Consider the following 72089-nt stretch of genomic DNA (forward strand, 5'->3'; position numbering starts at 1 on the left):
GGTGCCAACCGGTGGCAATACCTTTAAGGGCTTGTGTAATGTTCTCCAGGAAGCTGTATATGCTCTGAATCAGCATCTGCTGTATGGCGCTGTTTCTCCCATAGCCAGGATCCATGGGTCCAGGAACCAAGGTGGGGAAATGGGAGCGGCACCATATGCTATTATCCCTAGTGATCCTCTAGGAAAATTTTTGCTTCCTTTCCCTGCGACCCTGAGCTCTGCTGATCTACAGGTTTTAGTTCCAAAAGAGGGAGTGTTTCCTCCAGGAGAAATAACAATGATTCCATTGAACTGGAAGTTAAGACTGCCACCTGGTCACTTTGTGCTACTTATACTACTGGATCAACAAGTCAAGAGGGGGATTACATATAGTCTGGGATGATTGACCCTATCAGGGGGAAATAGGACTGCCACTACACAATGGAGGTAAAGAAGAGTTTTCTTGGAATATAGGAGATCCCCTAAGATGTCTTTTAGTAGTACCATGCCCTGTGATTAAAATCAATGGAAAACTGCAACAACCCAATCCAGGCAGGACTACCAATGGCTCTGTAACTTCAAGACTGAAGGTTTGGTCTCTGGGAGCTAACATGGCTGAGCCCACCGGCCGGCGGCAGAGGCAGCAGTTAGCACTGGGGGCAGTTGGGGTAGCGGCGGGCGGCGGGGGCCGAGCGCAGGAGTCGTAAACCCCGAGCATCCACCCGTTCGCCAGCGCCCTGCGGAGGAGAGGGGAGAAGACAGACCCCAACGCCCGGAGACCCCGCCCCGGAACATGTGGAAGCTGAGCAAGAGCAAAGTGCTTCTGGACGACTCCCGCGAGGAGGAGGACGGCCTGCGGGAGGGGAGGCCGCCGCCGCCGCGCAGGTTCAGGGAGCAAGTTTCCGAGGTTGGAAGGAAGTGACTTCTCTGTTTAATAAGGATGATGAACAGCATCTACTTGAAGGATGTAAATCTCCCAAGTCGAAAGGAACTAACTTACGATTGAAGGAAGAGTTGAAGACAGAGAAGAAATCTGGATTTTGGGACAATTTGGTTTTAAAACAGAATATACAGTCTAAAAAACCAGATGAGATTGAAGGTTGGGAGCCTCCAAAAATTGCTCTTGAAGATGTAGCAGCTGAATCAAGTGACACCTTGAGTGACCCTATGTCCTGGCCAGCCTGGGAAGATGATACTAAAGGCTCTACTAAATATACTACCCTGGCCAGCTCAGGTAACAGCTCCAAGTGGAGTATCAAATCAGCTGGAAAGTTGGTCAGTATTAGACGACAAAGCAAAGGTAATCTTACAGATAACTGGGAAGAATTAGAATGATTGTATAAAAGGAAAGCCTTCAGAAAAGAAAAAATCCACACTTTCCATTATTTTCAAACCAATATTGGCCTAGTAACGCACCTTTGTATTTCATTTTATGAAGATTCTTTGAGTTTGCTGGTATCATAGTATTTTTTTATTAGTATATCATTGAGTTGTTTAGTCTGTTTTCCATATTAAAAAAGAATAGATAATCTTATTTTGTGCCTCTGTTTCACATTTGGAATTTTATTTTCATATGTTAATTCATATGCTTTGAATTTTGAAATTCTCAAATATACTGTGACTTTTCAGTGAATATATACAAGGGTTGTACGTTTGATTGCCTTATTGTTCTACTTACAATCTGTGTTTTGCTGAAACTGGGATGTGAATTTTTGATGCTGTCCCCTAGGATATCAGGTATGATTTGCAGTTTACCACAAAACTATTTTCATGTCATCTTTAGTTTGTAGTTCTGTTTCAGAATACATACTTTATTCTTGCATTCAACATATATGTACAGTCTGTGAAACACAAGAATGTAGCAGTTGTGTAGTTCTTTTCTGTTGCCAGAAAATTGCAATCCAGGTGGCAAAAGGAATCTTCCAAATGTCAAATCTGTATCAAATTAAAATGTCTTATTATTAAAGTAAATAATATGTGAAAAATTAAATAATGGAGTAGTAAAGATTATATTTGAGTATATAGTCAGTTTTAAAATGCACATTTCCTATTGCCTTAGAGAAGCATACCTTCTAGCGTGCACATTGTATAGGTATTGGTGGTTTTGAGATTTTACTTTTACTTCTCCTGAACTTTTAAATATTGATTGATCTTTATTTCTTCTAAAAATGTATTCTCTTTTTTGGTTACAGATTAAAGAATGCTATAAAATATAGATAAATGTTAGTAACTTAATGCTCTTAATTTTGTTTGAAAAGCATTAACTTTCTTACTATAGAATTCAAACTGTATGTAAAATACTGGAAGTGCCTCTTTTCTATTTTACCCAGGATGGTGGTTTTTCAAAGTGAAATATTACTGTGATTGATGTTATATGTGTAGGAAATTGTTTATTTCCCTCCATAGAATAATTCATGGTTAATTTGAGAATATCACTGTGGAACTGTTTCTCTCTCTCTTTCATACAGATTAAAACTGTCTGTAGATTTACTAATTGTCTTTGAAATTGGGATCCTATATATCAGGTATACAAGTAATGTGTCTCTAGCAATAAGGCTCTTATCAAGCAGGTGGTGCAAATATCTGCCTTAGGTAAAAGTGATTTGAAAGAAGAGGTGTGTGTGTGTTTGTGTATATATATATATATGTTTCTTGTTGTTAAAAACAAAACAAAATGCCTCCAGTTGCACTATGCTTTCCCCTCACATAAAAAAACAAAACCAAACAGAACACACAGTCCTTAGATTGTTGATTGTGCACCTTTGTGTTGTTTCATTTAAGTAACTATTCCATTTAGCATTCCTTTGGAATATCTGAACATGACTGGTGGCAAAACACGTTGTAGTACAACATAGTATATAAGTAAATGAATATATATATTTTTAATAGAACAAAAAGTTTACTTGACAAAGCCTTGAAAGAGGGGAATGTTTTAAAGTGGTTTTAAAATACCAGTTCCAGTTTTTGTTAGAACCTGGAAATTGTGGAGAGTTTCTTTGTTTCATAATGTAGAGAAAAGCTTATTCTTTTTAAGATAATAGCTGAGTTGAAAAATTTGAAGTTTCCTCAGGTAAATAGTTTGATATACAGATTAACCCTTAGTCTCCTAAAGAAATGCTTGTATGATTGTACAGACATGTAGCATTTCATGATTTATACAAATATTTTTAAGCAGGAACTGGGTTACAATTGTCTTTGGCTAATACTGTCTTGAGGCACAGGAAAGTAAATGATGTATTTGAGACTCTGGAAATTTATTACTATGTGAGGAGGCTGGGAATGACATTTCCTTCACTCTTTTGGAAGTTCTGTAGTACTGTGACCAGCAAGTTTGTTATGCCTCATGTTGTTAAGTGCCTGTAATTCACCCTGGTAATATATTTGTGATGGTCATTTGGCAAAACAGTCCTTTTTAATAATGTTTCCCAAAATTTGAAGGCAAAGGCAAATTAGGATTGGAATATGAGCTGTAAATCAAATTTTTATCTATAGAGATCTATTAATATAAAAATAAATTTTTTTCTTCTGTTGTATCTGATTAAATTAGAATGACTATGTTTGTGATTGTTAATATAAATATTTATGGTGTGCTTAGGGAACAAAGTATTTTTTTCTTGAGAGAAGAACTTACCAAAGCTTTATTTTCGCAGGTTAATAAGAAAATGAGGTTTTGATTTGGGAGTATTTGCTTGAATTCTGTAAACACACAAGGTCATTCAGTGTGTGAAGAGAGTTGTCTGTACTCTTTATACTGTTGTTTTATTATTTCTTTTTAATAGAAAAGTGTTTAGCTTCAAAGAAAATAGGATCATTCTTAATGCTGAGGTTTTTTTAAATAAAAATATTGTTAATATTGTTTTTATCCTCTTTCATTATTAGTTTGCATGATTATTGGCATCTACTTAAATATAAATCCTGATACGGCTTTAACTAATCACTTAGAGCTAATGATACTTTCCTTGAGATTTTAAACCTTATTTTAAAATGCGAACAATATATGTATACTTTTTCATGAAATAAATGAGCAAATTCAGCTTAAAAAAAAAAAAGAATGAAGGTTTGGGTCACCTCACTAGGTAAAGAACCACGGCCAGCTGAAGTGCTTGCTGAGGGTAAAAGGAGCATGGAATGGGTAGTGAAAGAAGGTAGTGATAAATATGAACATCGACCACATGATCAGTTACAGAAATGAGAACTGTAATGCTATTTTGTTCATGTTATCCTATCTAAGCTGTAAGATATCAAGTTTAAGAATGAATATTACCCAAGGACTTGCAGCCTATTCTGGAGAGATTTTATGTGTTTCAAGTTATATGCAGGAATGTTGAGTATTGTTAGGTGAAAGAAAAAATGTGTGTTTTATTTTTTACTATTTAGAAATTGCATATGGTTTAAGGTGGTATGTATAGCTGCCAGGTTGACAAGGGATGGACTGTCATGTTCAGGTTCATGTGTCAACTTGACCAGTTAGTAGTACCTGTTTGTCTGGCTGGGCAAGTGCTGGCCTGTCTCTTGGGATGAGGACATTTCATAGAATTAAATCATGATCATGTCAGCTGCATCCACAGCTGATTCCATTTGTAATCAGCCAAAGGGGAGTGTCTTCTGTAATGAGTGATGCTTAATCTAATTGCAGAAGAGAAAGGCTTTCTTCCTGCTTCAGCTGGTAAGCCTCTACTGTGGAGTTCGTCCAGACCTTCCATCAGAATCGTCAGCTTCACAGCCTACCCTCCGGAATTTGGACTCTGCATTCCCGTGGTCACATGAGACAATTTTATAGATTTTATATTTGTGAGTGTTCTGTTGATTCTGTTTCTCTAGAGAACCCTAACTAATACATGGCTTCTTAATCAATTTCCAAATTTGAGACAGTTTACAGACCCAGAACCCCTTGAATGAAAGGGCAAGCCAGATCCCTTTGGGAGAGAACCATGTTACACTGTCAGAAATTTATTCTGTTAATCTCCCTCAAAGCCTTCCCCAAGGACACCGACGGCCTTCTACCAGGGTAACTGTGCATTGGGGAAAAGGAAGTGATCAGATGTTTTGGGGATTATTAGACACTGGTTCAGAAATGACATTAATTCCAGGGGACCAAAAACGTCACTTTGGTCCACCAGTCAGAGTGGGGACCTGAAAAAGAGGAGGCTCTGCAACAGGTCCAGGCTGCTGTAGAAGCTTCTCTGCTGCTTGGGCTGTATGATTCAGCAGATCCAATGGTGCTGGAAGTGTCAGTGGCAAATAGAGATGCTGTTTGGAGCCTTTGGCAGGCCCCTACAGGAGAATCACAACGCAGACCCTGGGATTTTGGAGGAAAATCTTACCATCTGCTGTTTTGCTCATGCTGTACTATTCAAGTTTAAGATATTACGTTTAAGAATGAATATTACCCAAGGACTTGCAGCCTATTCTGGAGAGATTTAATGTGTTTCCAGTTACAGCAGGACAGTTGAGTACTGATAGATGAAAGGAAAAAATGTGTGTTTTATTGTTTTTATTTAGAAATTATGTATGGTTTAAAGTGAAATGTATAGCTGTCAAGTTGACAAGGGGTGGACTGTCATGGTCAGGTTCCTGTGTTAACTTGACCAAGTGGTGGTACCTGTTTGTCTGGTTAGGCAAGTGCTGGCCTGTCTGTTGCGATGAGGACATTTCATAGAATTAAATAATGATCTCATTAGCTACATCCACAGCTGATTCTATTTGCAATCAGCCAAGGGGAATGTCTTCTGCAATGAGTGATGCTTAATCTAATCACTGGAAGCATTTTAAGGAAGATTTGGAAGAGACAGACCCTCTTCCTGCCTCTCCTGTGAAGTTCACCCAGACCCTTCATCAGAATCATTGGCTTCACAGCCTTCCCTGTGGATTTTGGACTCTGCATTCCCACAGTCATGTGAGACACTTTTATAAATTTTATATTTGTGAGTGTTCCTTGTTGATTCTGTTTCTCTAGAGAACTCTAACTAATACACTAGGTTGCAATTAAATCCATTGCAACACTCTTAAAATCTTTCTGCCATCTCTTCACCATAAGCCCCTGAGCATGAGAACAGGAGGAGGAGGTTTGTAACCTGTACTATTGAGAAATGAGGCTACAGTTATAATAGTAACAAGATAGACAAATCATAAACATTATCAGTATGCTGATAAGAAAAGGTTAACTCTAATACAAGGGTATGTGAGTGAACTAAGAGAAAAAAGGAATTTATAAATTTTAACTTCTGGTTATGGTTTATAAAATCTGTAAACATGCTAAGGTATCAGTGACATCTCCATGTTTCTCAGTTACATAAAAGCAACAAACTCAGTGCTAATCATGACATAGGTTCTGCCTTGGGCAGCAGTAAGTGTATTTAAAGCCATGCAATTTTTCAAAATCACTTTTATTATACATATAGTTAGTGGGTAGAACTCTGTTTCCTTTTAGAATGTCTTTATTGAAGATGAAGTTCTGACCTGTACTGACTGCAAGCCCTTTTACAGAGTGGTAAAGTAAAACAATGTGACTGATAGGGAAAGTTCTGTGGCACATAACTTTTTAAAAATAATTAAAACCATGACTAAAAGCACTATATTGTTGTCTAATATTATGTAGATTAGTGACCACATTTCTTTTAATTTCTATAACAGTTTCTAAACATTTCTTATGCAACTTATAACATGCCAAACGAACTAAAGTTTCTAGCATATTTCTTTTACAAAGTGAAAGAATAAATCTTCTGTGATTATTTGGAATAAAAAGGTATCTTTTAGAGTCTGACCTTGACAAAGAAACATGCTAAATGTTTTCAGATTTGAAACAATGTTTGGTTCCTTATTTAACTAAAGTTAAGGAAAAGACCTAGCTTTTTTTAAAGCAAGAAGACTTGAAATTTTTAAACAGCCAACGACATGATAAAGTGAATATACAGTAAAGAAATTATTCTGATAAAACACAGACCTTCCGCTTTTTATACTGATTATTCTGAAAGAAAACTTTTATAATCTCTTATTAAAATCAGGCTAATAGTCCAAAGAAAGTCTGTTACTTTAAAACAGAGAAAACTAAATTTTAGTTTGTGCATTAGTTTGTTAGAGCTGCCAGCATGCCGTGTGCTAGAAATGGAATGGCTTTTAAAAAGAAAATTTATTAAGTTGCACACTTATAGTTCTAAGGCTATAAAAACATCCAAACTAAGGAATCCAAAGAAAGAGACCATGGCACAAGAAAGGCTGATGTGTCCAGAACACCTCTGCCAGCTGGGAAGGCATGTGGCTGGTGTCTGCTTGAAGTCTTTGCCTTCTGGTTTCAAACAGTTTCCCCAAGGCATTTTCTTTCTTCATCCCCAAATGTCTGGACCTCGTGTTGGTTCTGTTGATTCTGTAGGCTATGAAACTTTTTCCAAAATGGCTCCCTCTTAAAGGGCTCCAGTAAGTGCACCACCTTAAATTGGTGGAGACACATCTCCAGGGAAACCACCTTATCCAAGGGTCCACACACAATTGGGTGTGTCACATCTCCATGGAAACAACTTAATAAAAAAGATCCCACCCAACAATATTGAATTAAGATTAAAGAACAGGATTTTCTGGGGTACACAACAGTTTCAAACCAGCACAGTTTGCATCAATATATTACTTGATAGTAAGGCTTTAAGAAACTTTATAGACTCATTAAATATTACCCAACTTTGACCACAAAAAATAATTTTCTGTATCTTTCTATATCTATTTAGGTTTTGCCATATATTTTCTTCTATCTTATTCTATAATAACCAATAATTTAAGACAAAATTCTTTTCCTTTTCCTTTAATAAAAACACATCCTGTACACTTAAGTTACCAAAATAATTCTGGAAGGTATTTTCAAGAAAACATTGTACAACATAAAATTACTACTAAAATCAAACTTTTCAGAAAAATGCTAAATGCTGAAAAAACTTCAGTCAATGCATTTTAAAAATATTTTTATTGTAAACAGCAAACAAACATACAAACATTCTTGACATATAAGCATTCTATACATGGTGTACAATCAGTGACTTACAATATCATCACATAGTTGTGTATCCATCACCATGATATTTTTTCAAACATTTGCCTCTCTCCAAAAAAAGAAATTAAAAAGAAAGGACTCATACATGCCATACCCCTTACCCCTCCCTCTCATTGGCCACTAATATTTCAATCTACTCAATTTATTTTAACCATTGTTTCCCCTATTATTTGTTTATTTCTTATCAAAATTTTTTACTCATCTGTCCATGCCATACATAAAAGGAGCATCAGATACAAGGTTTTCATAATCACACAGTCACATTGTAAAAGCTATATCATTATACAATCATCTTCAAGAAACAAGGCTACTGGAACACAGCTCTACAGTTCAGGTACTTCCCTCCATCCGGTTTAATGCACCATAAACTAAAAAGGGGCTATCTATATAATGCATAAGACTAACGTCCAGGATAACCTCTTGACTCTGTTTGAAATTTCTCAGCCATTTACACTTTATTTTGTCTCATTTCTGTCTCCCCTTTTTCAGTGAAGAAGGTTTTCTCAATCCCTTGATGCTGAGTCCCAGCTCATTCTAGGATTTCTGTTCCATGTTGGCAGGGAGATTTACACCCCTGGGAGTTATGTTCCATGTAGAGGGGGAAGGGTAGTGAGTACACTTGCCATGTCAGCTTAAAGACAGACAGCCCACATCTGAGCAACAAAAGAGATTCTCTGGGGGTGAATGTTCAGCCTAACTTTAAGTAGGCTTAACCTGTCCTTTGCAGCATTAAGTTTCATAGGTGCAAACCCCAAGATTGAGGGCTCAGTCTATTGCTTTGGTTGTCCACACTGCTTGCAAGAATATCAGGAATTCTCCAAATGAGGAAGTTGAAATTTTCCCCCTTTCTTACCATTCCACCAAGGGGACTTTGCAAATGCTTTTTATTCACTGTTCAAATCACTCTGGGATTTATCAGTACATTACATTAACCTGGACAAACCAACAAAATCTCATGTCCTAAGTCAAGGTTCCATGTACTTATAGTGTTCAATTAAACTGACCATTCAGGTTAAATTAGGAAATGCTAGTCAAAATATAAATTTTGCACCAAATAAACATTTCTCTCTTTAGTCTCATGCAGAAGTTGAAGTTTTAAAATGTGAATGACCATCTGTTTTCAACACCCTACAACACTGACATTCCTTTGTTTTTCCTCATGCGAAAACAATTTTAAATTTGTACATTTAGTCACTATCTTGGTACACTCTTGGCATTCCTAAATTGTACCATCTCAGTCTTTATCGTCTATCTTTACTACTGATTCATACATACTCCCAGCGACTCTCCCTCTATCATACACACATTCAGCTTCATTCAGTTTACTTATGTTATCGTGCTATAATCACGTAGTATTCTGGTATCCATTTCTGACTTTTTACAAATCAGTCCTGTTGCACAATCTGTATTCTTTCAACACCAATTGCCCAATCTCTATCCTATTTCTATCTCCTGATAACCTGTGTTCTTATCTTCAGTTCTGAAGTTCATTCATTAGTGTTAGATCATTATCAGTGAGATCATACAGTATTTGTCCTTCCCTCAGCGTAATGTCTTCAAGTTCCATCCAGGTTGTTACATGCTTCATTACTTTATTCTGTTTTACAGCTGCATTATATTCCATTATATGTACATACCACAGCTTGTTTAGCCATTCATCTGTTAATGACATTTGGGCCATTTCCATCTCTTGGTGATTATAAATAATGCCTTCATAAACATAGGTGAGCAAATGTTCATTTGTGTCCTTGACCTCATGTCCTCTGAATAGATACCCAGAAATGGGATTGCTGGATCATATGGAAAGTCTGTACTTAGCTTCCTGAGGAACCACCAAAGCACTTTCCACAGTGGTTATACCATCCACCAACAGTGGATAAGTGTGCCTCTTTCTCCACTTCCTCAGTAGCACTTATCATTTTCTGTTTGTTTGAGAGTGGTCATTCTGGTGGGTTTTGAGATGATATCTCGTTGTGGTTTTGATTTGCATTTCCCTGATAGCCAGTGAAGTTGAGCATCTTTTCATGTACCTTTTAGCCATTTGTATTTCCTCTGCTAAGAAATGTCTGTTCATGTCTTTTGCCCATTTTTTAATTGGGTGGTGTTCTAGTTTGCTAGCTGGTGGAATGCAATATACCAGAAATGGAATGGCTGTTAAAATGGGGAATTTAATATGTTACAAGTTAACAGTTCTAAGGCCATGAAAATGTCCCAATTAAAGCAAGTCTATATAAATATAGATATCCAATCTAAGGCATCCAGGGACAGATACCTTGATTCAAGAAAGCCAATGAAGTTCAGGGTTTCTCTCTCAAGTGAAAAGCATGTGGCAAACATTGTCTGGGTTTCTCTTTATCTGGAAACGCACATGGTGAACATGTCCAGGGTTTCTCTCTCATCTGGGAAGATACATGGTGAACACACCAGCATCTGCTGGCTTTCTCTCCAGTTCCCTGGGGGGCATTTTCCATCTTCACCTGCAAAAGTCACTGGCTGGTGGACTCTCTGCTTTGTGATTCTGTGGCATTCTCTTTGTTCTCCCATTGTTCTCCTGTCATTCACCTCATTCTCCCATTATTCTCTCAGAATCTCCAAATGTCACTGACTGGTGGGCTCTGTGTTTCTCTCAGTTTTGTAGCTCTGCTTGGCTCTGCTGTGTCTTTCTCATCATTCTCAAAAGGCATTCTCTCCAAAAATGTCTCCTCTTTTATAGGATTCCAGTAAAGTAATCAAGACCCACCTGGAATGGGTGGAGACATATCTCCACGTAATCAACTTTAATACCTGCACTCAATTGAGTCACATCTCCATCAAGATAATCTAATTAAACTTTCTAACATACAGTACTGAATAGGGATTAGAAAAAATGGCTGTCTTTACAAAATGGGATTAGGATTAAAACATGGCTTTTCTAGGGTACATAAATCCTTTCAAACAAGTAAGATTGTTTGTCTTTTTGTTAATGAGTTGAAAATCTCCAGTTATTAAACACTTATCTGATATGTGGTTTCCAACTATTGTCTCCCATTATATAGGCTGCCTTTTTACTTTCTTGACAAAGTTCTTTGATGCACAAAGTGTTTAATTTTGATACATTCCCATTTATCTATTTATTTCTTCAATGCTCATGCTTTGGGTGTAAGATCTAAGAAACTGCCTCCAATTACAACTTTTATAAGATATTTCCCTACATTTTCTTCTAAAAGTTTTATGGTCTTAGCTCTAGTGTTTAGTTCTTTGATCCACTTTATGTTAATTTTTGTTAAAGATGTGTGATATGATCCTCATTCATTCTTTTGCATATGGATATCCAGTTCTCTAAGTACCATTTATTGAAAAGACTACTCTGTCCCAGGTGAGTTGACTTGACTGCCTTATCAAAGATGAATTGACCATAAAAGAGAGGGTCTATATCTAAACACTATTCAATTCTGTTGATCAGTATTTCTATCTTTATGACAGTACCATGCCCTATTGACCACTGTAGCTTCATAATATGCCTTAAAGTCAGATAGTGCAAGTCCTCTGACTTCATTTTTCTTTCTCAAGATACTTTTAGCTATTCAGGGTACCCTGTCCTTCCAAATAAATTTGATTATTGATTTTTCTATTTCTTAAAATTAAATTTTTGGGATGTTAATTGATTTTCCATTGAATCTATAAATCAACTTAGGTAAAATTGACAACTGAACTATATTTAGTCTTCCAATCCATGAACATGGTATACACTTCCATTTATTTAGGTCTTCTGAGAATTCTTTTAGCAATTTCTTGTAGTTTTCGGTGTACAAATCTTTTGAATCCTTGATTAAACTTACTCCTAAATATTTTATTCTTCTGGTTACAGTTGTAAATGGATATTTTTTCCTGATTTCCTCCTCAGATTGTTCATTATGAGTGTATAGAAACACTACTGATTTTTGAGTGTTGATCTTGTACCACCAATTTGCTGCACTGATTTCTTAGCTCTAGTAGTTCTGCTGTGGATTTTGAGGGAGGTTTTGACATATGGTATCATATCATCTGCAAACAGTGAGAATTTTACTTCTTCCTTTCCAATTTGGATGCCTTGTATTTCCTTTTCTTGTCTAATTGTTCTGGCTAGAACTTGCAACACAATGTTGAACAACAACAGTGACAGCGGACATCCTTGTCTTATTCCTGATCTCAGGGAGAAAACTTTCAGTCTTTCTGCATTTAGGATGATGTTAGCTGTGGGTTTTTCATATATTCCCTTTATCATGTTGAGGAAGTTCTCTTCTATTTCTATTCTTTGAAGCGTTTTAATCAAGAAATTATGCTGGATTTTGTCAAATGCCTTTTCTGCATCAATTGAGATCATGTATTTTCCTCTTTGATTTGTTGATATGATGTATTACACTAATTGATTTTCTTATGTTGAACCATCCTTACATACCTGAAATAAATCCCACTTCATCATGGTGTATAATTCTTTTAATATGCTGCTGAATTTGATTTGCAAGAATTTTGTTGAGGATTTTTGCATCTATATTCATTAGAGAAATTGGCCTGTAATTTTCTTTTCTTGTACTATCTTTGTCTGGCTTTGGTATGAGGGTGATATTGACTTCATAGAATGAGTTAGGGAGCCTTCCCTTCCCTTCAATTTTTTTGAAGAGTTTGAGCAAAATTGGCACTAATTCTTTCTTGAATGCTTTGTAGAATTCACATGTGAAACCATCTGGTCTCGGACTTTTCATTTTTGGGAGCTTCTTGATCACTGAGTCTTTACTTGTGACTGGTTTGTTAAGGTCGTCTACTTCTTCTCGAGTCAATGCTGGTTGTTCATGTCTTTCTAGGAAGTTGTCCATGTCATCTACATTGTCTAGTTTAGTAGTATAAAGTTGTTCATAATATCCTCTCATTACCTCCTTCATTTCTGTGGGATCAGTGGTTATGTCTCCTCTTCTATTTCTGATTGTATTTATTTGCATCCTCTCTCTTTTTCTTTTGGTCAACCTTGCAAGGGTACATCAATGGTATTGATTTTCTCAAAGAACCAACTTCTGGTTTCGTTCATTTTCTCAACTGTTTTCATATTCTCAATTTCATTTATTTCTGCTCTAGTCTTCCTTATTTCTTTCCTTTTGCTTGCCTTGGGGTTAGTTTGCTGTTCTTTCTCTAGTTCTTCCAAGTGAACAGTTAATTCTTGATTTTTGCTCTTTCTTCTTTTTTGATATAGGCATTTAAGGCAATGAATTTCCCTCTTGGCACTGTCTTTGCTGCATCCCATAATTTTTAAAAAGTTTTTTTTGGCATGGGCAGGTTCCAGAAATCAAACACAGGTCTCCAGAATGGCAGGTGAAAATTCTGCCACTGAGTCACCATTGTCCACCCTGCATTGCATAAATTTTGCTATGTTATGTTTCATTTTCATTTGCCTCAATATATTTACTGATTTCACTTGTAATTTCTTCCTTGACCCACTGGTTATTTAAGAGTGTGTTGTTGAGCTTCCACATGTTTGTGAATTTTCTGGCCCTCTGCCTATTATTGATTTCCAACTTCATTCCTTTATTAACTGAGAAAGGGTTTTGCATGATTTCGATCTTTTTAAATTTATTAAGACTTGTTTTGTGACCCAGCATATGGTTTATCTTTGAGAATGACCCATGAACACTTGAGAAAATGATGTATCCTACTGTTGTGGGGTGTATTGTTCTATATATGTCTGTTAAATCCAGTTTGTTTATTGTATTATTCAAATTCTGTTTCTTTATTAATCTTCTGTCGAGATGTTCTGTCCATTGATGAGAGTGGGGAACTGAAGTCTCCAAGTACTATGGTAGAGTTGTCTATTTGTCTTTTCAGCATTTGCCTCATGTATTATGGAGCACTCTGGCTTGGTGAATAAATATTTCTGATTGCTATATCTTCTTCTTGAATCATTCTTCTTATTAATACATAGTGTTCTTCTTTGTCTCTTTTAATTGGTTTACATTTGAAATCTAATTTGTTGGATATTAGTATAGCTACCCCTGCTCTTTTCTGACTGTTGTAAGCATGAAATATCATTTCCCAACCTTTCACTTTCAACCTATGTTTATCCTTGGGTCGAAAATGAGTCTCCTCTAGACAGCATATTGATGGCTCCAGCTTTTAATCCATTCTGCCAGTCTATGTCTTTTCACTGGGGAGCTTAATGCATTAAAAATTTAGTGTTATTACTGTTAAGGCAGTACTTCTACCATTTTGCCTTTTGGATTTTATATGTCATATCTAAATTTTTTTCTTTTTTTACCTTTGCTGATAGTCTTCATATCTACACTCTTTTCCACACCTCTCTCTCCTCTTTTCCTATCTGCCTCTAGTGTTCCCTTTAGTATTTCTTGCAAAGCCTGTCTCTTGGTCACAAATTCTCTCAGTTATTGTTTGCCTGAAATTGTTTTAATTTCCCCCTCATTTTTGAAGGACAATTTTGCTGGATATAGGATTCTTCATGGACAGTTTTTCTCTTTTAGAATATTAAATATATCATACCACTGCCTTCTCACCTCTATGGTTACTGCTGAGAAGCCCACACAAAGTCTTATTATGCTTCCCTTGTATGTGATGGATTGCTTTTCTTTTGATGCTTTAAAAATTCTCTTTCTCCTTGACATCTGACATTCTTATTAGTAAGTATCTTGGAATACATCTATTTGGATCTATTCTGTTTGGGGTACACTGCATTTCTTGGATCTGTAATTTTATGTCCTTCGTAAGAGATGGGAAGTTTTCAATGATAATTTCCTCCATTAGTTTTTCTCCTCCTTTTTCCTTCTCTTCTCCTTCTGGGACACCCACAACATATATATTTGTGTGCTTTGTTCCAATTTAAATCCCTGAGACCCTGCTCTTATTTTTCTGTTCTTTTCCCTATATTTTCTTTTGCTAGTTGGATTTCAGATTTCCAGTTCTCCAGTTCACTAATCTTTTCTTCTGCCTCTTCAAATCTATCATAGTAAGATTCCATTATCTTTTCTATCTCTTCTACTGTGCCTTTCATTCCCATAAGTTCTGTAATTTGTTTTATCAGACTTTCAATTTCTAGTTTTTATTTGTCCATTGCCTTCTTTATATCCTCTCTCAACTTGTTGATTTGACTTTTTATGAGATTTTGCATGTCTGTTTGAACATCCTTAATTAGTTGTTTCAACTCCTGTATCTCATTTGAATTGTTGCTTTGTTCCCTTGACTGGGCCATTTCTTCAATTTTCATAGTATGACTTGTTTTTTTTGCTGGTGTCTAGGCATTTTATTTCCTTAATCAGTTTATTCTGGAGATTGTTTTCACTCTTTTACCTAGGATTGTCTTGCTAGATGGCTTTGTTCACTATCTGTTCTTTGATATTCAGTTTAGCTTATTCTAGGTTTTGTTTAATGGACCAGAATTTTTCAGTTCTTGTTTTACTATTTCTTGCTCTGCCTATATGGAGCCATTTTTTAGGTAGGGCTACTTAGATATTATAGATCCCAGTCAGATTTTCCCAGACTGGACTGGCCTTCTCTCAGGTGGAAAGAGTCACCTGCATCAGTTTTCCCTGAGAGTGAGACCCAGTAGGTTGACAGACTTTCCTATGAAGACTCTAGACTCTGTTTTTCCTATCCTGCCCAGTATGTGATGCTTGTCTGCCTGTGGTTTCCCACTAGCATAAAGTGCTGCAGTGCCTTTAAGTTCAGCAGACTCTGGTGGCATAGATGAGACATAGAAGAGGCTGGCTTTAATTGCTTCTGTTTTCCAGTCCCTGGTGTCTGAATTCCTTGAGGGAGGGATTCCACCTGGCAGGGCCTCACCCCTCTCCTGGGAAAGGCACAGCCTCCAGGGAATTAACTCCTTTCACCTGACCAGCCACTTTGTCTCACAGACAAGCTTAATTCCACCCTTGCCTGGGGCAATTGGAGTTCTATCTAATGAGCTGTTAGGTAGTAAAAACAAAGCAAAAAAAATCTTTTTCAGAGCAGGACCCCCATTTCTCAGGTTTGTTAATCAAGAGCTTAAGTTGGTATGTTGCTCTATGTATCTCCAGGCTCTATGTGCTCCCCCCTTTTAGGGTCCAGCCCTTTTCAAGTATTTTGTGCTGTCTGATCCTAAAAGCCTCTGTTTTGCCCCGGTCAGCCCTGCCCCCTCTGTGCCAGCACAAAAACTCCCAGTACCTTTAGCTTTTATTTGAGGTTTATTTGAGCAGGGGTTCTATTTTCATTGTCAAAAATTGTTAATTAATTCTGCAACTGGAGCTTGGCTGAGGTTAGTGTTCACTGTCAGTGAAGTCTGTTTCTTTTCCCTTTGGGGAACCAGAAGGCCATGCCCATGGGGGAGTAGCACCAGTCTCCATGGCTTGGGAGACTTACAGTTCTGTATGAGATCACAGCTGGTCCAACTTGCCAGACTGGCATATGCTCTGTGTCTGGTCACTGATGTGGCCTCTGCAGTTGTTTTGTACTGTTCCTGGCTATTTACTAGCTGCTCTGGAGGACAAACTAAATACCACACCTCACTAAGTCATCATCTTGGAATTCCTCCCCCTCTGCTCTGTCCAGTCAATGCATTCTTGAATCAGTAATATACAGTCTTCAATAAGAATTAATGGCATATGTAGGTATTACATTATCCCATAAAAAAACACAATGATTTAATTTCATGTGAATTTTTAAATCTATGAAAGTATTTTGCATTTACAGTTTTTTGTTTGTTTGTTGTTTTTGCATGGGCAGGCACTGGGAATCGAACCTGGGTCTCCAGCATGACAGGCGAGAATTCTGCCTGCTGAGCCACCATGGCCCACCCACTTTTACAGTTTTTTATAAAACAAAATTCACATTTTATTTATATTGAAATAAACTGTGCAAAATTGATTTTCTTCACCAAAAATAACAGCAATATTTTCTGTATTATTCCTATATAAACCACAAAACACTTATTTTTGTAGGCTTTCCAGATTTTGCTTATAAATCAAGGTGAGGCTATAGATAAAGTCATGGAAATAGAAAGAAAACAGACAAATCAATTATCAATATTCATGACCTCTGATTCTGTCTTGACCATGAAATAAAAGTGTTCAACACATACCTGCAAAAAAGCTTATGAGGATGTAGGCTCAACAAAGGAATGTAAACAGTAACAACCAGATGTGGAAAAAGGCATTCAGACTTTAACTATAACTAGTTCCTTTAGGGTAATTTGATCAAGACAAAATCTACACTGAAATCCTTGCTTGACAAGCTTAGTTTCTCTCACTCTCTGGTAATTCCCTTAACTGTCCAATACAAATTCTTAACAACATACTTAAAAGTCCTACTAATTAACAGTCTGTTATGAGCTTCTTTTTAACATTTTACAAAATGCATTATTTCCTTCCACACCTCCTCAAAATTTACTTCTTCAAAGTACTGATAATGGACTGACAATTGGATCCACAGTGATGATTAATGTTATGTCCAAAACGATTTAAAGTAACTCCAGAGTGCCACTAACAAAGATCACAAAAAATGAAATGTCACATTTTCAATGTTATCTTCTGGAATATGGGCCTTCAAAGTCTGATAGTTCAAACAGGGGCCCTTTAAATAGGTAGATTATTAATGACTAATGTAGTCAATGTGAGACCTATAGGCAAAGATAGTCAGTGATTAAGCAGCTTACACACACCTCACAGCTTCTTCTCCAAATGTAAGATGAAAATGTATTTTAAAAGTCTTTTAAGTATTCTCAATGATTTCTGAATTACTTGTAGGAATCTCTGACTTAGTTGTACAGAGTTTGATATATGTGTCCACCATCAAATCCAAATCATGTTTTATATCAAATTTTATGTTAAGCAAAGCCAAGTTACTTGACCTTTCATCTGTCAAAGTGTTCCTCAGGTATGCTTTGAGACACTTTCATCCATTTTCATAGCATTCATTCCCAACCTTCATCACAGTAAGAACACATAAGACCTTCAACAAAGCATAAACATTAGGAAAAAACTTGATGCCAGGTAGATGGAGGGCTTCATAAATGGTGGGTGGAAGCTCTATATCTTTCCCTCTGTGTTTCCACTTGATTCCCCAACAATGAAGCTCATCTGAGAGTGTGTCAGGATTGGGTAAGTCACTTCTGTACATATCAGCATGGTATTCCTCTGATGTATTGAACTTGAGCTGTCCCATGACAGAGGATACCAGAGATAAGCATTTAAGAGTTTCGAGGTACTGTTCTGAAAATATATCTTTAAGTTCCTGAATATTGTGCTCCACTATTGGAACACTTAGGGTTTCTTTATAGTAACTCTCCAAGGTTAACTGAGATTCTGAGTTACCTTGCTGAGCTCTGTGGAATTTGCCAAGGAGTTTCATATGAATATCGAGTTTAGTTACCAAATTTGTGTCTTACTCAAACCAAAATTCATAAAAAACGTCAATATTTTCCATCACTTCATTTAGTGAATGCAGCACTGCAGCCAAGCTGATAGCTTCAAAGAAGACATTAGAGGTTTACCCCTGGAGATTTTCCTCAAAGGCTCTTGTAAAAGATAGGACATTCTTAAGAACAACAATGAAATCAAAATCTGTTACTGCACTACAGAGTACCAATGCTTAGCCAGCCATACAGTTATTCCATCTAATATTTGTGTCACTATTTATACCATCTAAACACAAGACAAGTGCTTGCAGGAGTTCCACTAAAATTTCAAAAGCATTATGCCTGTCTGTCCATTGAGAATAGCAAATTTCCTTCAGTTCATTACCCTTTTCTTCATTGTTCCAAAAAAAGGACCGAAATTACATTGTCAAGTTCTAAAAGAAGTCACGGTGATCAATGGAAAAAAGAAGAAACTTCCTCAATCATTCCCAATGCAACAGATACTCCTATAACAGGCACTGATTTTGCTAACCACATATTTAAAGCACAGGAAGAGCAGAGTGTGTAGAGAGCTTGGAGATATTTCTCTAGAAGTCTGGAAGCAACCGCTCTCATTTTGGAAGAAAATCCACCAAACACATGTAAGCCTGTCCATGACAATATTCCATGTTTATCCCTCATTTCTTAGTTATGGTAGTGTGAAATTTCACAGCCAAAGTTTCTGCATCTGCTTCATCAGGGAGGAAGCCTACAAATTCCTCTCTCAAGTTATGAGATTCATCCACAAACCTTTCCGACACAGGCCGGTGCTCTTCCTCTGCTAGGTTCAGAACATCATCCATGATAATTGAAAAGAAGTGTGAGTCTTTCACTTCCCTGAGAGTTTCTTCCCGATTGCAGCTCTTGGGTATCTCTAGCATCAGTTTCTTCTGTGTTTTTGAACAGAACAATGTGTTAATTGCTGTTGTCTCAATTCCTCAGAACCTCTTCACTAGAATTTATTTGGCACTCCAGCAGTGCGTGAAAGTTATCAGGAGTAAAGAGACCTTCAGGGAGTTCATCAGCCTCATGTCCATCCAGAGGTATGTTTTGTTTTCCCACAAGAATCAAAATTTCAAATAAAGATTTTAGGTATTCTTTGTTTTCCTTCTCTTCAAGGGTTAAAGGTCAAATATTTTCATCCTGTTCTTCACCCTCTTCTACATTTGGGTTCTGAGCATTGTTGTTGTTTGTTTCTTTATGTGTTTGTTCTTGTTCAGAAGTTTCATCAATTTTTTTCTGTTTCGGTGTCCTGATTTCATCTTCACTCAATTTTTTTATTCACTTTCTGTGTCTACTATGTGAATTGTTCAAATGACTGGTAATATCAAATATTGTTGGTACAGCATTTTCTTAAAGAACTGTCTTATAAGGACTAGTTCTACAGATCGTAGAGGTCTTAAAGTGTTTGGCACATAACTGATAATGTTCATTTAGCTGATCAGGAATTTTATCTTCCAAGTCTGCTCTCCTACAACTCTCCACCCACTTCTGGCATCTGACCGAGTCCCGCAGGGACCTGAAGAAAGCCAGGTCGGACTGCATGCTCTTCCACGTGCAGCTTGGGGCAGTGCAGAGATTCAGCACTGTAGTCAGCCCAGGGACCAGCCCAGTCCTCCCTTCCCTAGGGGCTGGAGAGGGGAGCCAGGCCAGGGCCTGTTTTCATAGTTTTGTAAAATTCGTTAGGAGCATGTAGCTTTATGTATATCCCCACTAATACAGGGCAGTGAAGGAGGATGAAGTTGAGAACTAGCTTAATAATCCTGTATAACAGTTATTAAATCAGATCATTTGAGAGGGACTCCTAATTCTTTTGCCCTCCTCTATGCCCATTCTTTTTATGTAATTATAAGACAGCTTCTGCAGCAGGTATGGGATATATTAGGCAGATAGAGGCAAATGCATCTACTTCTTGGCTACTAGGAGGAAATGTTTGTTTCCAATTCAATTAGTTCCCTGCAGAGTACATTTTCAGAATTATAGTTTCAATTATTGGTTAAACAGGGCTGTTAAAGGGGTTTTGTGCCATGTTCTAGTTTGCAAGCTGCTGGAATGTTATACCAGAAACAGAATGGTTTTTAAAAAGGAGAATGTAGTAAGTTGCAAGTTTACATATTCTAAGGCTGTGAACCAGTTTAGCGGGGACTGAACAGGAGGTTGGGCTTGGTGGAGGTGGAGGGGAGGAGAAAAGGGAGAAAGGGTTTCTACCAGCACTGCACCATGCACACTCACAGAGAGAAAGAGAGCTAGCATAGTAGAAGGGGAGAAAACTAAAGCAGGTAGTGGAAGTACAGATTTTATTTTCAATTTGCAGAACTAGGAACCATTTGTCAAAAGCATCTCATTCAGTAGGTGCAAGCGTAGTTCAGTGGTAGAATTCTTGCCTGCCATGCAGGAGACTGGGGTGTGATTCCAGGCCCAGGCACTTTCCTTCACCAAAAAAAAAAATTCAACAAATGGTGCTGCAATAATGTGATAGTCACATGGAAATAGAATGAACTGTGACACTTACAATACAGAATATTTTTAAAAAAGCATCTCATTCAACCAACTTAATTTCAAATTTGAGGCTAAGTTTCTCTTTGAGATATTTAAATTTAGCTTGATCAAGAATCCCCACTGTGGCCAAGTTAACTTGGGGTTATTAGAGGTCCTTTTTTAAAAAAAGAAAGCATCAAGAATTAGGTCCCAAATCAGAAAATGTAAAATGAGCAGCCATCCTTTGCAAGGGCACTTTCTCAGAGTCGACTGGTGACTCTTTCTCATAATAACACCAGAAGAGCCGGAGGGAAACAGTAGAGAATTTTCTTACCAATGCCTGAAAACAGAGACCATAACAGAGGGCCCAATCAGATTTTAGCTCAACTAATGGATTTGACCTCAACCTCAACATGGTGGGAATTCAAAGATCTCAGAGGGGCTAGCCAACGTAGCCAGATGATGAACCTGGAGAAGATGGAACACAAAGGATTCCTGTTGTTACCAAGCTCTTCCCAGAGCTGCTGTCCCAGTGTCATCCCAGCATCCACCTTTGAATTCCACTCTTCTGACACCAGACTGTTTTGCTAGAGACAAACTTGTAAAACCAAAGTGTAGAAGAAGTTTAATGAACTAAAACAGCATTAATGTGGAACAGCAACCATGGTTTACTGTTCAATAGGCAAGTTTTGGGCAGGCTGTATGTATGGCTGTTAGGGACAAAGTGAGGCTATGGGAATGGAGAAGGAGAGCAAGGGAGAGTGAGCTATATGAGTTGCTTGGGGTGGGATGTCCTTGGGCCATGTTTCATTAATTTTGCAACTTGGACAAGCAGAATGTCTCTGCAGGAGTGGGGCTATCTACTGAAGATAAGCAAACTTTCTTTTCTGCAGGGGCAGAGGTCTTAGTTACCACCCTGAAGGTTTATTGGAATGTCAGCATGACTCAGTTGTTGTTTCTTCTTTGTAGTTCCCTGGATAAAAAGAAGTTCAAGCCTGTCAAATTGATTAGTGAAGCTATTAACCATTCCATTTTCACACTACCATTGCTATTACAAATACAGCTGCAGCAAATAGTCTTCAGATATAACGTTTAGCATTTTTATCATTGTGTCTTTGGACTGACCCCTAGAAGTTCAATATCTGGTCAAAGGGTAAAAACACATGAAATTTTGCTCATTGCCGTCAAATTGCCCAGCAGAAAGTTCATGCCATTTGCATTTTCTCCATCAATGCATGAGAATGCAAGTTTTCCCACAGCCTCACCAATAGAGTATATTGTCAAACTGTTGAATTTTGTCAATCTCATATGGGAGAAATGGTTTATTAGCGTATTTTTAAACTTCCATTTCCCTTAATATCAGCAAGGTTGCACATCTTTTTCATGTGGTTAAGAGCCATTCCTGGTTTCACTTTCCCTATGTACTGTTTGTTTACATTTTGGCCAATTTTCCAGAGGATTTTTGCTCATCTTTATGCTTTGAAAAAACTCTTTTTATCTTAGGTTCATATTTGAGATATTAACCTTTTTTTCTCTGATAGAAGTTGCACAAATATTTCCCAGTTTCTTATGTGTCATTTTACTTTATTTCTTGTGCTTTGTCTAATTTTTAGTTTGCCATAAAATCATTTTTTGTTTATACAGTGAAATTTATCAATATTTTACCTTATTTCTTCTAGATTTTGAGTGCTAAGAAAGTTTTTCCCATCTTAGGGTAGAGTGGAATTTAACTTCTTGCACTTATATACTTAATATCTTACATTTTTAACTCTGATCCATTCAGAATCTGTCCCTGAATATGGTGTGAGGAAGAGATACCATTATTACAACACCACTAGTTTACAGGGTGCTTCATTTCTTCACTGGTACAGATGTTACCTTTGTTGTATATTAAATTTGCACCTGCACTTGGTTTTTCCTTTTTCCTGGATCTTCTTTTTTTACATTGGTCTCTCTATCCATTCACCAATACCAGACTTTAGACTTGGTGGCCTCATATTTTGGGGAAGCACTTTGCCCAGCGACCTCAATCCTCTGATGGGTTCAAGAGAAGTTGATCTTTTGTTTTTTTCTGGCATTTACTTGTTGTAAAGAAGGGAGTAACAACTTTCAAGCTCGTTACATGTCAGAGTTCTACTTTCAGATTTGAAATCACATTTGTTTAGAAAAAAATTCATTTAATTCAGAATCTGCTATTATTTTTAAATAAACTTTTAATTATAGAATAGCTTTTAGGTTTACAGAAAAGTTGCAAGAAGAGTACAGAGACTTTCTGTATACCCTGTACTCTATGGTTAACATATTATTTTACCATCGTATATGTGCTATTTTTACTGAACTAATATTGATACATTAATACTTTTTTAAAAAAATTGTTAGATAAGTTGTGGGTTTAAAGAATAATCATGCAAAAAATACAGGTTTCCCATATACCACCCTGCCATCGCCACTTTGCATTTGTGTGGAACATTTGTTACAATTGATGGTAGCACTTTTTTGTAACTGTACAATTTTTTAATAGTAGTTACATTTATTACAATTGATGAAAGATTATTAAAATAGTAAGATTAACTATAATCTATACTTAAGTGTATTTTCCCATTTGCCTCCCTATTATTAGCAACTTGTATTCATGTTGCATATGTGTTATATTCATTAAAGAACATTCTTATTCTTGTACTATTAAGTATAGTCCATTGCCTACAATAGGGTTCACTGTGTTTTACAGTACTATATTTTATCTTTTACTTTTTTCTAGTAACATATATGACTTAAGATTTCCCCTTTTAACCACATACACCTATATAATTCAGTGCTGTTAATTACACTCACAATAATGTACTACCATCACCACCACCCATTTCCAAAACTTTACAATCAATGGAAATAGAAATTCTGTACAAATTACACATCCTTTTCCCATTCTCTACCCCCAATATATCTACTGGTAACCTATATTCTAGATTCTAACTCACTGAGTTTACTTACTTATTTTAATTATTTTATATCAGTGAGATCATACATTATGTGCCCTTTTATGTCTGGCTTATTTCATTCAGCCTAATGTCTTCAAGATTCAACAATGTTTTTGCATGCATCAGGACTTCATTCCTTTTTATGGTTGAATAATATTCCATTGTATGTATACACCACATTTTTCTTATCCATTCATTAGTTGATGGACACTTAAGGTGCTTCCATTTTTTGGCAGTTGTGGATAATGCTGCTATGAACAGCAGTGTGCAAATAATTGAGTTCCTGCATTCCATTCTTCTGAGTATATACTTAGTAGTGGGTCTCTTGGGTCATAAAATAATCTGATGAATGATGGCTTCCTGATGCATTGCCAAACTGTCTTCCACAGAGGCTGCACCAGTTTACACTCCCATCAGCAATTAATCACTTCCTATTTCCTCATGTCTTCTACACTTGTAGTTTTCTTTTTTTTTTCTTTTTTTTTTTTTTACATGGGCAGGCACTAGGAATTGAACCTGGGTCTCCAGCATGGCAAGCGAGAACGTTGCCACTGAGCCACCATGGCCCACCCTTTTTTTTTAATAGAAGCCATTTTATTGAGGGTGAATTCATATCTCATTGTGGTTTTGAGCTGCATTTCCCTAATAGCTAGTGATACTGAGCATCTTTTCATGCACTTTTTAGATATTTTATATCCTTTTTGGAGAAATGTTTATTCAAGATCTTTCCCAATTTTAATGGAAGCATTTAGGGCTATACATTTCCTCTTAACACTGCCTTCACTGCACCCCATGAGTTTTGGTGTGCTCTCATTTTCATTCATCCCAACATATTTAGTGATTTCTGTTGCAATTTTATCTTTGACCCACTGATTATTTATGTGTGTGCTATTCAACTTCCATATATTTGTGGATTTTCCAGTTCTCTTTATGTTATTGATTTCCAGCTTCATTCCATTATGGTTACAAAAAATGCTTTGTGTAATTTTGATATTTTTAAATTTATTGAGACTTGTTTTGAGACACAACAGGTAGTCTATCCTGGGGGAATTATGCCTGTGCCCTTGAGAAGAATGAATATCCTGCTGTTTGCCAGATTCAATGTTCTGCATATGTCTGTTAAGTTTAATTCTTTTATCATATTCCTCAAATTCACTGTTTCCTTACTAATTTTCTGTCTAGATCTTCTAGAGTGTGGAATATTGAAGTCTCCACCTTTTATCATAGAGGTGTCTGTTCTAGTTTGCTAGCTGCCGGAATGCAACACAACAGAGACGGATTGGCTTTTAATAAAAGGGGATTTATTTTGTTGGTTCTTCAGAGGAAAGGCAGCTAACTTTCCACTGAGGTTCTTTCTTACGTGGAAGGCATAGGATGGTCTCTGCTGGTCTTCTCTCCAGGCCCCTGGGTTCCAACAACTTTCCCCGGGGTGATTTCTTTCTCCATCTCCAAGGGCCCGGGCTGAGCTGCAAGTGCTGAGATGAGGAATGCCAAGCTGCTAGACTGTGCTACATTGCGTTCTCTCATTTAAGCACAAGCCAATTAAGTTAAACGTCACTCATTGCAGCAGACACACCTCCTAGCCGACTGCGGATGTAATTAGCAACAGATGAGATTCACCTACCATTGGCTCATGTCCACAGCAACAGAACTAGGTGCTTTCACCTGGCCAAGTTGACAACTGAATCTAACTACCACAGTGTCTATTTCTCCCTTCATTATTGCCACTGTTTTCCTCATGTATTTCAGGGCATTGTGGTTAGATGCATAAATATCTATGATTGTTATTTCTTCTCCATGAACTGACCCTTCTATTAATCTATCGTGTCCTTCTTTGCCTCTTATAACAGCTTTTGACTTAAAGACTATTTAGCCTGAAATTAGTATAAGGACCTCAGCTATTTATTGGTTACTATTTCCATGGAATTTCTTTTTTTAAAAGAATATTTTAAATAAGATATCTTCATGCACCACACAGTCCAACCAAAATATACAATCAGTGGCTCAGAAAATCATCATATAGTTGTGTATTCATCACCATGATCATTTTTAGAACATTTGCATCACTGCAGAAAAAGAAATAGAGAAGAAAGGAAAAACCCATACATCTTATGCCACTTACCCTTCCCTCTCATTGACCACAACTATTACAATCTACTCAATTTTTGTTTACCTCTTATCCTGCCTTCATTGCTTATTTATTTATTTGTTCTCATCTGTCTATAGCCTGGATAAAAGGAGCACCAGCCACAAGGTTTTCACAATCACATGTTCACATTTTTAAAAATTTTTTTATTGTATAATGTAACATATATACAAAGCAAAGAAAGAAAAAAGCAATAGTTTTCAAAGCACTCTTCAACAAGTAGTTAAAGGACAGATCCCAGAGTTTGTCATGAGCTATGATACCATCATCTCAGATTTTTCCTTCTAGCTGCTCCAGAATATAGGAGGCTAAAAGGAATAAATATTTTTTATCATCACAATTGACTTTTTTTCTTTTCTGTGAAAATTGAAATATATACAAAAAAGCAGTAAATGTCAAAGCATAGCACAAGAATTAGTTGTAGAACAGGTTTCAGAGTTTGTTATGGGTTACAGTTCCACAATTTTAGGTTTTTGCTTCTAGCTGCTCTGAGATACTGGAGACTAAAAGAAATATCAATTTAATAATTCAGCAATCATATTCATTTGTTAAACTTTACCTTCACTGTATAACTCCATCATCATCACACAGTCATGTTTTAAAAGGTATATATGGTTATACAATCATCTTTGAGAATCATGGCTACTAGAATACAGTTCAATAGTTTCAGGTACTTCCCTCTAGCCACTCCAGTTCATCATAAATTAAAAAGGGCTATCTATATAATGCATAAGAATAACTTCCAGGATAACATCTCAACTCTGCTTGAAATTGCTCAGCCACTGAAACTTTATTTTGTCTCATTTCTCTCTTCCCCCTTTTGGTCAAAAAGACTTTCTCAATCCCATGATGCTGGATCCAGGCTCAACTGTGGGAGTCATGTCTCACATAGGGGAAAGGACAGGGTGTTCTCCTGCTGAGTTGGTTTAGAGAGAGAGACCACATCCGAGCAACAAAAGTGGTTCTCCAGGGATGGCACTTAGGCATAGTTTTAAGTTAGCTTAGCTTCTCCTTTGCAGGAATTACTTTCATAGGGGTGAGCACCAAGATCAAAGGCTCAGCCTCTTAAATTGATTGTCTCCAATGCTTGTGAGAATATCAGGAATTCCCCAGGTGGGGAAGTTTAATATTTATTCCTTTCTCCCCAGTTCCTCCAGGGAACTTTGCAAATATTTTTTATTCTTTGCCCAAATTATTCTCAGATGAATTGGAGCATCATACTGACCTGTGCAACCAACAATATCTCATACCCTATTCAAGATTCCATGTAATGATGGTGTTTGAATAAACTGACCATACAAGTTAAATTAGATAGTGTGCTAAAGAAAATATAAATTTGAACTAAATAAATATCTCTCCCTTTGGTCTCACACGGAAGTTGAAATTTAAAATCATAGGCCATATCATTCTTTACTCTGTAATCTGGTTTGCCTTAGTTCTATCCAGATCAGCTTCATTTTATCTCTAGTTGATTTCTGATCACCGCTGTATGAGGTAATGTTGACTTTCATAGCTTCAGAAGTCTAACTCTAAGTCTCAATTTTCACAAAAATACCCAAAGTACCAGGGAGTGACTAGGCTTTACATAAATAGTTCAGCATCTCAAAATACAGAAAAAGCAGTAACAACTCTGGAATAGATGTGACTTCAGTAAGAGCTTACCATCTAGGAACCTTTATAGTAGCCCCCAACCTGATAACCTATGCTCCAGATTTCAATTCTCTGATTTTATATTTTATAGTTAGTCCATATGAATGATGCATGATATTTGTCTTTTTGCTTCCAACATTTCATTCAATATACTGTCCTCAAAGTTCATTCACCTAGTTGCATACCTCACAACTTCATTCCTTCTTGCAGCTGCTCAGTGGTGCATTGTATGTATACACCACATTTCCCCCATCTACTCCTCAGTCGATGTACTCTTAAGACACCTCCATCCATTGCAAGTCAGGAAGATTGCTACCATAAACACCAGTGTGCAAGTATCCATTTTGTCCCCACTCTCAGCTCCTCCAAGTGTACACCTAGCAATGGGGTTGCAAGATCATATGGCAACCCCACATCTAATCTCTTGTGGAAACAATACACTGCCCTCCAGAGAAGTTGCACCACTCTGCTTGTTACCAACAGTGAGTATGTACAGCCTTTTATCCACATTTTCTCCAGCATTTGTATCTCTCTGTTAATTTTTAAATAGCTTTATTTACACATCACACAATCCAACTTAAGTAAAAAGTCAATGGGTCTGGTACAGATTTTGCCATGACTTCACCACCACAATCTATATGAAGACATTTTCTTTTCTTCCCCAAAGAATCCCATATCCTTCACCATGTCCCCTACTTATTGATGTTCAGGTTTGGCATATTGCCTTTGTTACATTCAATGGAAGCATATTATAATGTTACAGTTGACTGTAGCCCTAAATTGCATGATTGTATTTTTCTTGTATACCATACATTTTCCACACCTTCATATTCATTTTTTTCTCCGTCATGCAAAAATGTTTTTATATTTGTACATTTAATCACCATCATTGTTCACACTATGCATTCTTAAGTTTTATTGTCTCAGTATTTATCTTTTATCTTTCCTTCTGGTGTGATATACGCCCCCAGCCCTTCTCCTTTCACCATACCCACATTCATCTTCATTCAGTGTACTTAAATTATTGTGCTACCATCAGATATTGTTGTACTATCCATTTTTTTAATACAATAACTCCTGTTGTACATTCTGTACTCCTTTGGCACCAAACGCCTTGGGGTTCTTTTTAACAGTCTCCTTGATGTGGGATGTATTTAGTGAGAATTATCTGCTTAGTGTATTGCTAAGAGACCCTATCTTATTTCCTTTTGTTAGCATAAGAAACACCACAGAACAATTTCAAACCATAGTAAATAACTGGATAGGATCACCTGGTGCCAGAAGGCCTTAAAAACTAAGATAAAGAAGATGCTAACTAGGAACAATGAGATCCCTGTGTCTCCCCATAACTTCTTGGGGGGGGAACTGGTCCCTCCCCCAAGGATCTGCATGGTGCCCTTGGAATGTGCTGTTGTTCACCTTTTGGGAGAACTGGCCTCTTTCCCAAGAACTGAAGTAAAACACCTGGTGTTTCAAAATCATGCGTGTGTGCATGTAGCCTGTTTACAGTGCACTATAAAAGGGGTCTTTGTTGCCAGCTGATTTGAAGTCTCACCCAGGAGAGGATGTTCTTCAACCAGAGGAACATGCTAACTCAGCTGCCTTCTTGTGTAGAGAGTCCAGAGGGTACACTTGAGGCATAGCAAGGCCTGAGAAGGGCTGGGCCATTCCTAGGGCTGTGGGGTTTCAATGGGGCTACTGTGAGCAAGTGAGTAGGTGCTAAGTTTTTCAAAAGAGGTGTTCTGCACTACCTGGTGAGTGTACAGTACTTTCTCCATGATTTTCCAAGAACTCTGTCTGGCCTCTGATAAAGTGTCCAAATGTTGGAGGGAGTTCTCCACCATTCCAAACTTGGGATGATTAGGGGCCTTATCAGAGCATCTTGTGGCCAAGGACAGGGCTTGGCACACAATAAATATTTAGTAACTGTACACTTGCATAGCTGGACTTGTCAAAAAGGAGCCCTCCCCTCTCCTCCTCACTCCTGGACATGCCTGACCAGGGCTGTAATACCCACCCTTCACAAAATTCATGGTCTCCAGGCCCAGAACCCACCAGACCTTTACTGACACACATACATGCATGCACACAATATCTCTACCCTTGCTATTGATTTGGGCCCTTGCAGTTTGGAGCAAGACATGTTCTTGCTGTCATCCCTGGTCATCACTGACTGTTTCACCAAAAACATCCCCCTCCATCAGCCTGCAGTAGCTATTCTGTATTTTAGCCAAGTCCCTTCTTTCTTCCCCAGGCCTCAGTTTTCCCTTAGGTAAAAAGAAATGGTTTAGCTTCAAATTGTTAGAGCTTTCCAGCACAGAGACTGGGGTTTGGGGGTGGTGCAGCAGAAGTCACTTTCACTCCATCACAGGTGTCAGCAACAATAAACCAAGCCTGGACATGCCCCAGGGTATCCTAGAAGGCAGGGCCTTGAGAAGGAAAATATTCCCCTTCTCCCAGTCAGAGGGAGAGCCCTGCTGAGTTCATTTCCTTCAGAGAGTCTCAAAAGAAAATGAAGGGGTAGGCTCTTAATAATTGGATTCTTCCAACCCATCTGCCCATCTAGCACCAGTAAGAGTGTGTGTAGGAGGGACCAGTGCTCATTACACCCTCTTAAGTTCCAACATGGCCTTCAGGAACCTTAATCAAACCATAACACACAGTTGGTTTGCCAAAGAGGCAGCCCCTCAGGGATGAGGCTGGTCTCTGAATATACAGACTTGAAGTGAAAGGACTGAAGGTTTCCATGAGGCAAAACTGGTCTAGTCCTAGGCTTATGTGTGTGCTGGGTTGAAAAGTTTATATAGCCTAGAAAAGCCATGTTTTAATCCTAATCCCATTTTGTAAAGGCAGCCATTTCTTCTAATCCCTATTCAGTACTGTATGTTACAAACGTCAATTAGATTATCTCCATGGAGATGTGATTCACTCAAGAGAAGGTGTTAAACTGGATTAGGTGAAGACATGTCTCCACCCATTCCAGGTAAGTCTTGATTACTTTACTGTAATCCTATAAAAAAGGAAACATTTTAGAGAAAGCTTGAGATGTTGAGAGAGCAGAAAACACTGCAGCACTATGAAGCAGAGAGTCCACCAGCCAGTGAATTTTGGAGATGAAAAAGGAAAATGCCTCCCAGGGAGCTGGAGAGGAAGCTAAGCAGATGATGCCTTGTTCACCATGTGCCCTTCCAACTGAGAGAGAAACGTTTACCATGTTCACCATGTCCCTTTCCAGATGAGAAAGAAACTCTGACCATGTTTGGCATGTGCCTTTACACTTGAGAGAGAAACCCTGAACTTCACCAGCCTTCTTGAATCAAGATATCTTTCCCTGGATGCCTTAGATTGGACATTTCTATAGACTCACTTTAATTGAGACATTTCCATGGCCCAAAAGCTTTTAACTTGCAACTTATTAAATTCTCCTTTTTAAAAGCCATTCCATTTCTGGTATATTGTATTTCAGCAGCTAGCAGACTAGAACACATGGTATGGCTAATCTTTTTTTTGACTAATGTGCAAAAGGATAACATGGCATTTAATTAGAGATATTGCAGAAGACTTGGGTTTTTATCATTGGTGATACAGAGGCAATTTCAGAGTCTAGCAAGTCTTTCACTACTAAATGATAGTGTGACAGAAAAGGGGAATGACTGATTGACCACTGATCTGATGCAAAGGAATGGGCCTAATGGTGGGCTTTCAGACCCAGAATGTGGCCAAAGAGACTTCATGTGAACTACCAACTCATCATTGTACAACTGTATTTTATAGCATGGAGGAAGGGTGGTGTTGCATCTCCATGAGTCTCAAATGGGGCCCTCGGCTTTGCAGGGTGGATAGCTCCAATATTTCAGCCTGCCCAGGGGACACCAGGCCCTTGAGAACCCACTCTCACAAGAGGCCAGCCCATAATCCCTGCACCAGTGACATTGGGACCTGAGCTTCCTTGTGACTCCAGGGTGAAGATCAGTCTCCAGGGATCCCCTTCCTTTTACCTGAGACAGTTTGGAAGCAGAGTTGCCTCCTAGGGACTTGTTCATCAGAAAGAGAACTTCAAAGACTCCTCAGCGAGTACTCATTCAGAATACACTCTGTGCTCCATAGGCTGGGGAAAAATGATGGTGAACAAGAATAGATTCTTCCCTGCCTTCGGAGAGGTCACAAGTCCCCTATTTCCCAAGGAAGTACTAGAGATACACCTATATGTTTTCATTTTTTGATACTTCCCTTTGTATACTTTCTCCAGCAGACAGCACCCTTCTGCTAGTAGACAGGCAAATGGGAAAGACCCTTGGCTTTAGAGCCCTATACATCTGGTCAAGGATCCTACATTACAATATTAGGGTAAAACACTACTCTGAACTTTAGTTTCCTAAGCTGTATTGTTGGATTAGTATTATCAATCTTGAAAAACTTTCATAAGAATTAAATAAAATAACAAAAGCATAATTCAAAATTAGTGAACCCTACTGGCATAAAGATAGATATACTAGCCAATGGAATTTAATAGAGTGTTCAGACATAGACTCTGTCATCTATGTACAGTTGATCTTCGATAAGGCAGTCAACCCAACTCACCTGGAACAGAACCATCTCTTCAATAACTTGTGCTTGGAGAATTGGATATCCATATGCAAAACAATGAAAGAGGATCCATATCTCACACCCTATACAAAAATTAACTCAAAATAAATCAAAGACCTAAACATTAGATTTGAGACCATAAAGCTTTTAGAAGAAAATGTAGGGAAATATCTTATAAAACTTGTAATAGGAGGTGGTTTCCTGGATCTTACACCCCAAAGCATGAGCATTGAAGAAAGAAATAGATGAATAAGAACTCCTCAAAAGTAAACACTGGTGCATCAAAGAACTTTGTTAAGAAAGTAAAAAAAGCAGCCTACACAATGGGAGACAATATTTGGAAATGACATATCAGATAAAGTCTAGTATCCAAAATATATAAAGAGACTGTTCAACTCAACAACAAAAATACAAACAACCCAATTACAAAATGGGCAAAAGACATGAACAGACACTTCTCAGAAGAGTAAATATAAATGGCTAAAAAGCACATGACAAGATGCTCAACTCTCCTGGTTATTGAGGAAATGCAAATCAAAATCACAATGAGATATCATCTCACACCCACCAAAATGGCCATTATCCAAAAAACAGAAAATGAAAAGTGCTGGAGCGGATCTGGAGAAAGAGGCACACTTATCCACTGTTGGTGGGAATATAAAATGGTACAACCACTGTGGAAAGCAGTTTGGTATTTCCTCAGGAAGCTAAATGCCAGAATTGCCATACGATCCAGGCATTCCATTGCTAGGTATCTATTCAGAGGACATAAGGGCAAGGACACAAATGGACATTTGGACATCAATGTTTAAAGCAGCATTATTTATAATTGCCAAGAAGTGGGAACAGCCCAAATGTCCATCAACAGATGAGTGGCTAGACAAGCATGGTATATACATACAATGGAATATCATGCAGCCGTAAGGCAGAATAAAGCCATGAAGCATGCAACAATGTGGATAGACCTTGAGGATGTCATGTTGAGTGAGATTAGCCAAAAACAAAAGGTCAAATACTGTATGGTCTCACTGATATGAACTACCATTAATGAGTTAACTTGGAGAATTTCTGTTTAGAACAGAGGTTATCAGGAGATAGAAATAAGGTAGAGATCAGGTAATTGGAGCTGAAAGGATACAGATTGTGCAACAGGATTGATACAGATGGTGCACTAGGCAGATTGTAAAAATTAATAAATGGATAGCCCAACATTACCTGATTGTAGCACAATAATATAAGTCCACTGAATGAAGCTGAATGTGCATATAATTGAAGGAGAAAGGCTGAGGGCACATATGAAATTGAAAGGAAAGATAGAGGATAAAGACTGAGATAGTGTAATGTAGGAATGCCTAGAATGGACAATGATGGTGATTAACTGTACAAATTAACAAATGCTGTTGCAAGAGGAAGAAAAATGAATGTCAACATTCCACAGTGCTGAAAATAGATGGTATATTGGAAAAAGTACAACCAATGCAAATCAGGGTCTATAGTCAACAAGTAATATTGTATTATGTTTCCACTGAATGTAACAAAGGCATTGTACCAAAACTAAACATCATCAGGTGGTATGAGGGAAGGTGGAAGAGGCATTGATTCTTTGTGGAAGAAAAGGAAATGCCTTCATGTAGATTATGGTGGCAAAGACATGGCTATACACTTGGGTTGGATTGTATGATACGTGAATAAAACTGGTTGAAAATGAACAGAGAGGAACAAGTGCTAGGATAATGTGAAGAAAGAGATGTACCTATCATTGTTGATAGGGAAACTGAGAGATGCAGTCCTTTGGAGGACAGTGTGGTGATTTCACAAGAGACTGGGGATGGGGCTGACATATGATTCTAAAACCAATTGCTCAGCATATTTCTGGAGGAACTGAGTTTGGGGACTCTAATGAACATTTGCACACTGGTGTTTCTTGCAGCAGTGTTCATGATTCACAATGGATGGATGTGGCCTAAGGGTACAATGACTGAGGAATGAAATGGGAAACTATGGTGTATACATACAATGGACTACTGACAGGCTGCAGAAGAAATGAAGTTCTGAGGCATGAATTTGGGTGTATGAAGCTTGACTTCTGTATGTTGAATGAAATGTCAGGCACTGAAGGACAAATACTATCATGTCTCAATCATATGGACTAGCTATAATACAAAAATTTGGTGAACTGAAGTCAAGAACATGAGTTATCAAGCTGGGTCTTATTGTAAAGGGTCCTAGATTGTAAGCTCTTACAATAGTCACATAAATTCAAGAGTTGTAGCTCTTATTTCTAAATTCTGAGATATTGAGTTGATTATTTATAACCTGGACATTCCCAGAAACTTGGGGCATTTATGTGACCCCTGAGACTCAGAGTTAGAGCTCTGAAGATATGAAAGTCAGCAGTATCCCATACAGGAACAGTTCATAAAGTTGAAAGATGATCAGACTTCGAGTAGAGATATGAATGAAGTTGATCTGGATAGTAACAAGGTAAATCAGAATACATGGTAAAGTGTGATATCATTCATATTTTAACTTCAACTTCTGTGTGAGACCAAAAGGAGAGATGTTTATTTGGTGCAAAATTAATATTTTGGGTACTGCATTTCCTAATTTAACTTGTATGACTCACTTTAGTTGAACATCATAAGTACCTGGAGTCTTGAATAGGGTGTGAGATCTTGTTGGTTTGTCCAGGTTAATGTGCTTCCCTGATATATCCCAGAGTAATTTGGGCAGTGAATAAAGAACTATTTGCAAGGTCCCCTTGGGGGACTGGGGAGAAGGGAGGACATATTCAATTTCCCCATTTAGAGAATTTCTGATATTCTTGCAAACAGTGGGGATAACCAAATCAATAGGCTGTTCCCTCGATCTTAGGGTTCAACTTTATGAAACTTATTCCTGCAAAGGGTAGGCTAAGCATGTCTAAAATTAGGCCTAAGGATCACCCCCAGAGAACCTCTTTTGTTGCTCAGATGTGGCCTCTCTCTGCAAGCCAACTCAGCAGGTAAACTCATTGCCCTCCCCCCACATGTGACATGACTCCTGGTGTGTAGATCTCCCTGTCAACATGGGACAGGTCTCCTGGGATGAGCTCAGACCCAGCATCAAGGGATTGAGAAAGCCTTCTTGACAAGATGGGGAAAGAGAGAAATGAGACAAAATAAAATTTCAGTGGCTGAGAGATTCCAGATTTGAGAAGTTATTCTGGTGATTATTCTTATATATTACATAGATATTCCTTTTTAGTTTATAGTGTATTAGAGTGGCTAGAGGGAAGTACCTGGAATTGTTGAGCTGTATTCTTGTAGCCTTGATTGTTGAAGATGATTATATAAAGATATAAATTTTACAATGTGACGGTGGGATTATGAAAACCATGTGTCTGCTGCTCCTTTTAGTCAAGCTATGGACAGATAGGTAAAAAATACTGATAAAAATAAATAATAGGGGAGAGAAAGGGTAAAATAAATTGGGTAGATGGAAATATTAGTGGTCAATGAGAGAGTGTGGTAAGGGTCATGTTATGTATGAGATTTTTCTTTTTTCTTTCTCTTTCTTTTTCTGGAGAGATACACATGACTGCTGGTGAAGGTCATGCAAAAATCTGGGTAGACAAAGATAATTGGAATCATCTCTTAAATGACTTTGCAAAATGAAGAGCCACTGACAAAACTTAAGCATATAAGCTAGCTAAGGAACTTCATAAGAACATACATTAGTTTTCCCCAAATTATTTATTGTAGAAAACTGAGCAATGTTCCCAGAAACTTGATAAACTTATATATAGGTTTATAGTCCACATGCCCTTGCAAGTTATTGTAAAAAGTGAATTCCTAATTTTTCTTTTTAAAATTAAATTTTTTTGTAATATTTTCTTTGGCGGTTCAACTTTTATATGCCTTGTCCATCAACTGATGAATGGATAAACAAAATGTGGTATATATATATAATGGAATATATATGTAGGAAGAAATGAAGTCCTGATGCATGCAACAATGTGGATGAACCTTGACGACAATATGTTGAGTGAAATAAGCCAGATACAAGAGGAGAGATATTGTATAGTCTCACTAATATGGACTAATTACAATGAGCAGACTCTTGAAGTTAAAACCGAGAATAAACATTACCGGGAGATAAAATGCTGGAAGAAATGGAAGAACTGATGCTTAATTTGTACAGAATTTTATAAGGTTGATTGCAAATGTTTGGAATCAGACAGAGGTGATGGTAACACATTACTGTAGGAATTAACAGCGCTGAAGCATGGGTGTGATAATGGTTGAAAGGGGAAATTTAGCATCATGTGTATCTCTAGAAGGAAAGCTAGAAAATAAAACATGAGACTGTATAACATAGTGGACCCAGCTGTGGATGATGACTGTGGTTAATTGTACAAATATAAGAATGTTCTTTCATAAACTAGAACAAATATGTGTCATTATTATAAGGAGTTAGTAATAGAGTGGTAAATGGGAAAATACAACTAATGCAAGCTATGGACTATGATTAGCAATAATATAATATCCTTTTATCAATTGTAGCAAAGTTGCTAAACCAATGCTGTGTCAATGATGGGGGGTTAAGGGGTATGGTAGTTTTCATTTTGGAGCAATGAGAATGTTCTCAAATTGATTGTGGTGATGAATGCATAATGCTGTGATTATAACATGAGCCATTGATTGTACATGGTGACTGGATTGTATGGTGTGTGAATAAAACTGTTTAAAAAAAATAAGAGAATTAAAAGGGAGGATTTGGAAACAAAAGATACCAGAAATAATGTATTTGCTTTTCCACCATCTCTTTAAGGACTCATTTAGACTGTTAAATTTCACATTCTGATATTCTGTACATTAAGACTGTTAGTATATTTTTAATCCTTGTTAATTCTAATGGTTTGGAGTTATGTTCCATTAAAATAAGAGAAAGTGTTAATAAAGGGAATATATAACAATTAATCTCTTAAAAAAGAAAGAAGAGCAAAGATCCTCTGGAAAATTGGGCAAAATATAAAGTAACAGTACATACAAAAAGCAAAAGCAGGAATGGCTCTTAACCACATGAAAAAGATGTGCAACCTTGCTGATATTAAGGAAAATGGAAGCTTGAAAATGCACCGATGAACCATTTCTCCCATATAAGATTGACAAAATTCAACAGGTTGACAATACACTCTATACTGGTGAGGCTGTGGGAAAATCTGCATTCTCATATGTTGATGGAGAACATGCAAATGGAACAAACTTTTTGAAAGGCAATTTGACAGCAATGAGAAAAACAGCGTGTGTTTTTATCCTTTGACCAGATACTTTATGTATGGGAGTCAATCCCAAAGACACACTGATATAATATTAAATGTGGTTGACTTCAAGGAAGATAACAGAAAGAAGACAGGCAGAACTCACTCCTCCACCATAAAACAACTAGAGAACAGGCAGAAACTCTCCAAAGCAGTAGTTCCTGTGCTCAGGTGACCAGAGAAGGACCACTGCAAAATATAAGGAAAAGATGTATAAAAAAACAAAGAAGCTATGACTGAGAAATAGAGGTAAGTGTACTCAATTGTGACCTACCTTGAGGCCCGTGGCTATGCATTGGCCAGACCAAGCAGCTGAAAATGGCATACTTCAACTTTGGCCTGCCAGCTGGGGTAGTCAACCGTCTCAGTCTTGTATTCTAGATCCTTTCACATGGGAGCTGGGGGCCAACAGATTTATATCCATTTACAGAGACCCTGTTGTGGTGCCTGTGCCCACACCCCATCCCTGAGTCTAACCACTGCTGATGTTCAGATTTAGGGAAGACTGGAAAGCCCTCCCCTTGGTAGGAAAGGAGTCACAGAGCAATGCTAATCTGGGCCAGTGTGCTGGTTTGAAATGATGTATGGACCCTAGAGAAGCCATGTTTTAATCCTAATCCCATTTTGTAAAAGCAGCCATTTCTTCTAATCCCTATTCCGTATTGTATCTTTGAAACTGTAATTAGATAATCTTCCTGGAGATGTGATTTAATCAAGAGTGGTTGTTAATCTGGATTAGGTAGAAGCATATCTCCACTCATTTCAGTGGGTCTTGATAAGTTTCCGAAGTCCTATGAAAGAGGAAACATTTTGGAGAATGGAGATTCAGACAGAGCAAAGCAGAATGAAATAGCCACAAAGTAGCAGAGTCCACCAGCCACCAACCTTTGGAGATGAGGAAGGAAAATGCCTCCCGGGGAGCTTCATGAAACAGGAAGCCAGGATAAGAAGTTAGCAGATGACACCATGTTCACCATATGCCCTTCCACTTGAGAAAGAAACCCTGAACATCACCAGCCTTCTTGAACCAATGTATCTTTCCTTGGATGCCTTAGATTGGACATTTCTATAACCTTGCTTTAATTGGGACATTTTCTTGGCCTTAGAACTGTAAACTAGCAATTTATTAAATTCATCTTTTTAAAAGCCATTCTGTTTCTGGTATATTGCATTCCAGCAGCTAGCAGACTAGAACAACCAGCAAGGAGACTTGCTGGGTCCTGCAGCCTAGATTGTCTCTGCATGTGGGACCAGGACACTTATGGCTCAGGTGAGTACATGAGTGGAGAGGCTGAGCAAGGAAGGACCTGCACTGCAATGTCTGGTGCCCTTCCCCCACACTCGAGGCCATGGCTGTGCACTGCCCTGGGTCTTGCTGGCTGACAAAATGCAGCACATTCCTGGGCAAGCTGCTGACTGTTGAAGTTGAACCACTAAGTCTTGCAAACAGAGGGCTTTCCTCTCAGGAGTCTGGGAACTACTAGATCCATTATACCTACAAGTAGAGCCATGCTGTGGTGCATAGTGCCTATATTCCATTCCTGGAGCCAGCAGCTTTCAGGGTGCCCAGACTTGGGAAAGACAGAGACTTTCACCTCAGAAAAGCAGGAAAAAGCAAATTAGCCCTGAGTTAATCGTTGGCTGGAGACAGTACCCTCTAGGGCCAGCAGCCTGGTAATGGACTCTGACATGATCCAGACCTTGTCCATTGGACCACTGCATTTGGAAAGATGGGGATTGTGGGGGACAGGTGGTTCAAGAGTGCTATCTGCTGGGAAGAATGGGAAAGTGTGATTGGGCAAGCTGCATTTCTGCCCAACCTCTAACAGCCTTCTGAAAGGGGTTGCACCCCTGCATGAGACGCCAGTATTGGTCTGAGATTTATTAACAAGCCAGGGACCAACGGAGACCTTCAATGCAAAGTTAAGCAACAACAAAACCTTAGACAAGCAAGGGAAACAAAGTTTCAAAATAATCTTATCAAGATAATCAAATGCCAAGAAATAGGCAAAAAAAAAAAAAAAATCACAAGGCACAAGAAGAAACAAGAAAATATGCCCAAACCAAATGATCAGAGTAAAAAGTCAGAGGTGACATGGTATTCAGAACAACTAATAAAAGATGTTCTAATGAAAGTAATAAAAGAGATATCAAGAAGACACTAGAAGAGCATAAAGAAGAATTTTAAAGAATAAATAGAACATATCAGATCTGTTGGAAATGAAAGATAATGTATATCAAATTCAAAATATACTATAGACACACAACAGCAGATTTAGAAGTAGAACAAAAATTAAGTGAACTAGAGGACAGAGTAACTTCACATATACAAAAGAACAAATGGAAAAACTTGAAACAGGCCTCAAGGAAATGATTGACAACATGAAGTGCATAAATATAAGAATCATAGATGTCCTGGAAAAAGAACACACAAGTAAAATAACAGGAAGATTATTTGTGGAGATAATTGTAGAAAATTTCCCAACCCTTATAAAAAACATAAATATGCAATATAAATGTACTCCAAATAGAATAAATTCACATAGACCCAATCCAAGACACATACTAATCAGACTGTCAAATGCTCAAGAGGAGGAGAGAATCCTGAAAGTAGCAAGAAAAAATGATTCACCATATACAAGGGATGCCACATGAGACTAAGTGTCTACTACTGATTGACAAGCATGGAGGTGAGAAGGCAGTGGTACAATACATTAAAGATTCTGAAAAAGAAAATTTCTCAACCAGGAATTCTTTACATAGCAAAGCTGTCCTTTAAAACTGAGGAAGAGCTTAAAGTTCTCACAGATGAACAAATGCTGAAAGCACTTCTTAACAAGAGACCTGCCCTGCAAGAAATACTAAAGGAAGTTATGCCAGCTGAAAGAAAAAAACAGGAGAGAGAGAGAGAGGCTTGGAGGAGAGTACAGAAATAATGACTAATAGTTAGGATAACTAAAAAAATACAAAGAAAGAAAAATGATAGATCCAATAAATAAAAACTATGGGATAAAAAGAGGGCTTTTACAGTAAGAAGATTGAATGTTAATGGATTAAACTCTCCCATTAAAAGACACAGATTGGCAAAATGGATAAAAAAAATATGATCCATCTACATTTTGTTTATAAGAAATGCATTTTAGACCCAAAGACACAAGTAGGTTGAAAGTGAATGAAAGGAAAAAGATATTCATGCAAGCAATAACTAAAAGAAATCTTGGGTAGCTATATTAATATCAGATAAAATGGACTTTAAATGCAAAATATTATGAGATAAAGAAGGATATCAGTAAAAGGGGCAATTAAACAAGAAAATGGCAATGATAAATATCTATGCAACTAATCAAGGTACTCCAAAATACATGAGACAAACACTGGCAAAACTAATGGGAGCAATAGATGTTTCTAAAATAATAGTGGGACACTTCAGCACACCACTCTCTTCAGTAGATAGAATATGTAGACAGATGATCAATAAGGAAATGGAGAGCCTGAATAAAGTGATAAATGAATTAGATCTAATAGACATATATAGATTATTGCCATACAAAACATCAGGATATACATTTTTCTCAAGTGCACATGGAGCCTTCTCCAGGAAAGATCATATACTGTGGCACAAAACAGGTCTTAATAATTTTAAATAGATTGAAATTATTCAAAGCAGTTTCCTGGTCACAATGAAATGAAGTTGGAAATATATAATCACCAGAGAACTGTAATTTTCACAAATATATGGAGGTAAAACAAGACACTATTAAAACAATCAGTGGGTCAAAGAAGAAATTGCAAGAGAAATCAGTAAATATCTTAAGATGAATGAAAGTGAGAATAAAACATATGAAAACTCATGGGATGCAGTGAAGGTGGTGCTTAGAGGGAAATTTATAATCCTAAATGTCTACATTAAAAAGGAAGAAAGACTTCTGGGCCAAGATGGCGGCTTAGCAATGTGCACATTTTAGTTCGTCCTCCAGAACAACTACCAAATAACCAGAAACAGTACAAAACAGCTCCTGGGGCCACATCAGTGACCGGACACACAGCATACCCCAATCTGGATCAGCTGGACTGGCTGCGAGCCCCCCCAGAACCATGAGTTTCCCAAGCCATGGTGGCTTGTGCACCTCCCCCACAGGCTGCTTCCCAGAGGGGAAAGGAAAGAGATTTTACCAGCAGCAACAGCTGAGCCCAACCAAATGCCAGTTGTGGAATTTCTTAACAAATTCTGACTACTAAAAATAGGCCCCCAGCTCAGGTGAACCTGGTCAAAGCAGAGGTCACTCATTTTTGCCCTGGTGCCAAGGGTGCAGGGGTGACAGAAAAAGAAAAGGAAAGGAAAAAGAGGTTTTGGTGGCTGTGTTTCTACAAAGGCTTGGCTGCCTTTGGATACACCAGCAGGGCTTCTCAGGCTGCAACTGTCCCAGGCATAGACAGAAACAAGCTCATTTGAGGGCTTGTCTGGAGCCTGTGCCTTCCCTAGAGGAGGGGTGAAGTCCAACTCAGGTGGAATCCCTCCCTCAAAGAATTGAGATACCAGGGCTTGGTAATTTGAAGCCATTAAAACCAGCCTACAACCTCTCCCCCATCTCCACCATGTCCCCAGCAGGGAGAGTCTGCCAAAGTTAAAGATACTGCATCAACTTATGTTGGTGGGACCTGCAGGCAGACAAGCACCACATACTGGGCAAGATAAGAAAAACAGAGTCCAGAGATTTCACAGGAAAGTCTTTCAACCTGCTGGGTCTCACCCTCAGGGAAAACCAATGCAGGTGACTCTTTCCTTCTGATAGGAAGACAGTTTGGTCTAGGAAAATCCAGCTGGGGTCTATAATACCTAAGTAGATCCTCCTAAGTGTGTGGGGGGGGAGGCACCATACAAGCAGGACAAGAAACAAGAAAACAAGAACTAAAAAATTCTCCTCTGTTAAAGAAAACCTAAGCTAGAGGTCCAGATAAAGCTGAACTGAATGTCAAAGAACAAATAGACAACAAATTCATCCATCAAGAAAACCCTATGTAAATGAAGTGAAAACAATCTCCAGAATAAACTAATTAAGGTAAATAAATGCTTAGACACCAGCAAAAAATAACAAATCACACTAGGAAAAGTGAAGATATGGCCCAATCGAAGGAACAAACCAACAATTCAAATGAGCTACAGGAGCTGAAACAATTAATTCAGAATACACGAACAGACATGGAAAACTTCATCAAAAACAAAATCAAAGAATTGAGGGAGGATATAAAGAAGGCAAGGAATGAACAAAAAGAAGAAATCGAAGGTCAGAAAAAACAAATCACAGAACTTATGGGAATGAAAGGCATGGTAGAAGAGATGAATAAAACAATGGAAACCTACAATGGTAGTTTTGAAGAGGCAGAACATAGGATTAGTGAACTGGAGGACAGAACATCTGAAACCCGACAAGAAATAGAAAAAATGGAAAAATATGAGCAGGGACTCAAGGAATTGAAAGACAATATGAGGCACATGAATATACTTGTTGTGGGTGTCCCAGAATGAGAACAGAAGGGAAAAGGAGGAGAAAAACTAATGGAGGAAATTATCACTGAAAATTTCCCAACTCATGAAAGACTTAAAATTACAGATCCAAGAAGTGCAGCATATCCCAAAGAGAATACAGTCAAATAGACATACTCAAAGAGATTTAATCTTCGAGTCAGAATGTCAGAGGTCAAAGAGAAAGAGAGAATCTTGAAAGCAGCAAGAGAAAAGCAATCCATCATGTACAAGGGAAGCCCAATAAGACTATGCATAGATTTCTCAGCACAAACCATGGAGGTGAGAAGACAGTGGGATGATATATTTAAATTACTAAAAGAAAAAAACTACCAACCATGAATTCTATATCCAGCAAAATTGTCCTTCAAAAATGAGGGAGGGTGGGCCACGGTGGCTCAGCAGGCAAGAATGCTCGCCTGCCAGGCCAGAGGACCCAGGTTCGGTTCCCGGTGCCTTCCCATGTTTAAAAAAATGAGGGAGAAATTAAAACATTTTAGACAAAAATCACTGAGAGAATTTGTGACCAAGAGACCAGCTCTGCAAGAAATACTAAAGGGAGCACTAGGGACAGATACGAAAAGACAGAAGAGAGAGGTGTGGAGAAGAGAGTAGAAAGGAAGACTATGAGTAAATGTGAAAAGAAGGAAAATTAGATATGACATATAAAATCCAAAAGGCAAAATGATAGCAGGAAGTACTACCCTTGCAGTAATAACACTAAATGTTAATGGATTAAACTCCCCAATCAAAAGACATAGACTGGCAGAATGGATTAAAAAACAGGACCCATCTATATGCTGTCTCTACTCAAAGGACATGAGGGCAAGGACACAAACGGACATTTGCACACCAATGTTTATAGCAGCATCATTTACAATTACCAAGAGATGGAAACAGCCAAAATGTCCATCAACAGATGGGTGGCTAAACAAACTGTGGCATATGCATACAATGGAATATTATGCAGCTGTAAGACAGAATAAAGTTATGAAGTATGTAACAACATGGATGGACCTTAAGGACGTTATGCTGAGTAAGATTAGCCAAAAACAAAAGGACAAATACTGTATGGTCTCACTGATATGAACTGACATTAGTAAATAAACTTGGAATATTTCATTGGTAACAGAGACCATCAGGAGATAGAAATAGGGTAAGATATTGGGTAATTGGAGCTAGGGGATACAGATTGTGCAACAGGACTGAATGTAAAAACTCAGAAATGGACAGCACAATACCACCTAACTGTAAAGCAATTATGTTAAATCACTGAATGAAGCTGAATGTGAGAATGATAGAGAGAGGAGGGCTGGGGACATAAATGAAATCAGAAAGAAACATAGAAGATAAAGATTGAGATGGTATGATCTAGGAAGGCCTAGAGTGTGTAATGATAGTGACTAAATGTACAAATTAAAAAAAGTTTTTGCATAAGGAAGAACAAAGGAATGTCATTACTGCAGGGTGCTGAAAATAGATGGTAATTAATATTTTAAATTTTCAACTTATGTGTGAGACTAAAGCAAAAAAATGTTTATTTGGTACAAAATTTATATTTTGACTAGTGCATGTCCTAATATAACTTATGTAGATAGTTGTTTGAACAACATAAATACATGGAATCTTGAATAGGACATGAGATTTTGTTGGTTTGTCCAGAGTGATGCCCCAATGAATTCCAGAGTGATTTGATCAGTGAGTGGAAAAGTATTTGCAAAGTCCCCTCCAGGGGAATTGTGAGAATAGGGGAAAATTCAACCTCCCCAAGTTGAATTCTTTATATTCTCACAAGCAGTGTGGACAACCAAAGCTATAGGCTGAGCCCCCAGTCCTGGGGTTTGTTCATATGAAACTTAACCCCACAAAGGATAGGTCAAGCCTACTTAAAATTAGGCCTAAAAGTCACCCCCAAGAGAGCCTCTTTTGTTGCTCAGATGTGACCTCTCTCCAGCCAACACAACAAGCAAACTCACCACCCTCGCCGTGTCTATGTGGGACATGACTCCCAGGGGTGTGGACCTTCCTGGCAACGTGGGACAGAAATCCTAGAATGAGCTGAGAACCAGCATCAAGGGATTGAGAAAACCTTCTCGACCGAAAGGGGGAAGAGTGAAATGAGACAACATGTCAATGGCTGAGAGATTCTAAACAGAGTCGAGAGGTTATCCTGGAGGTTATTCTTACACAGTAAGTACATATCACCTTGTTATCCAAGATGTAATGGAGAGGCTGGAGGGAACTACCTGAAAACATAGAGCTGTGTTCCAGTAGCCATGTTTCTTGATGATGATTGTATAATGATATAGCTTTAACAATGTGACTGTTTGATTGTGAAAACCTTGCGTCTGATGCTCCTTTTATCTACCGTGTCAACAGATGAGTAGAACATATGGAATGAAAATAAATAATAGGGGGAACAAATGTTAAAATAAATTTAGTTTGAAATGCTAGCGATCAATGAAATGGAGGGGTAAGCGGTATGGTATATATATATTTTTTCTGTTTTCATTTTATTTTTATGTTGTCTTTTTATTTCTTTTTCTGAATTGATGCAGGTGTTCTAAGAAATGATCATGGTGATGAATACACAACTATGTGATGATGTCGTGAATTACTGATTATATATGTAGAACAAAATGATCATATGTTAAGAATGTTTGTGTTTCTTTCTTGTAATTTTTTTTGAAAATTTAAAAATTAATTTAAAAAAGGGGGAAAGAACTAATATCAAAGACCTAACTGAACAACTGAAGAAACTAGAGAAAGAAAATCAAACTAATCCCAAAGCAAACAGAAGAAAAGAAATAGCAAATATCAAAATGGAAATAGATGAAATTAAGAATAAAAAACAATAGAGAATCAATAAGAACAAGTTGGTTCATTTAGAAGATCAATAAAACTGACTAACCCTTAGCTAGATTTACAAAGTCAAAAAGAGAGAAGATTCAAACAAATAAAATCAGAAATGAGAGGAGGTTCATTACATTGGACCTATAGCAATGAAAAAGATCATGAGGATACAGTGAACAACTATATACTCACAAAGTAAATAACTTAGATGAAATGGACAATTTCTTAGAAACAAATGAACAACATATACTGACTTGAGAAGAAATAGAAGACTTCAACAAACTAATTACAAGTAAGGAGATTGAATCCATCATCAAAACCTCCCTACAAAGAAAAGCCCAGGAGAGGATGGCTTTGCAGGGGAATTTTACCAAATATTCCAAGAAGTATTAACACCATTCCTGCTCAATTTTTTTTCTTTTTTTATTAATTTTGAAAATTTTTTAAACATAACAAACAAATACAAACATTCTTACCATATGATCATTCCATCCTACATATATAATCAGTAATTCACAATGTCATCACATAGCAGCACATTCATTATGATCATCTCCCAGAACATTTGCATCAATCCCAAAAAAGAAATAAAAAGAAAACAGAAAAAAATTCATGTATACTATTCCCCCTACTCTTACCCCCCACCCTTTCTCCCCACCGACCACCAGCATCTCAACCCACTAAATCCACCCCAACATTTGTCCCCCCCATTATTTTTAATCATATGTTTTACTCATCTGTCAAAAACATAGGAAAAAGGAGCACCAGACACAAGGCCCCTGTAATCACACAGTCACACTGAGAAAGCTATACCACCACATAATCATCTTCAAGAAACATGGCCACTGGAACACAGCTCCACATTTTCAGGCTGTTCCCTCCAGCCTCTCCACTGTACCTCAACCAAATAGGTGATATCTATTCAATGCATAAGAACAACTTCCAGGATAACTTCTCGACTCCACCAGGAATCTCTCAGCCACCGACACTCTACATTGTTCCACTTTGCTTCTCCCCTCCCTCAGTCAAGAAGATCCTCCCAATCCCCCAATGCCAAGTCCCAGTTCACTCCAGGACCCCTTCCAGGAAGGTCCACACCCCTGGGACTCATGTCCCATGTAGAAAGCGGGAGGGGGGGTGAGTTTGCCTATCATTTCCACTGAGAGAGAGAGAGACCACATCTGAGCAACAAAAGAGGCTCTCTTAAGGGTGACTCTTAGGCTTAATTTTAAGTAAACTTAGTCTATCCTTTTTGGGATTAGGTTTCATATGAACAAACACCAAGATTGGGGGCTCAGCCTATTGCTTTGGTTGTCCCCACTGCTTGTGAGAATATCAGGAATTCTCCCCATGGGGAGGTTGGATTTTCCCCCTTTCTTGCCATTCCCCCAGGGGGACTTTGCAAATACTTTTTTATCCACTGTTCAAATCACTCTGGGATTTATTGGGGCATCACTCTAGACAAACCTACAAAATCTCATGCCCTACCCAAGTTTCCATGTACTTATGGTGTTCAATTAAGCTGTTCACATAAGTTATGTTAGGAACTGAACTAGTCAAAATATAAATTTTGTACCAAATACCGATTTTTGCTTTAGTCTCACAAGTAAGTTAAAATTTTAAAATATTAATTACCATCTATTTTCAACACCCTGCAGCATTGATATTCCTTTCTTCTTCCTCATGCAGAAACATTTTTAAATTTGTACATTTAGTCACTATCATTGTACATTCTAGGCATTTCTAGATTATACCATTGCACACCAATGGTCTTTATTGTATATTTTTCCTTCTGATTTCCTTTATGCCCCCAGGCCTCCTCCATCATTCTCAAATTTGGCTTCATTCAGTGTTCTAACATAATTGTATTACAGTTAGGTAGTATTGTGCTATCCGTTTCTGAATTTTTACAATCAGTCCCGTTGCACGATCTCTATCCCTTCCCTTCCAATTACCCAATATCTACCCTATTTCTATCTCTTGATAGTCTCTGTTCTTAACTGAAATTCTCCAAGTTCATTCACTAATGTTAGTTCATATCAGTGAGATCATACGGTATTCATCTTTTATTTTTGGCTAATCCCACTCAGCATAATGTCCTTAAGGTCCATCCATGTTGTTACATATTTCATAATTTTATTCTGTCTTACAGCTTCATGATATTCCATTGTATGTATATACCACAGCTTGTTTAGACACTCGTCTGTTGACGGACATTTTGGACATTTCCATCTCTTGGCAATTGTAAATAATACTGCTATAAACATTGGTGTGAAAATGTCCATTTGTGTCCTTGTCCTCATGTCCTCTGAGTAGGTACTTAGCAATGGTATTGCTGGGTCATATGGCAATTCTATATTTAGCTTCCTGAGGAACCGTGAAACTGCCTTCCATGGTGATTGTACCATTTGACATTCCCACCAACAGTGGATAAGTGTGCCTCCTTCTCCACGTCCTCTCCAGCACTTGTCCTTTTCTGTTTTATTGATAATGACCATTCTGGTGGGTGTGAGATGATATCTCATTGTGGTTTTGATTTGCATTTCCCTAATAGCCAAGGAAGTTGAGCATCTTTTTATGTGCCTTTTTGCCATTTGTATCTCCTCTTCTGAGAAGTGTCTGTTCAATTCTTTTGCCCATTTTGTAATTGGGTTTTCTGTCTTTTTGTTGTTGAGTTGAAAAATCTCTTTATATATTCTACTAGAACTTTATCTGATATAATATTTCCAAATATTGTCTCTCATTGTGTTGGCTGCCTTTTTATTTTCTTGACAAAGTTATTTGATGCACAAAAGTGTTTAATTTTGAGGAGCTCCCATTTATTTATTTATTTATTCAATGCTCATGCTTTGGGTGTAAGGTTTAGGAAACTGCCTCCTATTATAAGATTTATAAAGTATTTCCCTACAATTTCTTCTAAAAATTTTATGGTCTTGGATCTAATATTTAGATCTTTGATCCATTTTGAGTTAAATTTTGTATAGAGCATGAGATATGGATCCTCTTTCATTCTTTTGCATGTGGATACCCAGTTCTCTAGGCACCATTTATTGAAGAGTCTGTTCTGTCCCAGGTGAGTTGACTTGACTGCGTTATCAAAAACCAGTTGTTCATAGATGACAGGGTCTATATCTGAACATTCTATTCGATTCCATTGATCAGTATATCTATCTTTATGCCAGTTCCATGCAGTTTTGACCACTTTAACTCCATAATACGCCTTAAAGTCAGGTAGTGTGAGACCTCTGACTTCATTTTCCATTCTCAGGATACTTTTAGCTATTTGGGGCACCCTGCCCTTCCAGATAAATTTGGTTATTAGTTTCTCTGTTTTTGAAAAGTAACTTTTTGGGATTTTAATTGGTATTGCATTGAATCTGTAAATCAATTAGGTAGAATTGACATTCTAACTATATTTATTCTTCCAAACACAGAATGCCCTTCCATTTATTTAGGTCTTCTGTGATTTATTTTAACAATTTCTTGTAGTTTTCTTTGTATAGGTCTTTTGTATCTTTAGTTAAATTTTTTCCTAAATATTTTATTTTTTTGGTTGCAATTGTAAATGGAATTCTTTTCTTGATTTTCCCTTCAGATTGTTCATTACTAGTGTATAGAAACACTACAGATTTTTGAGTGTTGATCTTGTAATCTGCCACTTTGCTGTACTCATTTTTTAGCTCTAATAGTTTTGTTGTGGATTTTCATGGTTTTTTGATGTATAGTATCATATCATCTTCAAACAGTGAGAGTTTTACTTCTTCCTTTCCAATTTTGATGTCTTGTATTACTTTTTCTTGTCTAATTGCTCTGGCCAAAACTTCCAACCTGTTCAAATTTTTCAAAAAAAAGTTGAAGAAAAAGGAACTTTATCTAGCTCATTCTATGAAGCTAAAATCATTCTAATACCAAAATCTGATAATGATAGTACAAGAAAGAAAAACTACAGCCCAATCTTCCAATTGAATATAGATGGAAAAATTCTCAGCAAAATACTTGCAAGTCGAGTCCAATGGCACATTAAAAGAATTATACAAGTAAACAGAAATACCTTAAAATTCATTCATCAACAATAACCTGTGTGCCACACAATAATAAGTGTTAATAACGGGGGAGAGAATAGATATAAGATGTTTGGGGGTTTTTGTGTGTGTCAATTTGATAATTTTCTTTTTGGAGTAAAGAAATGTTCTAAAAGTGAATGTGATAATGATTGAACAAATAAGTGATGATAATGTGAGATAATCATGGTATAATTTGGGTGGAATATATGATAAATGAAAATATCTGAATGAAATCTGCAAAAAGTAAAGCAAACATAACAATGTACACTTAAAGTAGGTACATTCTGCTATTTGTAAATTGTACCTTAATAAGATTTTTATTTTTAAATTCAAGCTTAAAAGGCTTATTTTTACTGATTATCAAATTTTTCAAATGCACCTTAAACTGAATATTATTTAGCAATAACATCCAATGTTATAGATATACCAAAATTTAATTTGCCCATCCATTATTGGTAAATACTTAAATTGTTTTTATTTGCCTTTAAAGATAGTATTGCAAAGAAAGAAAAGAATTATACACCAGGACCATGTTGGTTTTATCCCAGGTATGCAGGGTGGTTCAATATAAGAAAATCAATTAATGTAGTATGCAACATTAAGAAAACAAGAGGGAAAACCACATGATCATCTCAATTGATGCACAAAAGGCATTTGAAAAACAGGATCCTTTCTTGATGAAAACATTTCAAAAGGTAAGAATCAAGAGAAACTTCCTCAATGTTACAAATGGCAGACATGAAAAACCCACAGCTAACATCATACTCCATGGTGAGAGATTGAAAGCTTTTCTTCTAAGATCAGGAATGAGACAAGGATGCCTACTGTCACCACTGTTATTTAACATTGTGCTAGAAATTGTAGGTACAGCAATTGATCAAGAAAAAGAAATGAGACTTCCAAATTGGAAAGGAAGAAGAAGTAAAACTTTCATTGTTTGCAGATGATATGATCCTACATTTGGAAAATCCCATGAAAATTATAACAAAGCTTCTTGAGCTAATTAATGAATTCAGCAAAGGAGCTTAACATGTAAAATCAGTAATGTTTCTATATATTAGTAATGAGGTATCTGAGGAGGTAATTTTTAAAATTCCATTCACAACAGCAACTAAATGAATCAGATATCTAGGAATAAACTCAACCAAAGATATAAAAGGCCTCTCCACAGAAAATACAAAGCATTGTTAAAAGAAATCAAAGAAGGCCTAAGTATGTAGAAAGAAATTGCATATCCATGCTTAGAAAGGCTGAATGTCAGGAAGATGTCAATTCTACCCAAATTGATCTAAAGATTCAATGCAGTACCAATCAAAATCCCAACAACCTACTTTGTAGAATTGGAAAAGTAAACTATCAAATTTATTTGAAATGGAAAATGGCCTCAAATAGCTGAAAACAAGAAGAATGATGTGGGAGAACTCACACTATCTGATTTTAAAACTTATTATCAAGCCATAGTGGTCAAAACAGCATGATACTGGCACAAAGGTAGGCATATTGATCCATGGAATTGAATTGAGAATTCTGAAATAGACACTCCAACCTATTGTCAATTGATTTTTGACAAGGTTCCAAAATCCACTGAACTGAGACAGAATAGTGTCTTCAACAAATGGTACTGGGAGAATTGGATAGCCATATCCGAAGGAATGAGAGGATGCCTACATCACACCCTACACAAAAATGAACTCAAAGTGAGTCAAGGACCTAAATATAAGAGCCAGTACCATAAAACTCCTAGAAGAAAATGTAGGGCAACATTTTCAGGATCTGAGGATAAGAGGTAGTTCCTCAGACCTTACACAAAACAAAAGCAACAAAGCAAAAGCGATAAAAGAAAAATAGATAAATGTGGCCTCTAAAAGACTGATACTTCTGCACTTCAAAGGACTTTGTCAAATGGGTAAAAAGGCAACCAATTCAATGGGAGCAAATACTTGGTAAAAACATATCTGATAAGGGTTTGACATCCAGGATACATAAAGAAATCCTACAACTCAACAATAAGAAGATAACCCAATTTAAAAATGGGCAAAAGACATAAATAGACATTTCTCCAAAGAGAAAATAAAAATGGCTAAAAAGCACATGAAAAGATGTTCAACCTCATTAGGTATTAGGGAAATGTAAATCAAAATCACAATGATATGTCAACTCATAAGAATAGCCACTATAAAACAAACAGGAAACTACAAGTATTGGAGAGAACACTTATTTACTGCTAGTGGGAATGTAAAGTCATATAGCCATTGTGGAAGACAGTTGGTGATTCCACAGAAAACTAAATATTGAGTTGCCCTGTGACCTGGCAATTCTGCTACTTGGTATATACCCAAAAGAACAGATAGCAGGGACACAAACAAGCATTTGTATGCCAATGTTCATAGCGGCATTATTCCCAATTGCCAAAAGATGGAAACAATACAAGTGTCCATCAATCAATGAATGGATATGTGACCTATGCATATGATGGAATATTTTTCAGCAATAAGAAGTGAAGTCTTGAAACACATAATAACATGGATGAACCTTAAGGATGTTATATTGAATGAAATAAGTCAGACACAAAGAGACATATTATATGATTTCACTAATATGAACTAACCAGAATAAGTAAACTCATGGTAAAACACAGAATCTAGGTTGCCAACAGATCAAGTGAAGCTAGAGAATGGGGAGTGGCTGCCTCTTATGAACAAAATTGTTAACCAGGTTGAACTTAAATGTTTGGAATGGATAGAGGTGCGGGTAACTCATTATTGGGATTACAAGTAATGGTACTGAATTGTAGGTGAATTTGGTTGGAAGGGGTTGTTTACAGTCATGTAAGCCACCAGAAGGAAGCATAGAGGTTTAAGTATGGGATTGCATAATATAGTGAAACTTAAAGTGGAGGTTGTTTAAGAGTAACACTACAAATATAAATATGTTCTTTAAAGAATGTATAACACTTGTACAGAGTTTATAATAGATTGGTATATGGGAAAAAGTATCTATTGCAGGCTATGGACTATAATTACAGTAATATCTTAATATCCTTTCTGAACAGAACCAAGAAAATCACACCAACACTAGCATACAGTAATGGGGGATAAGGGTTATGAGGTGTTTTAGGTTTCCTTTTTATGTCTATCTGTTATTTTTATTTTTGAAACAATGAAAATAGTTTAAGATTGAGTGTTAGGGTGATTGCACAACTAGGTGATAACACTGTGAAATAATGACTGTATATTTTGGATGGTTTGTATGGTATGTGGATATATATTAATAAAATTTACAGAAAAAAATACTAAATGTTGTATCACAAGCCTTTATCTTACAACCATATTTGTAATAACAAGAATAGAAACAATGGAAGTGTCCATCAATCGAACAGTAGTTGAATAAACTATGGTGCATCCACATAATGGAGCACTCTATAGGTGTTGAAAGTAACAGGAATGTCTCTGCATAGACTTATGGACTGATATCAAGGATATATATCTTAAGAGAGGAAAGGCAATGTGGATAAATGTATGTAGAGTCTGCTACATTTATCTAAGAAGGAGTAGAGAGAGTAATAAAAATCTATGTCTTTAACAACATGTAATCCCTATTTACCATGGCTAAAAGCCTTTAAGAAATCTGGTGAATATTTAGAACATTTTTTCACTCTTCCATAAAAAGAAACCCCAGGGTGTGCCATGGTGGCTCAGCAGGCAGAGTTCTCGCCTGCCATGCTGGAGACCTGGGTTTGATTCCTGGTGCCTACCCATGCAAAAGAAAAAAAGAAAACCCCAAAATATCCCTACTCACCCCCTATTATTGAGCCCTAGCATTGGTGTGGTTCACTTGTTACTATTGAAGAAAGAATTTTTTTGGAGGGGTGCATAGTCCGAGAGTCGAACCCGGGTCTTCCGCATGAAAGGCGGGCATTCTAACCACTGAACTACCTGTGTACCTGAAGAAAAAGTATTGATATTATTGTCAACTATACTCCATAGTTTGCAATAGGTGCATTTTCCCCACATCCATTCTGTTATTAACTCCTTGTAATAGTGTCATACATTTGTTCTAGTTCACAAAAGAATCATTTTTACATATTTGTACTGTTAATCATAGTCATCTCCACTACAAGATTCATCATGTTATACATTCCAATGTTTTCACCTCTAGTTTTACTTCTAGTGATATACATGACTCTAAACTTTCCCTTTCAAACACAGTCACACGCATAATTCAAAACTGTTAATTACTCTCATAACATTGTGCTACCATCATCTCCATCTATTTACAAACATTTAAATTCAACATAGTTAAAATTCTACATATATTAGGTAACTGCTCCCCATTCTCTAGACTCATTCTCCCTACTGGCAACCTATACACTATATTTTATGTCTATGAATTTGTGTATTATAATTAGTTCATATTAATGAGATTATACAACATTTTTCTTTTTGTGTCTGGCTTATTTCACTCAACAGAATGTCCTCAGGGTTCATCCATGTTGTCATGTGTTTCAGGATTTCATTTCTTCTTATCACTGAATAATATTTCATCATATGCATTTATCAGTTCATCAGTTGATGGACAATTGGGTTGTCTCCATCTTTTGGCTGTTGTGAACAATGCTGCTACTAACATCAGTGTGCACATGTGTTTTTGTGTCCCTGCTTTTAGTTCTTCTGGGTATATAGTGAGTAGCAGGATTGCCAGATTGTAAGGGAACTTTATATTTAGCTTTATGAGGAACCACCAAATCATCTTCACCAGTGGCTGTACCATTTTACATTCCTGCAATCAGTGAATAAGTATTCCCATTTATCTACATCTTCTCCAACACTTGTAGTTTTCCTGTTTGTTTAATAGTGGTCATTCTAGTAGGGGTGAAATGTTATCTTATTGTGATTTGGATTTTTATTTCCTGAATGGCTAGTGATGTTGAGCATCTGTTCATGTGCTTTGTGGTCTTTTCCATATCTTCTTTGGGAAAATGTCTATTCATGTTTTTGCCCATTTTTTTAATTGGGTCATTTTTCTTTTTCTTGAATTGTAGGGTTTCTTTATATATTTTGGATTTTAAACCCTTATCAGAGACATGGTTCCCAAATAATTTCTCCCATTTAATCAGTTACTTTGCATGCTTTTGACAAAGTTCTTTGATGTATGAAAATATTCAGTTCTGAGGAGGCCCTCTCTATTTTTTCTTTCATTGTTTGTGCTTTGGGGCATCAAGTTTAAGAAACTTATGTCTACCGCAAGATCTTGAAGAAGCTTCCATATATTTTCTTCTACAAGTTTCATAGTAGCTGACTCTTATGTTTAGGTCTTTGATTCATTTTTAGTCAATTTTTGTATACAGCATGAGATAAGGGCCCTCTTTCATTCTTTTTATATGGATATCTAGTCCCCCCAAAACCATTTATTGAAGAGACAATTCTGTCTCAGTTTTGTGGACGTGGCAGCCTTGCTAAAAATCAATTGAAAGCTTCAGGGAAGGTGACCAATAGAGTAATTTGAGATTAGCCCTGCTCCATGGAAAACTTAAAGAAGGGACAGGAGGGCAACTGAAACAGCGATTCGAGAGTGCAGCTGTCCTAGGACTGCCTTCTGCCCCACATCAGGCAGCCCCGGTTGCAGAGGCCCAGGAACTAGAAGCGGAAAGCTGGAGTGTGGTGTAGAGGCATGGAGGCCACAATAGTGCACGGATGAGAGCTGGGGATTATGAAATAAACCAGGCCATGTTCCTTGGCTGTGCTACCCTCACCAGTGTCACCCTGTGACCAGAGACTCACCCCACATGACATGCACCAGAACCCCATCACCTGCTCCAATTCCCTGCACTCCAGGCACCCCCACCCCACCAGCCCCCAGTGCACACACCTGTTCCACTCCCCCATCCCAAGTGCAACCCAATCCACCTCTCCTGGGCCCCTCCCAAGCACTACCTCCCCCTCCCTGTTCCCTGAAAGCTGTTGCCAGTGCATAGAGGTTGTGGGCCCTAATCTCCATACCTAAGCTACCCCTGCCCCCCTGCCCCCATAACCATAGTGTCGCACTAGCCTCACTGCCCCTCCCCTGAGCTCTGTGCATCGGTTTACAGCACTCCTAGACCCATACATGTGCATGGGCCCCCAATCACGTCATTCAGCTCTGGGAATCAAACTTTGCACCAGTCCTAGGACTGTGCATGTGCATGGCCCTCAGCCACACTTCCCAGTTCTGAGAAAGTGCTGACCTCTGCAACCAGGCTATGTTTACCCCCTATCCATGAAGGCATAATGCCAGGCTGCTGCCACAGCTCTACACATGTGCACAGAGGGCCCTCTGCTTTAGACCAGTGCACAGGGTTACACCCCCCAGACCAGTGCACCTGCACAGCTACATCCCCCACAGCCATTGAGCACCCACATTCACAAGCATCAGCATAACATCCACAACCTGCACATATACCTGCCCTGAAAAAAATCACTGCACTGAGTGCCCCACCCTGTACTCGGCTCCCTGCTGTACAACCATCCCGCAAACACAAGGCCTTCGACTAGTGAAAGAAATCAACTCCCAAAGTAAATCAATCAAGATATTTACATGCAATGAAGACAGCAGGAGATCACTAAGCATATCACAATGCAGACAGATATAGCCCTGCCTAATGACCAAATTAAAACACCTGAGGAGACACAGACATTGGAACAACTAATCAAAGATGTTCATACAACTCTACTTAATAAAATAAGTGGGATAGCAAATGACAAAGGAGATCAAGAAGACAATGGAAGAGCATAAAGAGGAATTTGAAAGAATAAATAGAAAAATAGCAGATATCACAGAGATTAAAGACTCTGTTAATGAAATAAAAAACATACTAGAGGCACACAACACCAGATTTGAAGAGACAGAAGAAAGAATAAGTGATATACAGGACAGGATAATAGACTTTGAAGACTCAAAATAGGAAATGGCAAAAAAATTGAATAGGATCTCAGGGAAATGATAGACAAAGCAAAGTGCACAAATATAAGAAGCATTGGTGTCCTAGAAGGAAAAGAGAGGAGTAAAGGGCTAGGAAGTGTAGTCAAGGATATAATGGGGAAAAACTTCCCAACCCTCGTAGAGAACATAATTATACAAATCAAAGAATCCCAATGAATTCCAAACAGAATAAACCCAATTAGGCCTTCCTCAATACACATACTAATCAGTCTGTCAAAGGTTGAAGAGAAGCAGAAAATTCTGAAAGTGACAAGAGAAAGACAATTTACTACATACAAGGGAAACAAAATAAGACAGAGTTCAGACTACACAACTACCACCCTGGAGGTGAGAAGGCAGTGGTATGATTTATTCAAGATCTTGAAACAGAAAGACCTCTAGACAAAAATTTTGTACCCAGCCAAATTGTCCTTCAAAACTGAGGGAGAGATTAGTTTTCATTGACAAAGAAGTCCTGAAAGAATTTGTCAACAAAAGACTGGCTCTACAAGAAATACTAAAAGGAGTTCTGCTGACTGAATTTTAAAAAGGCAGAAGATGAAGGTCTGGAGGAGGGCACAGAATTGAAGACTACCACTAAGGGTAATTTAAAGAATACAAAGATAAAGAGGTAAAAGAATATATAGATCTGACAAATAAAGAAAAGATAAGATGATGGACTCAAGAAACACCTTTTCAGTAATAACTTTGGATGTTAATGGACTAAATTTACCAATTAAAAGATACAGATTGGCACAATGGATTAAGAAACATAATCCAGCTATATGCTTCTTAGAAGAGACTCATCTTAGACACAAGGATGCAAATAGATTGAAAGTGAAAGGATGGAAAAAGATTTTCCATGCAAGTTGTAACCAAAAGAAAGCAGGAGTAGCAATACTAATATCAGATAAAATAGACTTTAAATGTAAAGATATCATAAGAGGCAAAGAAGGACACTATATGCTAATTAAAGGGTCAATTCATCAAGAAGATAAAACAATCATAAATTTTTATGCTCCCAATCAAGGTGCTACAAAGTACATGAGACAGACATTCATAAAATTGCTCCTGAAGGGAGCAATAGACATTTCAACAATAATAGTAGGAGACTTCAATATGCCACTCTCCTCTATAGATAGAACAACCAGAAAAAAAGATCAACAAGGAAATAGAGAAGTTAAATAACTTGATAAATGATTAGAACTAACTGGCAAACATAGGTCATTGCACCCCAAAACACAAGGTTATAAATTCTTCTCTGGTGCTCATAGAACATTCTTCAGCATAGATCGTATGCTGGGGCACAAAAAAGGTCTTTATAAATTTAAAAACATTGAAATTATTCAAGCCAATTTCCCTGATCACAACAGGATGAAGCTGGATCTCAGTAAGACCAAAGACTGAGAGCATTAGACAAATATATGGAGATTAAATAACACACTCTTAAACAACCAGTGAGTTAAAGAAGAAATTGCTGGAGAAATTAGTAGCTATCTGGAGAGGAATGAAAATGAGAATACAATTTATCAGAACTTATGGGATGTAGCAAAGGCTGTACTGAGAGGGAAATTTATTGCCCTAAATGCCTATATTAAGAAACAAGAAAGAGCAAGAATTGAGGACTTAACAGCAAACCTGGAAGAACTTGAGAAAGAACAGCAAACTAATCCCAAAGCAAATAGAAGAACAGAAATTGCAAAGATTAAAGCAGAGATAACTGAACGGGAGAACAAAACAACAATAGAAAGAATCAATAAAACCAAAAACTGGTTCTTTGAGAAAATAAATAAAATTGATGGGCCACTCGCAAGACTGACAAAGAAAAAATGAGAGAGGATGCAAATAAACGAAATCAGAAATCAGAAGGGGTGTGTTACCGCAGACCCTGAAGAAATAAAGGAAATCATAAGAGGATACTATGAACAACTATACACCAATAAACTAGACAACTTAGATGAAATGGACAAATTCCTGGAGATGCACAAACAAGCTACACCAACTAAAGAAGAAGTAGAAGATCTGAACATACCAATCGCAAATAAAGAGATTCAATCAGTTGTCAAAAATCTTCCTACAAAGAAAAGCCCAGGGTCAGACAGCTTCACAGGGGAATTTTATCAAACATTCCAAAAAGGACTAACACCAATCCAAAGTTTTCCTCAAACTTTTCCAAAAGGTTGAGGAAAAAGGAACACTACCTAACTCATTTTATGAAGCTAATATCATTTTAATACAAAAACTGGGTAAAGATGCCACAAGAAAGGAAAATGACAAGCCAATCTCCCTAATGAACATAGATGCAAAAATTATCAATAAAATATTACCAGACTGAATCCAACAACATATTAAGAGGCTTATACATTGTGACCAAGTAAGGTATATTCCAGGAAGGCAAGGATGGTTCAACACAAGAAAATCAATTAATGTAATACAACACATTAACAAATCGAAAGGAAAAAATCACATGATCATCTCAATTGATCCTGAAAAAGCATTCGACAAAATTCAGCATACTTTTCTGATAAAAAACACTCCAAAAGATAAGAACCAAAAGTAACTGCCTCAGTATGATAAAGTGAATATATGAAAAACTAATAGCCAGCATCATACTCAATGGCGAGAGACTGAAAGCTTTCCCCCAAGACCAGGAACAAGACAAGGATGCACACTGTCACAACTATTATTCAACATTGTGCTAGAAGTTCCAGATAGAGCAATCAGGCAGGACAAAGAAATAAAATAAAAATTGGAAAGGAAGAGGTAAAATGGCCATTATTTGCAGATGATATGATACTATACTTGGAAGATCCTGAGAAATCTACAACAAAGTTATTTGAGTTAATAAACAAATTCAGCAAGGTGGCAGAATATAAAATCAATGTGCAAAAATCAGTAACATTTCCATACACATGAAATGACTTAGCAGAGGAGTCAGTTAAGGAAAAAATTCCATTCAAAATAGCAACTAAAAGAGTTAAGTACTTAGGAATGAACTTAACTAGGGATGTAAAGGACTTCTACAGAGAAAATACATAACATTGCTAAAAGAATTCAAAGGAGATATAAATAGGTGGAAAGACATTCCCTGCTCATGGATAAAATGGTTAAGATGTCAATTCTTATCAATTATGTAATCAATTAATTGATTTGTTAATGTGTTGTATTCCAAATTGATCTACAAATTCTACACAGTACCAATCAAAATTCCAACAACCCTACTTTGAAGATTTAGAAAATCTAATTACCAAATTCATCTGGAAGGGAAAGAGACCCCGAATAGTTAAAGCTATTAAATTTTTTAAAATTTAAAGCTATTAAATATTTAAAGTTAAAATAGTTAAAAAAGAAGAACAAAGTGGGAGAATTAGTAGTCCCTGACTTTAAAACATATTATATAACCACAGTGGTGAAAACAGCATGGTACTGGCACAAAGGTAGAAGCATTAACCAATGGAATCAAATCAAGATTAATGAAATAGACCATGAAATCTATGGTCAACTGATTTTTGACAAGGACCCCAAATCCTCTGAACTGGGAAAAAATAGTCTTTTCAATAAATGGGCGTGGAAGAACTGGATATCAATAGCCAAAAGAATGAAAGAGGACCACTATCTTAAATCCTACACGAAAGTTAACTCGATGTGGATCAAACATATAAATAAAAGATCTAGCACAATAAAACTTCTAGAAGAAAATGTATGGAAACCTCTTCAAGATCTAGTAATAGGAGGTAGCTTCCTAAACTTTACACCCAAAATACAAGCAACAGAAGAAAAAATAGATAAGTGGGAATTCCTCGAAATCAAATGTTTCTGCACCTCAAAAGACTGTCAAAAAGGTGAAGAGACAGCCAACTCAATAGGAGAAAATATTTGGAAATCACATATTGGACTATGGTTTGATTTCCTATATATGCAAAGAAATCATACAACTCAACAACAAAAGAACAAACAACCCAATGATAAAATGGGCTAAAGATATGAATAGGCATTTTTCTAAAGAGCTAATACAGATGGCTAAAAAGCACAAGATGCTCATTTTCATTGGCTATAAGGGAGATGCAGATCAAGACAAAAATGAGATACCACCTCACACTTTAAGAATGGCTGCTATTAAACAAACAGGAAACTATAAATGTTGGAGAGGATGTGGAGAAATTGGGACACTTATGCACCAACGGTGGGAATGTATAATGGTGCAGCCACTATGAAAGACTGTTTGACGGGTTCCTTAGGAAACTAAATATCAAGTTGCCTATGACCTAGCAGTAGCACTACTTGGTATATACCCAAAGAGCAGAAAGCAATGACACAGACTTTTACACACCGGTGTTCATTACCACATTATTCACAATTGCCAAAAGATGGAACCAAACCAAATGCCCATCAACAGATGAGTGGATCAAAAAAATGTAATATATACATACAATGGAATATTATGCAGTAAGACAAAATGACATCCTGAAACACATAATAAGATGGATGAGTTTTGAGGACATAATGCTGAGTGAAATTAGCCAGACACAAAAGGATAGATATTGTATGATTCCACTTTTATGACCAGCATAAAGGTATAATCAGAGGCTTATAATACAGAAAATAGGGGCTTTAGAGATACGTAGAAGCTAGAGATAGTTGAAATGTTAGCTAATGAGGTTGAACTCCAATGTAAGGGACTAGATAGAAGTGAAGGTGGTTCTCTAGTGGGTCCATAAGTAATATTACCATATTGAAGATGGATGAGATTGAAAGGGTTTCTATAGACCTACGTGTCCCACTGAATCACACTAGAAGTATGAATGAGTTCTTGTAAGAATTACTTCAAAGATATTATTCTTGTATATAAAGTGTTTAAGTCCATGGTACATGGGGAAAACTGCTATTGCATGCTATGAGCTACGTTCAAAAAGAAATCATCAGAACTACAAGAGCAACAGCAGATGTAAATAATGAGGGGAGGGACAAGAGTTAAATGGAGGTTTAGATTTTCTATTTGGCAAGGGTGTGCTTATTGGTTTTCTTTCTCTTGGGAACAATGAAACTATCTAAAATTGAGAATGTTGATGGACTGTGAATTTTGGGCCCTCTACATTATGCTCAATGAATGTAGGTGGCTGAAGGATGCCCTGATGGAGAAGTAGATTTATGAACTATGGTGTATACTTATGAAATAAAGTTGTGCTGCTACAAAAAGGAACAAAGTCATGAGACATGCAATGATGTGAATGAATATGTGGGACATTTTGTGAGACAAAATAAGCAAGAAACAAAAGAACAAGAATGGTATGGTAACCTTTGGAAAATGCTTATAACAAAACAGAGGCCTAGATTGTAAGCTTTTAGGGCAGACTCATTAAGTCTGGAGTGGTGATTATTATTTCTGGAGTTTGAGAGGCTGTTTTATATGTATAACCTGATATTTAGAGATAAGAATGAAACCAAACAGGTTGGGGTTAAAGCAATTCAGAAATATGGGTAAGGAAAACAGTGTCTATATATTAGAACCAGATATTCTGTTATAGTTTGCTAGCTGCTGGAATGCAATATACCAGAAATGGAATGGCTTTTTAAAAGGGGAATTTATAAGTTGCAAGCTTACAGTTCTAAGACTGAGAAAATGTTCCAATTAAAACAAGTCTATAGAAATGTCCTATCTAAGCCATCCAGGGAAAGATATCTTGGTTCAAGAAGGCCAATGAAGCTCAGGGTTTCTCTCTAGTGGAAAGGCACATAGCAAACAGGGTCATGGTTTCTCTCTCATCTGGAAAGGCACGTGGCAAACACAGCATCATCTGCTATCTTCCTCTCCTGGCTTCCTGTTTCATGAAGCCCCCCAGGAGGCACTTTCCTTCTTCATTTCCAAAGATCGCTGGCTGGTGAACTCTCTGTTTCTTGTGGCTATATCCTTCTGCTCTCTCAGAATCACCTCCTTTCTCAAAAATATTTCCTCTTTTATAGGATTCTAGTAAAGTAATCAAGACCCACCAGGAATGGGTGAAGACACATCTCCACCTAATCCAGTTTAACAACCACACTTGATTGAGTCACATCTCCATGGAGATGATCTAGTTAAAATTTTAAACATACAGCACTGAATAGGGATTAGAAGAAATGGCTGCCTTTACAAAATAGGATGAAGATTAAAACATGGCTTTTCTAGGGTGCATACATCCTTTAAAACTGGCACACATCCTTTTTGAGACCAATGGAAGAAAGGTTTATTTGGTCTGAAATGGAAATTTTCCATAGTGTATAATCTAATTCAACCTATCTGTATAGTTCACCTGAACAACTGAAACAGAGGGCGCCCAAAATAAGAAATAAATCCTTTAATCCTGTATAGATTATTGTAATGCCTGGATACATCCTAGAATATACTAAGCAGATAATCAAAAAGTATTTGCAAGGTTCCCTGAGGGATGGGAGAAAGAATATGAAACTATTAAACCTTACCATCAGGGAAGCCCCTGAAATTATGTCAAGTTTTGGGGACACCCAAATCAATCAGCCAGGCCCTCGATCATGAGGCTTACTCTTGTGAGGTTTATGTAGGTAGCAGAGAAGCTTAGACTACCTATAGGCATGCCTAAGAGTTACTTCTGGAGGACCTCTTTTGTTGCTCAGATGTGGCCTCAGTCTTGCTAAGCCTGATTCTGCAAGTGAAATCATTGCCCTCTCCCCAACATGAGACATGATGTCCAGGAGTGAAAGTTTCCCTGGCAACGTGGGAGATGACTTCCAGGGATGAATCCAGACCTGGCACCATGGTATCAACAATTCCATCCTGACCAAAATGGGGGAAAGAAGTGTAACTAATAAAGTATCAGTGACAGAGAGAGTTCAAATATAGTCAAGAGGCTACTCGGGAGATTGCTCTTACAGAAGCTTCAGTTAGACCTTGCTACCTATCATAAACTGCCAACCCCCAATCAGGACCATTCCAGCCAATTCTAAGAAACACCTAGGGCAATATATAAGGTTCCACAGGGGTTCCATGTGCTAGAGTAATTTTCCAGAAACCTACAATCTCCAGATGGTTCCCTGGTCCAGATAAGTCCTGAAACTTAGCCCAGCCTCTCCAGAACAGGAGATAGTTCCATCTCACTACCCCCTATTAGTGACAAATCCTTCCAATATCAAAAATTTAGAATTGCCATAGCCCAAATACCCTAAAGAGAGGTTTGGGAAGATCAAAGGTGATGGTGGAGTTATATTGAGAAGATAGGATTTAACAAATATGAATGCTGAATCATTAAATTTTCTCTTTTAGTCTCCAGTATTTTAGAACAGCTAGGAGTAAAAACCTAAAATTGTGGAACTGTAACACATGTGGAACTCTGAAATATGTTCTACAACTAATTGTGGTGCTGCGCTTTGAAATTTATGGGTTTTTTCTATACATGTTATTTTTCACAAAAAAAAAAGGAAAAAAGTCGATTGTGATGATAGGAAAATATTTAAGCCCTCTAGCCTATATTCTGGAGCAGCTAGAAGAAAAAATATGAGAGGATCCTATGGCAGCCCATGACAAACTCTGAAATCTTTCCTTTCACAACCTGTTGAAGAGTGTTTTGAAAACTATTGCTTTTTTATTTCTTTGCTTTGTGTATATGTTATACTTTATAATTTAAAAAAATTAAAAATCAAAAAAATATATAAATCGGTAAGGTAGAAAATGGGCAAACTCTAGAGAAAATTTTTGAAACAGAAAACTGAATCTCTGAAATGGCCACCACAATGGATAAAACTCTAGCCAGATGTGATGATTAGGTTCATGTGTCAACTTAGCCATGTGATGGTAGCCAGTCATTTGGTCAAGCAAGCACTGATCTATCTGTTGCTGTGAGGTCATTTCAAGGACTTAAATCATCAGCACTTTGACTGCATCTATGCTGGTTACATCTGCAGTTGGCTAAAGGGAATGTCTTCTGCAATGAATGTTGTTTAATCTAATCAGTTGAAGACTTTAAAGGAGAAGTCAGAAGAGAGACTCTCTCTTTCTCTCTATTTCAGCCAGCCAGCTTGCCATGGGAAATTCATTGAAGACCTTCATCAGAGTCACCAGCTTCCAGCTTACTCTATGGAATTTGGACTCATGCATCCTCACAGTTTCATGAGGCATTTTTATAAAATCTCATATTTGCAGATCTCCTATTGGTTCTGTTTCCTTATAGAACCCTGACTACCTCAGCTTTGATACTGAGAGCTTCTTAAGAAACAGAATTTTTTTAATTAAGAAAAAATATTGTGAAATATAACATATATACAAAAAAGCAATAAATTTCAAAGCACACTGCAATAATTAGTTATAGATTTCAGAGTTTGATATGGGTTAACTCCATAATTTTAGGTTTTTCTTTCTCCCTGCTCCAAGACACTCCAAGACTAAAAGAAATATCAATATAATGATTCAGCAGTCATACTCATTTGTTAAATAATATCTTCTCTGTTATAATGCTTCCTTCTCCTTTGATCATTCCCCCAATCTTCGGGGGATATTTGGGCTATGTCAATCCTAAATTTTTTGTGTTGGAAAGGACTGTCAATAATATGGAATAGGGGGATGAAATTAATTAATGTTCCAGAGAGTCTGGCCCCTCTGTGTTTCAGGACTTATCTGTCCTAGGAACCCATCTGGAGACTGTAGGTTTCTGGAAAGTAATTATAGTGCATAGAAACTTTGTATAATCTCAGGGAGTGCCCTAGGTGTTCTTTAGGGTTGGCAGGGATGGCTTTGGTTGGGGTTTGGCAAACCATGGTAAATAGTGATATCTAGCTGAAAATTGCATAACGGTAGCCTCCAGAATAGCGTCTCAACTTCATTTGAACTCTCTCAGCCATTGATAACATATTTTGTTACAATTCTTTCCCCCTTTTCGTTCAGGAAGGCATTATTGATCCCATGGTGTCAGGTCCAGGCTCATCCCTGGAAGTCATGTCCCACGTTGGATGGGGGGGGGCGGTTATGATTTTACTTGCAGAATTGGACTTAGAGAGAGAAGAGCCATATCTAAGCAACAAAAGAGATCCTCTGGAAGTAATTCTTAGGCATAACCATGGGTAGGCTTAGCTTCTACACTAAATAAATAAACTTCACAAGAACAAGTCTCAAGATCAAGGGCTTGGCTTCTTGACGGGAGCCCCTAACTTTTGAAACAGTATCAGGGGTTTCCCTGGTTGTAAACTCTAACGGTTTCATATTTTTTCTCTCAACTTTCAAGGGACTTTACCAATAATTTTTAATTATCTGCTCAACATACAGAGCATTCTATATAGCTGGGCATTACATCAAGCTGTATAGAATTACAAACCCTCATTCCCATTCTGACCTCCATGTGCTTGGGTTGTTTAAATTATCTATCCAGACAGGTTGAGTTACATTATGTGCTACAGAATATTTAGGTTTTGAGAAAAATAAAGCACTCTTTCTTTGATCTCATGGAGAAGTTGAAATTCTGAAGCACAGATAATGCCCTCCTTAACCCTGTATTCTGATTTAGTTTGTCCTGATTCGTTTGGCTTTGTGTTATCTCTATTTAAAGCCTCATCTCTTTTTCAATTTCTTTAACAGTTGTTGTATGTGGCAATGCTGACTTTCAGACCTGTAGAACTCCTACTCTGAGTCTTAGGTGTCAGATAGGCACCCAAAGTTCCAGGGAAATACCAGGTTATACATAAACAGCACAGCCTGTCAAAATCTATAAATAACATTTGCAACTCCAGACTAAACGTCACTGCTATAGGAGCTTAAAATCTAGACCCCAATTTTCTTATAAATATTTTCTAAATGATACCATGCAATATTTGCTCTTTTGTTTTTGGCTTATGCTGCATCACATAATGTCCCCCAGGTCATTCAATTCATTGTATTTCTCATGACTTCATTCCTTTCTATAGCAGCACAACATTCAATCACATGTATATACCACAGTTCCCCATTCTACTTCTCGGTCAGTGCATCCTTCAGCCACCTCCATCCAGTGGGCATTGTATATAATGTCCAAAGTCACCAGTCCATGTCTCACATTATCCTCACTTAGTTGTATAATCATGAAAAATCTCAATTTTAGACAATTCTCATTGCTCCCAAGAGAAAACTAACCAATAAACACAACCTCACCAAAAAGGAAATCCAAATCTTCCCTTAGCTATGTCTCTCCCCCTCCCATTATTTAACCCTGGTATTGCTGTGCTACTCTTGATGTCTTCCTGTTAAACATAGCCCATAGCATGCAATAGTAGTTTTCTGCTATACCCCAATATTATAAACTCTTTGCACAAGATTCATACCTTTGAAGTAGTTCATGTATGAATTATTTATATTTGTAGTGTTAATCAGTGGGATAAATGACTCTGTACAACCCCTTTCAACCATGCTCATTTTCAATATGGCAATATTACTTATAGAGTCATTAATGAACAACCTTCACTTCTATCCAAACCCTTACATTTAAGCTCAAGCACATTAGCTAATCATTCAACTGTCTCTAGAATCCGTGTATCTCTAGGTCCACTATATTCTGTATTATAAGCCTCTGAGTTTACCTTTACCAAAGTCACAATAGAGAAATTGTGCAATATCTATCTTTCTTTGTGTCTGAATTATTTCATTCAGCATTCTGTCCTCAAGGTTCATGCATGTTGTCATATACTTCAGGACCTCATTTCATCTTACTACTGCATATTCTATCATATGTATGTACCACATTTTATTTCCATATTCATCAGGTGATGGGCTGTTGAATTGTTTCCATCTTTTGGAAATTGTGAATAATGTTGCTATGAACATTGGTGTGTGAATGCCTGTTTGTGTCACTGCTTTCACTCTTCTTGATATATACTGAATAGCGACATTGCCATGTCATAGGACAAGGGCAGCTCGAAATTTAGTTTTCTAAGGAACTGCCAAACTGTCTTCCATAGTGGCTGTACCATTATACATTCATTCCCACCAGCAGTACATGTGTCCTGATTTCTCCACATCCTCTCCAATATTTGTATTTTCCTGTTTATTTAATAGAAACCATTCTTATAGGTGTGAGGTGGTATCTCATTGTAGTCTTGATCTATATTTCCCTTATAGCTAATGAGAATGAGCATCTCTTCATGTGCTTTTTAGCCATCTGTATTTGCTCTTCAGAAAATTGTCTACTCATATCTTTAGACCATGTTATAAATGGGTTGTTTGTTCTTTTGTTGTTGAGTTGGATGATTTCTTTGTGGATGCAGGATATAAAACCATTATCTGATACGTGATTTCCAACTATTTTCTACCACTGAGTTCATTGCACCTTCATCATTTTAACAAAGATTTTAGTGGCACAAAAGCATTTGATTTTGAAAAGTTCCCATATGTCTGTTTTTTCTTTTGTTGCTTGTGCACTGGGGTGTAAAAATTAGGAAGCTAACTTGAAGCTTGTAGGTGCTTCCCTCTATTTCCTTCTAGGAGTTTTATGGTACTGGCTCTTATATTTAGGTCTTTGATCCACTTTGAGTTAATTTTTGTATAGGATATAAGGCAAGAGTCCTCTTTCATTCCTTTGGCTATTGATATCCAGTTCTCTCATGTCTGTTTCCTAAAAAGACTGTTTTGTCCCTGTTCAGTAGATTTGGGGTTTTGTTGAAGAGCAGTTGACAATAAGTTTGGTGGTCTATTTCTGCACTCTCAATTTTATTCTGTTGGTCAATATTTCTATCTTTGTGCCAGCATCATGCTGTTTTGACCATTGTGGCTGTAAAACAAGCTTCAAAATCAGGAAGTCTTAGTCCTCCCACCTCATTCTTTTTTAGGATATTTTTAGCCTCTGAGGTCTCTTTCCCTTCCAAATGATTTTGATAACAAGCTTTTCCAAATCTTCAAAGTAGGTTGTTGGAAGCTTGAATGGTATTGCCTTGATTCTCTAGATCAATTTAGGCAGAATTCATATCTTAACTACATTTAACCTTCCTATTAATGAGCAGGGAATGCCTTTCCACCTATTTAGATCTTCTTTGATTTTTTTTAGAAATGTAATTTAGTTTTCTGTGTACAGGTCCTTTACATCCGTAGTTATGTTCATTCCTAGATACTTGATTCTTTTAGTTCATATTTTGAATGGAATTTTTTCCTTTATTGTCTCCTCAGTTAAGTATTGTTTGTGTATATAAATATTTGGATTTTTGAACATTAATCTTATATCCTGGCCAATTTGCTGAAACATTTATTAGCTAATGAAGATTTGTTGTATATTTCTCAGGATTTTCCAAGCATAATATCACGTCATCTCCAAATAATGAAAGTTTTACTTCTTCCTTTCCAATTTGGATGCCTTTTATTTCTTTTACCTTCCTGATTGCTCTAGCTAGAACTTCTAGTACAAAGTTGAATAATAGTGGTGACAGATGGCACCCTTGTTTCCTTCCCAATCTTAGTGGAAAGGATTTCAGTCTCTCAGCATTGAGTACAATGCTGTCTGTGGGTTTTTCATATATGCCCTATATCATATTGAGAATGCTTTCTTTGATTCTTATCCTTTAAAGTGTTTCATCAGAAAAGGATTTTGAATCTTGTCAAATGCTTTTTCAGCATCATTCCAGGTGATCATGTGATTTTTCCCTTTCAGTTTGCTAATATGCTGTGTTACACTGATTGGTTTTCTTGTGTTGTACCACTCTTGCATTACTGGTATAAAACTAACTTGGTCGTAGAGTATAATTCTTTTAATGCATTGTTGGAATCAGTATACTAGTTCGTTTTTTAAATAATTTTTTGTGTCTATATTCATTAGGGAGATTGGCCTGCAGTTTTCCTTTCCTGTACCATCTTTATCTGATTTCGGTATTAGGGTGATGTTAGCGTCATAAAATGAGCTAGGTAGTGTTCCTTTTCTCTTGATTTTTTGGAAGAGTTTGAGCAGGAATGCTGCTAGTTCTTTTTGTAATGTTTGATAAAATTCCCTGTGAAGCTATCTGGCCCTGGGCTTTTCTTTGTAAGAACATATGTGATGACTGATTGGCTCTCTTTACTTGTGATTGGTTTGTTGAGATCTATTTCTTCTTGAGTCAGCATAACTTGTTCGTGTCTTTCTAGTAATTTGTCCATTTCATCTAAGTTGTCTAGTTTGTTGGTGTATAGTTGTTCATAGTATCGTCTTATATATTTTTTACTTCTTCAGGGTCCATGGTAATGACCTCCTCACACTTCTGATTTTGTTTATTTGCATCCTCTCTGTTGATTTTTTTGTCAGCAGAGTTAGGGATCCATTGATTTTATTGATTTTCTTAAAGAACCAACTTTTGGTTTTATTGATTCTTTCTATAGTTCTTCTGTTTTCCAATTCATTTTATTCTACTTTAGTATTGTTATTTCTCTTCTTCTATTTACTTTGGGGTTGGTTTGCTGTTCTTTCTCTAGTTCCTACAAGTGAGCAGTTAAATCCTCAATTTTTGCTCTTTATTCTTTGTTAATATAGGCATTTAGGCAATACATTTCACTCTCACCACTGCCTTTGCCATATCCCATAAGTTCTGATATGTTGTATTCTCATTTCTATTTTTCTCCAGATATTTACCAATTTCTGTAGCAATTTCTTTGGCCCACTGGTTGTTTAGGAGTGTGTTATTTAACTTCCATATATTTGTGTAAGTTCTGACTCTTCGATGATTATTGATTTCTGGTTTCATTTCATTGTGATTAGAGAAAGTATTTTGAATAATTTCAGTATTTTTAAATTTATGGACACTTATTTTGTGCCATAGAATATGATCGCTCCTGGGAAATGTTCCATGAACACTAGAGAAGAATATATGTCCTTGTGTTTTGGGGGTGAAATAATCTGTATACATCTGTTAGGCATAATTCATTGATTAAATTGTTTAAGTTCTCTCTTTCCTTGTTGCCCCTCTGCCTGGTTGTTTTATCTATAGAGGAGAGTGGTGTATTGTAGTCTCCTACTATTATTGTTAAAACATCTATCACTCCCTTCAGTTTATCACTCCCATTGTTTGCCTCATATACTTTGAAGCTCCTTGGTTGGGAGCACAAACACGATTGTTATTTTTTCTTTATGAATTGTTCCTTTTTTTAATATATAGTTTCCTTCTTTGTCTCTTATGACATCTTTACATTTAAAGTCTGTTTGGTCTCATATTAGTATAACTACTCCTGCTTTCTTTTAGTTACAGTTTTCATGGAACATCTTTTTCCATCCTTTCACTTTCAATCTATTTGTCTCCTTGGACCTAAGATGAGCCTCTTGTAAACAGTATATAGATGGACCATATTTTTTAATTCATTCTGCCAATCTGTATCATTTAATTGGTGAATTTAGTTGTTAAAATTTAAAGTTATTACTGTAAAAGCATTGCTTTTTAATTTTTATTGAGATATATTCGCACACATGCAGTCCATCCAAAATATACAATCAGTGGTTCACAACATCATCACATAGCTGTGTATTCATCACCATGATCATTTTTAGAATATCTGCATCATTTCATAAAGGTAGAATAATCCCTGTTCAATACTGTGTGTTTGAAACTGTAATCAGATCATCTCCCTGGATGATGTGATTTAGTCAAGAGTGGTTGTTAAGCTGGATTAGGTGACGACATGTCTCCACCCATTTGGATGGGTCTTAAGAAGTTTCTGGAGTCTTATAAAAGAGGAAACATTTTGGAGAATGGGAGATTCAGAGAGAGCAGAATGACATAGCCATGAGAAGCAGAGTCCACCAGCCAGCGACCTTTGGAGATGAAGAAGGAAAATGCCTCCTAGGGAGCTTCATGAAACAGGAAGCCAGGAGAAGAAGCTAGCAGATGATGCTGTGTTCACCATGTGCTTGTCCAGAGAGAGAAACTCTGACTGTGTTTACCATGTGCCCTTCCACTTGAGAAAAAAAAAGTGAATTTTACTGTCTTTCTTGAACCAAGATATCTTTCTCTGGATGCCTTTGATTGGACATTTCTATAGACTTGTTTTCATTGGGACATTTTCTCAGCCTTAGAACTGTAAACTAGCAACTTATTAAATTCCTCTTTTTAAAAAACCATCCCATCCTGGTATATTGCATTCTGGCAGCTAGCAAACTAGAACAAGGAATTTGAAGAATAAATAGAAAAACAGCAGATATCTCAGAGATTAAAGGTGCTGTAGAACAAATGAAAATATA

The 72089-nt window shown here is 37.2% G+C and overlaps 2 pseudogenes; one reads left to right on the plus strand and one right to left on the minus strand.

Annotated features, from left to right (window-relative positions):
• Positions 1-594: 594 nt before the first annotated feature.
• On the plus strand, positions 595-1953 carry LOC143670549 (testis development-related protein pseudogene; annotated as a pseudogene).
• Positions 1954-17716: 15763 nt separating this feature from the next.
• LOC143671959 (52 kDa repressor of the inhibitor of the protein kinase pseudogene) lies at positions 17717-32246 on the minus strand (annotated as a pseudogene).
• Between the last annotated feature and the right edge of the window lie 39843 nt (positions 32247-72089).

This window comes from Tamandua tetradactyla, chromosome X (genome assembly GCF_023851605.1).
Source record: "Tamandua tetradactyla isolate mTamTet1 chromosome X, mTamTet1.pri, whole genome shotgun sequence".
Taxonomy (NCBI): domain Eukaryota; kingdom Metazoa; phylum Chordata; class Mammalia; order Pilosa; family Myrmecophagidae; genus Tamandua; species Tamandua tetradactyla.